Here is a 72089-nt window from a genome sequence, read left to right on the forward strand (position 1 = left end):
TTTGAGTGTATTGGTCATTTACTTTTATAAATCATTGCCTCGTTATTTATTAATATAATAGTATTAATCAAACGTTTTATAACCAAGTTAATATCTATTCTCAATATTCATAAACACGTTTTAAATACACGTCGCAAGTTATTCATACTATTAATATTCCAACTTTATCATATATATTCAAATAGATATTTAAACCAATAAGTTTAATGCACAGTATCATACAATTAATACATTGTTACGTTTTCAAGTTATAGTATATATATGTATCTATATACATATAATTGTTCGCGAATCGTCGAGAACAGTCGATGGTTAATTGAATAGTTCAAAAAAAAAATATTGAGACTCAGTTTTACAGACTTTGCTTATCATGTCGGAAACGTTAAAGATTAAGTTTAAATTTGGTCAAAAATTTCCGGGTCATCACATTTACGGTTTAGGATTTATAGCCTCCCGAAAGTCTCTACGCCTTTGTAATGACGTGCTGAAAATTCTGACCTACTGGCGCTTGAACCGTCGCCACGGTCAAACGACATCGAGTTAGGATCTGAAAATTGGATATCGGTTAGAGGACTCACATACGGAGCCTTGACCACTGACCACGCATCTTTTCGTTTTGTATAGAGGTCGTAGCAGCTGTCCGAAGTCAGCCTTTTGTTTCGATCTCTCTTCTTGTTGAAAACTTACTTTAGCTTTTACGAATGATGATGATCATGATCATGATGATACTTAAGACTTAATTTATTCACTTTTAAACTTTTGGGGACAATATACTGACTTAGTGACCTTTAATTTAGGTTGACGACCTTTCGGACCGACTTACTACTTGCTTACATTTTTGTATCGATTTTACCGCACATTCACAGTGAGTTATAGTTTCCCTTTTTTACTTTAACTATTTTTGGGACTGAGAATGCATGCGCTTTTTATGTTTTTACATACTAGACACGAGTACTTAAACTTTATATATGTGTGGGTGATATAACGGCACAAAGATTCCCCTTAGCACGGTAACGTTTAGTCATTAGTTTTTGAACCGGTGAACGCGAATATTAGATATGGATCCATAGGATTTGACATCCCCACTCGGGCTAGTCGCGCTAGCATTTAACGGGTGTTTAATACTTCGAGAACATACGCACTCGCCAAGTGTACTTTTAGGGGGTGATATTTATATTACGTTAAGTTAGTTACCGGGTGCCCACGGATAAGCATATACTTTATCATACTGTTTTGAAATGCTGGTTGAAGCACTGAAATCTCGTGGTCTACATTACATTACTGATTACAAACAAACTATAGCTCACCAACATTCGAGTTGACTTTTTAAGCATGTATTTCTCAGGTGCTTAGACGTTGTTGCTTCCGCTGTTAGACTTGATGTCTTGGTGTTATAGACTCGCTGTTACAGACTCACTGTGTTAGACTCCCGCTGCATTACTTAGAGATGTCTCAATCATGGAACTTTTATTTTGCATTCGCAATTTATGTTATTTTGAATAATGGCTTTGTAACGACCTTAGTGTCACGTTATCTTTTGTAAAGCGTTATCCTTTCATGAATGCAAAACTTGTTTTAAAACAACATGTAGTATTATACAGTGTAATGGACCTGTTGTTGACGATTCGTACATGATGGTTTTGTACGGGGCGTCACATTTGGCATCAGAGCATTGGTTGTAGGTAATTAGGTTGCATTAGTGCGTCTTGACCGAGTCGAGTAGGATTCACTAATAAGACTAATCTACAACTTGCTCGTTTACTTGTTTCTGCAAAACTGCTACATGCTATTGCTTACTTTTACTGCCATATGAACCTGCTGCATGCTACTGCTTACTTTTACTGCCATATGATCTTGCTGTATGCTTCTACTTATTCTCGCTACTGCATGCTACTATCTGCTTTTGATTGCATGTTACTTCTGCTTAATACTGTTATTATTGCCATGCTATGTACTGTTGTAGACGATCTATGCTGCTGTAGTTATTATGCCTGATTACGTTCTTGCTATATGTCTGCTATTCGCTATACCGACTTGGAAAATTTATCTTTCCTCGTTCAGATGTTTTCCTGAACCCTTTCCCCACTCGTCTAACCCTGAGGACCAGTATTGTAATCCACCTGTTACTACCGTTCCAACGTTCCAGAGATCGAAACATTACTTCACGCAATCCAGGAAGAGTACCCTCGGATTACACTCCCACTAAAGTTGATCCTCGGAGGAGGAGATATGTGAAGACTTGTCGGAGTAACCGCACCTCGCCCCACCCCCGAGCTCACCCTAGTTAGCCACGTACAACGTATGAACATTAGAAGGTTGTTCAGTTTCCACAAGTTGACTCGTATCCCGTACGCTTTCATGACCGTCACTTATCTCTTTCATCCTTCACCACTGCTCGACGATCTAACGACACTTCTGGACTTAGGTCCCTAACACTCTTAGACATTGGAGAAGTCGGGAAGGCATCTCCTTCCACAAGGTCATAGTGTCTTCCACTGATGCTCAGCCATACCCAAAGACTTGGGTGTCTCCTCAAAACATATCGTATTACTACTTGCTACACGTACAACTCGACGCGAGACCCAGATTGAATTTCTAGAAAGGAACCTAACGACGTTACCTGAACCCGAACATTTAGAAGAAATTTCGGGACATTTAGGCATTGATGCATGACCTACGGAACCTACGAACCCACACCGAGAAGCCGTGAGATTAATTATGTAGATTTTGTTTTGAGATAGCATAGATAAGGCACCATTAGATGAAATTGAGTAGAACTTGAGGTGATCACGTTACATTGACCATATGGAGTGATATTGGAATGAACGTACGATTTAGTACAATATAATGATGCCAGGCCAGCGTGATTATATTGAAGTAAATCATGCAGAAGTCCCAATGTTACTATATAAGGAATATGAAGTGATTCAAAGAAAATTTTGGTAGGAACCACTTGAGTATACGCATTATGGTCTGTTAGAGGTAGGAAAAGAATAACCACTTAGCCCAGATACTGTACAAGAAGGGCCTTGATTGCAGAATTGATAACCTGAAAATTTGTTATAGATATAGACACCCTGAACACTTAAGGAAAAAGTTCTCAATAGGAAAAACTTTGGACTTACTTGCGGTAGAGCAATCGTTATCTCAGCTATGGAGGCTCGCATGGATCCTGATTTTAGTTAGGGTACGTTTTGCCACAACGTTTTACTATCTCAAAATTGTTTAATACTAGAGTGATAGAAACCTTATATCTAAGAACCTTAGTGTTATGACTAATAAGCCATTAACAACCATGAGAGTTAAGTATTCTATAGGACAAGCTAATGGTAAGCTGGCAGAAATAGAGGAATAATTTAAGGTAGTACCTTAAGATTAACAGGTGGGTCATTTGGAGATGACCTCATGCCAACAAAATTTGGAAGTTTTAAAGTAGTAGTTGGAAAGGATTAGTTACCTACGCACAAGCAGATGTTATTAGAGAAGATTGATAGAATTTTTCACGGCAGTATAATAAGATTTGGTTGGAATGGACTTTAGGATTAGCCTAATCCTCATCAAGTTAGGAAGCTTTGAGGAAATAGTTGGAACGGACTGGCTTTCAAGGATGAACGCGAAAGTTATTTATAGTAAGAAGATTATTCGTATCCTCGCGAGAATGGTGAGCCATTAATAGTTTACGGGAGAGGAGTAGCCTGAAGCCAAACCTTATTAGTTGCATGAAGGCACAAAAGGTCATGAGAAAAGGACATTGCTACTTATGTTGGGAAGTGTCTGACTTATTCCAAAGTCAAAGCCGAACACCAAAAGCCATCTGGGTTACTTCAACAGCCCGAAATCCCACAATGGAAGTGGGAAGAAATAACAATGGATTTCATCACGAAGCTACCGAAAACGGTAGGCGGTTATGACACTATCTGTTTTACTATTGACCGTCTCACCAAAACTGCTCACTTTCTAGCCATGAAAGAAACTGATGCAATGGATAAACTTTCACAACGATACATAAAGGAAATTGTATCCTGTCACTTCAGCAATTCAGATTCTATATTAAAGACTACCCAAGAATCTTATTTGATACTCATTCTTACGCGACTCTGAATCCTAACTTATTCCGAGAGATTTCTTAATCGATGATAATCACACCATCATTCTTCTTACTTCGATATTAGTCATACCAATTCAAAATTTTTCCAAAATCAATGGGTGGTTAATTCCCATCCTCGTACTCTCCCATTCGTATGTCACTCATAAGCAACAACTTCACACTTAAGCATTTTTAGTCGAAGGACTTATGCCCTACTAATAGTCATCAACCACATTTAAATTCAATTGTTTTTATTACCTCAAATATCACCCGAAATTTTCAAAATCTTTTACTCAATCCTCATAAATCTTTTTTCAACTTGTAACCTCCGAAATATGAAAATTTTGTTTGCCAAAATTTTACTCACACTGTTTTACTGTGCGATCCTCTCAAAGTTTTATAAAGATGAATTTATTTTATTACCATTCGTACAAATTTTAGAAACCGTATATGTTATATATAATAAAGTAAATAATTACTTATTTTTGACTAGTACATATGAAATTTTACTTTCACTTTTACAAATCAATTCTTTTATTCAAAAGATATTTTACTTAGAATAGTACATGTTGTACATAACTCTAATTTACTAAGAACTTCGTTTCTTTTCTTACATTGTTACCTAAAATGATTTCTATAAAATTTTCGTTGCTTATTATATAATTTTTTTTCGTTGCATATTCGTATTCAAGTCATCATGAAGATTTTACAACCGTCGAAATCGAGAGATTTATGTGTGTGTGTGTGTGTGTGTGTGATAAAGGCACTCACTACCACGTCATGCAGAGCATTCGGGCATCCACTAACACTTAAACCATTCAAAATTATTGCGTTACCCCAAGGATCTTATTTGCCACACATGTTGAAACGATGCTCTTTCTTACATAACTCTAAGCCCTGACTTATTCCAGGGGATTCTCATTTAGTGATATTAACACCATCGGTATTCCGACTTTAATATTAGTCATAACCTGTTTGGCTTTTTGCAAAGTCAAGAAACGATTAACTTCTCATCCTCATGCTCTATCCTTCATACCTCACTTTTTAGCAACGGCTTCGCACGTGAACATTTTTGGCCCAAAGACTTATGTTATCAAAACTACATTTAATTTATTAGTTTTCATTACCTAGTAACATGTCACCCGATGATTCAAAGATTTTTCACTCGATCTTTTTCAACTTTGTAACCTCTGAAATACGAAAAACTATGTTTATCAAAATTTTTACACGTTGTTTATTTGTGCGGTCCTCACAAGATTTATGGACAAATGAAAGTAATAAAATTTTTCTGTCACTTATGCGATCTATAAAATCATATATGTATGTATATAGTTAAGCTAATAAATTTACCTTTACTTATTTTGGTTAGTACGAACTAAGTTATACCTTCAAATTATTTAAAAATCGCTCCTTTATTGAGCTGTTTAACTTAAGACATATAGTTTTATGCAAAATGGTACACGTGTACATACTTCAAAATTTACTAAGAACTTCGTTTTGTTTATGTTGTCACATCAAACGTTTAAAGGTTTTTCAAAACTTTCTTGGTTGATTTTATTAAAGGTTTTCATATTAGACTACACCATGTATGGACCACACTCCTTCTCGCCATCCGTTAGGGATGAAACTTACCATTAAGATCTTTGTTAAAAACTCTTGAGCCACTTTGGATGGAAATTTTATAAAATTTGTTAGGAAGTCTTTGCGCTCATAAAATGTTCTTTTTAAGGTTAGACATGACAAGAACGCGGACCGATAAAACAGTTTTCTGAGGTACACTCAGTGGTCACCTCTTTGTAGGAAAGGCACTAGGTAGGTTTCTACTCTCAATATTTCACGACTAATTGCGACACCCTCGTCAACATCATCTCTATGAATCAGTGTATTGAGGTACAAGAAATCACTTTTGAGATTCTTTTGGGAGTAAACCGTTCTTTATGACCTAGGGTTCACGTAGCTTCTCATCCGCGCATCCCCTTAAGTATAAGGATAAATTCAGAACAACCCGCTCGAAGAGTCCACTCTCATTCAAAGATCACGCCTTTCGTGAGATTTTCTTTCGGAAATGTAATATAAAATACCTTAAGAATCTATGAATCTTGTTATCCTCTTGGAAGGGACTGCTTAAAACGTCTATAACACTGATGTGGTTACTCTGTATATTTCTTTTTTCGGTGGTTGCAACTATATGTTGTTCTAGTCGATGTTACCCCTAACTTCAACATGTAACTGAAAGGATATAGTTACATTATGGAACTGTGCTTTCATTCCATCCAAGGATAAGTTCACACGCAGTATGTTGTGATCACCATGTTTTCCATTCTATCTTTCAGCTTTGTATTGAGACATGAGCGCTCAATGTTTTAGATGAGTTTAGTAACATTCATGATGTATTTCATGCATCCAGCTTACTGAAGATGCATGTAAGGCTAAAAATATCATATTTCCTTTTATGGGTATATATTCGGATGACATATTCATGTTAGCAAGAAACGAAATCAATTTGTTGATCTCTTAGGACAAGAGACTTAATTAATAGCATAATACCTATTCTTACTTTTATACGCCCAAGTACCTTTCAAGGTAAATAACTCACTTCTGAGCCCACGAGTCTTTCGGGACTTTGATACGCTCCTTCTTCTTCAAATTAGGTACCGTTGTTAGTCACTCCTCAAAATTTTGGGACGAAATTTTCTTTAACAGGTGGGTAATGTAACGACCCGACTTTTTCGACTTATATTTGTGCTTGTTAATTTCACGAAACTGCGTATTTGTGCGTACTGTGTTGGTTTATATTCTGGGATCATTACTCATATTGATTACTTTCATTTATATTTTCCAAAACGTGTTATTAAGTACTTGGTTACTTAACTTGATCCTCGAATGCTTTTATGACCGTTAGTGTCACTTGACGTTTGAAACGAGCTACGTACTTGGTACACGATTAACTTTTGTCATAATTGGAATATTATGACTACGTAATACTAATTGTTATTTCCTAATAACAATTACTTGGGTTTTTGGTTGCTTAATTACGCTTAGTAATTTACTTATGCTCACTAGTTAGTCTTATTGGACTTTCTACCTTATTGGACTTTAGCCCACCCTACTCTAGCTAATGGACTATTTAATTAGCCCAATTTTAATAAGTTTATGACCCATATAAATGTAAGACAATAACTCATTTATAAGAGCCAACATACTAGCATTGTTGTTCACCATTACCATACATGTTGCATGGGATCCTAACATAAGCACCACCTTTAGACCACCACTAATCAAAAAGCAAAAAGGTGTCCCCCTTTGAAACGACCCGTCCATATTAATATAAACGCAGTACGTTATTCATTGGTCCCATAGCGAGGTATTTGACCTCTATATGATACGTTTTAGAAAATATTGCATTCGTTTCATAAAAAGCACACCATTATTATACATAATACGAGTTTCAAACATATGGGCGATTATTTACAAAATAATCCCCATGATACATCGATTTTCAAATATTACAAAGGTGACATAACAGTCGAATATAATACATGACCAAAGTTTTATTGAATGCAACCCTCTTTTAAACAAAAGCATGAGACTCCATGCAAAGCTTGCTCAGATAATGCGACAGCGGAAGACTTTCTTAAGGACCTGAGAATAAACATGCTTAAACAGTCAACACAAAGGTTGGTGAGATATATAGGTTTAAAGCTAGCATCGATATAAATATAGACCACAAGATTTCATAGTTACAAATATTTCAATAAAGATATTTTATAAGTTGTTGAGCGCTTCGGTAACCATACTTAACCATTAATGTGGCATATTTCCCTTTATTATGAAATCTCCCTACACTGTACCAAGTGTAGTAAAAACGAAGTACTATGTAACTCTTTACGATACTAGAGCGACTAGCCCGGTTGGGGTTGTCAAACCCGATAGATCTATCAATAGGATTCGCGTTTACATGTTCTTACAACATGTAAATATTAGTTACCAAGCTATTAGGGAAGATATGCAAGGTGGTACAACTCAACGTAGAATATATTTTAAGTATTTGTGTCCATGGTGTAAAACATAAAATGCATGTATTCTCATCCCAAAATATTTGTAGAGTTTAAAAATGGGACTATATACTCACGGTAATAAAAGTATATTAATAATAAGTTTTCAACTTATTAAAAATATGGCCGTCGTCCATGGATTCAAGAACCTATAATAATAATAATGATTCAGATAATAATATGACATATAAAAAAAAACAAATTCATAGAATACTTATATAATAATTTTTAACATTTTATGTTGGTAGTCCAAAATAGTTCGAAAAGTCCATTAATCGGTATATATATATAATCTTAGAATTACCCCACGGCGTATTGTGTACGTATTGTCTTGCATTAATCCAGAGACGTATTGTATACTTATTGTCTTAGAATTAACTAAGACGTATTGTGTACGTATTGTCTTAGGATTTATCAAAACATATTGTGCACGTATTGTCATGGAACGTACCAAGATTATTATATATATACAATCTCGGAATTTACCAAGATTATAATATTTTGTTATACTAATGATAACATGTACAAATATATATAGGATATAGGAAAAGTTAACAAGGATATGGTTAATATAGTTTTTATAATATAAATTTCGTCCATACAACGTTAATTTTAGCAGATTTTGTTTTGCTCGCCAAATATTCATTACAACTCCGTTTAAAGTGAATCAAATTGCTATGGATTTCTTAAGAAGTAAATTTTACAAAACCAATTCGAAAAGCTCATCCCAAGTAGTAATTTTTAGAGCTTTACCCTCTTTTTGTGTTGGTGGACAGATTTGGAAAAATTCCGGCATCCACCCAATATATGATTTTTGATAAAATACTTCCACTTTGTCTAAAATCATGAAAAAAATATTAGAAGTCTTATTTACATATATTAATATATTTCCAAAGTCTTAGCCTCGAACTGAAAGTCTAAGATAGGTTTTTAATTCCCATCCCAAAACAATTCGCTTTTTACCGAATGGAGATTAAAGGATATATGTTAAGTTTCAAGGTGTTCTTCATATGTACAAGTTATAAGTTCTTATATTAACTTAATATAACATCATAATACATATAAATAAGTGTTATTAGAGTTAATTTAGAAAGATTAAATTAGTTTTTCAAGCAAGTTTAGAATCAACTAAACTATGTTCTAGTTTATAAACTCTTATATAGATAGCTATAAACATATGAATTGAACAAGAGTTGAAGTAGAGTTTTTATCTCAAGTTTAGAATGTAAAGTTGCTGGAAATAAGTAGTAGAACAAAACTTGAGAGAGTTCTTGCAAGTGTGTGTAAAAATAAGTTAGAAATGGTGCTTATTTGTAGGCTTGAAAATTTGGTTTTTAGTGAAAATATCTAAGATAAGTTAAAATGTATTAAGTCATGGATGATATATTAAATTCATTAGGTCATGGATGACATATTACACAAATAATTGCAAATTTCTATTGGTATATACCAATAGTAAATACTTCTAGAAGCTGTGTATAATACGGATAAAAAATACCGTATGAATGCGAGTAAAATTCTTGAGGAAATTGAACGGAAATACGAGTATAGCTATCCTTTATATGTATTGCTATATTATAAAGTGTATTCAATACTTGTAAGAATGTATTTAGACTCGTAATACATTGTATGTAAATACATTTTAATTTAAGTTAATTACGTCGTTTAAAAAGTAACATATATATTGTTCAAAAACTCTTTAAATTAGTAGTATGAAAATATATATATAATACTTTGTTAATATACTTAATGAGATATTTAATTATCATATTTTCAAGTTAAATATATGTATATATACACATATATATATATATAATTAATACAAGTTATGAAGTTCGTGAATCGTAGGAATAAAAGGGTGGTCAGCTGCTTATATAAAATTCTTTCCGGAGGTTCAAGACTTATTAAAATTCATTGCTTATCATGTAGAAATTATTAAATCATATAAATAGTATAATCAAGTAGTCGGAAAAATCCAAGTCATCACAGTACCTACCCGTTAAAGAAATTTCGTCCCGAAATTTGAAGTAGTACCTATTTAATGGGCGGTGTTTGTAAACAGATGTGGATACTTCTGTTTCATCTGGTCCTCTCTTTCCCAAGTGAACTCGAGACCTCTTCAAGCATTCCAATGAACCCTAACTATAGGTATGTTGCTTTGCTTGAGCTGTTTGACTTCACGGTCCATGATTTCGACAAGCTCTTCTATAAAATGCAGTTTCTCGTCGATTTGGATTTCTTTAAGAGGAACAGTGAGGTCTTCTTTTGCAAGGCATTTCCTTAGGTTTGAGACGTGAAAGGTATTGTGTACTCCAGCAAGTTGTTGTGGTAGCTTAAGTCGATAAGCCACCGTTCCAATACGTTCGATGATCTTGAATGGTCCTACGTATCTTGGGTTCAATTTACCCCTCTTACCAAAGCGTATCACACCTTTCCAAGGTAACACCTTTAACATAACCATGTCATCAACCTGAAATTCTAACGGCTTCCTTCAAACATCAGCATAGCTCTTTTGACGACTTTGGGCGGTCTTCAATCTCTCCTTGATTTGCACAATCTTATCAGTAGTCTCCTGTATGATTTCGGGACTAGTCAGTTGTCTGTCACCTACTTCGTTCTAACAGATAGGGGATCTACATTTTCTTTCATAAAGTGCTTCGAATGGTGCAGCATTAATACTCGTATGATAACTGTTGTTATACGAGAATTCTGCCAATGGTAAATATTTATCCCATCCGTTTCTGAAATCAATCACACATGCTCTAAGCATATCTTCAAGAGTTTGAATGGTCCTTTCACTTTGCCCATCGGTCTGAGGATGATATGCAGTGCTCATATCCAGACGAGTCCCTAGAGCTTCATGTAGTGATTGCCAAAACCTTGACGTAAACCGACTGTCACGATCGGATATAATGGAGATAGGTACTCCATGTCTTGAAACAACTTCCTTCATGTATAATCGTACCAATTTCTCCATCTTATCCATTTCCTTCATAGGTAGGAAATGTGCAGATTTGGTGAGACGATCGACAATTACCTAAATGGTGTCGTAACCCCATGCAGTCTTTGGTAGCTTCGTGATGAAATCCATAGTAATACATTCCCATTTCCTTTTCGGGATTTCTGGTTCTTGAAGCAGACCTGACGGTTTCTGATGTTCCGCCTTGACTTTGGAGCAAGTCAAACATTCTCCGATGTACGTTACAATATCAGCTTTCAAATTTGGCCACCAAAAGTGTGCTTTAAGATCTTGATACATCTTTCCAGCTCCGGGATGTATCGAGTATCTCGTATTATGTGCCTCATCCAAAACCAATTTTCTTAACCCTTTAAACTTCGGTACCCAAATGCGTCCAGCGAAGTATTGGGTCCCGTCCTCCCGTGTAACAAGCTGTTTATCTAACCCTTTAAGTACCTCATTTCCAAAGTTTTCTTCAGAAAGAGCTCCTTGTTGAGCCTCCTTAATTTGGGTAGTGAGGTTTGTACGAATCTTCATATTCATTGCTCGTACTCGAATCGGCTCTCTTTCCTTCCTGCTTAAAGCATCTGCTACTACATTTGCTTTTCTGGGATGATATCGAATTTCACAATCATAGTCGTTTATCAGCTCGACCCACCTACGTTGCCTCATGTTCAGTTGTTTTTGGTTGAAGATATGTTGAAGGCTTTTATGATCGGTATACACAGTACATTTAACCCCGTACAAGTAGTGTCTCCAAATCTTTAATACAAACACCACTGCTCCCAATTCTAGATCATGAGTCGTATAATTTTGTTCATGAATCTTCAGTTGTCTGGATGCATATGTAATAACCTTCTTTCGTTGCATGAGGACACAACCAAAACCTTGTCGCGAAGCGTCACAATAAATTACAAAATCATCGTTCCCTTCAGGTAACGATAGAATAGGCGATGTAGTCAACTTCTTCTTCAATAATTGAAATGCGGCTTCCTGATCAGAAGTCCATTCATACTTCTTCCCTTTGTGTGTTAATGCTGTTAATGGTTTGGCTATCTGGGAAAAATCTTGAATAAACCTTCTGTAATAGCCAGCAAGACCCAAAAATTGGCGTATTTGCGTTGGAGTCTTTGGGGTCTCCCACTTTTCAACGGCTTCAATCTTGCCTGGATCAATCTGAATTCCTTCACTGCTGACAATGTGACCAAGGAACTGTACTTCCTTCAGCCAAAAGGCGCACTTGGAAAACTTTACGTATAACTGTTCTTTCTTTAACAGTTCCAGCACCAACCTTAAATGTTGTTCATGTTCTGCTTCATTCTTAGAATAAATAAGAATGTCATCAATAAAGACAATAACAAACTTATCCAAATACGGACTGTATACCCGATTCATGATGTCCATGAATACAGCTGGTGCATTTGTCAGCCCGAACGGCATGACTAAAAATTCATAATGACCGTAGCGTGTCCGAAATGCGGTATTCGAAATATCTTCTTCTTTGACACGCAACTGATGATAACCCGATCTTAGATCAATTTTGGAGTAAACACGTGATCCTTGTAGCTGATCAAACAAGTCATCAATTCTCGGTAATGGGTACCGATTCTTGATAGTTAACTTGTTTAATTCGCGATAATCTATACACATTCGAAAGGATCCATTTTTCTTCTTGACGAATAAAATCGGAGCTCCCCACAATGAAGTGCTCGGTCGAATGAATCCACGGTCCAGTAATTCTTGTAACTGGCTTTGTAACTCTTTCATCTCAGATGGTGCAAGTCTGTATGGAGCACGAGCCACTGGTGAAGCTCATGGTACTAGATCTATTTGAAATTCTACAGATCTAAATGGAGGTAATCCTGGCAAATCTTCTGGAAAGACTTCAGGAAAATCTCTTGCCACACGCACGTCATTGATGCTCTTCTCTTTTTCTTTCGTTTCGACTTTATTAACATGTGCTAGGATAGCATATCACCCTTTCTTCAATCACTTTTGGACTTTCAAGCAGCTAATGAGTTTTTGCTTTGAGTTACCCTTCTCTCCATAAATCATTACTTCCGTTTTATCCTTACGGGGAATGCGAATTACCTTCTTGGCACACACAACTTCAGCTCCTATTTTGGACATCCAGTCCATGCCGATTATTACATCAAAACTTCCTAATTCTACGGGTATCAAATCAATTTTAAACGTTTCTCCGGCTAAATTTATTTTACAATCACGGCAAATTTTATCAGCTTTAATTAGTTTACCATTAGCTAACTCAATCATGTACTTAGCATCTAGAGGTAATGATGAACAATTCAATTTAGCGTAAAAGTCTCTACACATGTAACTTCTATCAGCACCAGTATCAAATATAATAGATGCAGATAAGTCATTAATGGTAAACGTACCCGTAACAAGCTCCGGGTCTTCACACGCCTCTCTAGCATTAATAACAAATGCTCTTCCCCGTGCAGGTCCGTTATTCTTCTCTGGATTTGGGTACTGGCTCTTAATATGACCCTGTTTCCCACACCCGTAACAAGTAACAGTAGCCAAGGCAGTTCTATTTGCATTGGTGGCAGGAGTCTTGGTGCCATTTGTATTTGTAACGGGAACCCAACAATCTTCAGCAAGATGACCCCTTCGATTACATTTGTTGCACACCACATTACAAAAACCAGTATGATATTTGTGGCATCTGTTACATAAGGGATTTCGTCCTTTGTAACCTGAACTTGAACCACTACCCGTACCTTGCGTGGTTTCTTGTTTCTTGAGAGATTGTTGTTGGTGACCTCGATCACGGTTTCCATCCCACTTTCTTTTGTTATCTAATACCTTGGCATCGGTATTTGATGCGTTCTTATTCAGGATGATCTGATCCATTAGCTCGTTTGCCATGGTTATAGCTTCATGAATTGTCTTGGGTTTAGATGCTGTAACATTGGCCTTGATGTTCTTTGGCAGACCATCTTCGTACAATTTAATCTTTCGCTCTTCTGTTGGTACCAATTCAGGACATAACAAGGCTAATTCGATGAATCGCCTGTTATAGTTGGTAAGTTCGGTTCCGACATCTTTCAAATTTCGTAACTCGGCTTCCATTTTTCTAACTTCGCTCCTTGGGCAGTATTCATTTATTAGCATATTTTACAACTCCTCCCAAGGAGTATCATATGCTTCATCGCCCGCTACAGCTTTTACATAGTTTTTCTACCATGTAAGTGCACCATCCTGTAATGTGCATGAAGCATACTTTGTCCTATCTCCTTCCGCACAACCACTGATTTTAAATACGGACTCGAGCTTTTCGAACCATCGGGTTAAACCGACTGGTCCTTCTGTTCCGCTGAATGATGAAGGTTTACAACCTTAAAATGCTTTATATGTGCATCCAACATGAGGTTTGGTGTTATTTGCTGATGCTCTTGCCGCTTCGACCCAAAGCATACGGTCGTTTACGCGTTGGTTGATAAGTTCCTCAATTTCTTGTTCCGTCATTCGGTTTAATCGAGCCATGTTTCTTCAATAAACATATAAGATAATTAATCACATAGAATATTATAGATGTAGTGAGTAATTAATGGTACATCATGGCATATTAATAATATGAACCAATTATTATAAAAGCATTTTCTTCTTATTAGCATTTTATAATTATTTCTAGGGTATTACCTACCCGTTAAAGTTCATACTTAATAGTTTAGTACAAAAATTAACTACTACAATCTAGATAATATTCTATTATGAAAAATTTAAAGTAAAATCACATAATTATTTCACGCCTATTCATGATATAGCAATACAATACCAGTATTTCACATAGGTATATTTTACATAATACATATGTAGGATAAAATAAAGCACACTACATAATATTATACATGGCGTGAAATGTTATCATAGCGGGAGGTGATTCAAAAACGACGGGGCCTTTTAGTTGTTGGTGAATCAATTTGTTTAGGTGGAATGAGGGATAGACGCATAGTGTATTTTGTTGTTGGTCGTGGGTTGGAGGTACTTGGTATCTTGGTGGGATTATCAGGGAGATTTATATGATAAGGGTGGTTTGGTGGTAAAAGGTGTCGATTCTCAAGCCCTACTACAATAGGAAGTTTAACATCCCTTGTTGCGTTATTCCAATCTTGTTTAGAAATTTCTTTGACATCCTCCTCTGCCTCCGGATCGTTTTCAGGTTCTTTCACTTCTGGTTCTTCTGGAATTTGTGAATCTTTCCAAAATGCATCCCACTCTAGGTCATCATCGTCATCAGTTATATAGATGATTGATACATCTTTCTTCGAGTCATCGTGGTTATCAGATAAGTCAATGATTGGTACTTTTGTTGGAGATTCCTCTTCGGAGTCGCTGAATGTGATAATGAGATTGGTGCTAGAAGTAGACATCTATCACACATTAACTACCACATTAGAAATATATCACATAATATTTATATGTTATAATATTCAATTTTCGACCAAAAATGATAAGCGATGGTTTTCAAAAACAAGTTTGGTCAAAGTCCAGACTCACTAATGCATCCTAACAAATACCGGTCAGACACACTAATGCAATTTCTGGTTCGCTAAGACCTCTGTTCTGATGCCAACTGAAACGACCCGTCCATATTACTATAAATGCAGTACGTTATTCATTGGTCCCATAGCGAGGTATTTGACCTCTATATGATACGTTTTAGAAAATATTGCATTCGTTTCATAAAAAGCACACCATTATTATACATAATACGGGTTTCAAACATATGGGCGATTATTTACAAAATAATCCCCATGATACATCGATTTTCAAATATTACAAAGGTGACATAACAGTCGAATATAATACATGACCAAAGTTTTATTGAATGCAACCCTCTTTTAAACAAAAGCATGAGACTCCATGCAAAGCTTGCTCAAATAATGCGACAGCGAAAGACTTTCTTAAGGACCTGAGAATAAACATGCTTAAACAGTCAACACAAAGGTTGGTGAGATATATAGGTTTAAAGCTAGCATCGATATAAATATAGACCACAAGATTTCATAGTTACAAATATTTCAATAAATATATTTTATAAGTTGTTGAGCGCTTCGGTAACCATACTTAACCATTAATGTGGCATATTCTCTTTATTATGAAATCTCCCTACACTGTACCAAGTGTAGTAAAAATGAAGTACTATGCAACCGTTTACGATACTAGAGTGACTAGCCCGGTTGGGGTTGTCAAACCCGATAGATCTATCAATAGGATTCGCGCTTACCTGTTCGTACAACATGTAAATATTAGTTACCAAGCTATTAGGGAAGATATGCAAGGTGGTACAACTCAACGTAGAATATATTTTAAGTACTTGTGTCCATGGTGTAAAATATAAAATGCATGTATTCTCATCCCAAAATATTTGTAGAGTTTAAAAATGGGACTATATACTCACGGTAGTAAAAGTATATTAATAATAAGTTTTCAACTTATTAAAAATATGGCCGTCATCCTTGGATTCACGAACCTATAATAATAATAATGATTCAGATAATAATATGACATATGAAAAAAAACAAGTTTATAGAATACTTATATAATAATTTTTAACATTTTATGTTGGTAGTCCAAAATAGTTCGAAAATTCCACTAATCGGTATATATACATATATAATCTTAGAATTACCCCACGGTGTATTGTGTACGTATTATCTTGCATCAATCCAGAGACGTATTGTATACTTATTGTCTTAGAATTAACTAAGACGTATTGTGCACGTATTGTCTTAGGATTTATCAAAACGTATTGTGCACGTATTGTCATGGAACGTACCAAGATTATTATATATATACAATTTCGGAATTTACCAAGATTATAATATTTTGTTATACTAATGATAACATGTACAAATATATATAGGATATAGGAAAAGTTAACAAGGATATGGTTAATATGGTTTTTATAATATAAATTTCGTCCATACAACGTTAATTTTAGCAGATTTTGTTTTGCTCGTCAAATATTCATTACAACTCCGTTTAAAGTGAATCAAATTACTATGGATTGCTTAAGAAGTAAATTTTACAAAACCAATTCGAAAAGCTCATCCCAAGTAGTAATTTTTAGAGCTTTACCCTCTTTTTGTGTTGGTGGGCAGATTTGGAAAAATTCCGGCATCCACCCAATATATGATTTTTGATAAAATACTTCCACTTTGTCTAAAATCATGAAAAAAATATTGGAAGTCTTATTTACATATATTAACATATTTCCAAAGTCTTAGCCTCGAACTGAAAGTCTAAGATAGGTTTTTAATTCCCAACCCAAAACAGCCCGCTTTTTACCGAATGGAGATTAAAGGATATATGTTAAGTTTCAAGGTGTTCTTCATATGTACAAGTTATAAGTTCTTATATTAACTTAATATAACATCATAATACATATAAATAAGTGTTATTATAGTTAAGTTAGAAATATTAAATTAGTTTTTCAAACAAGTTTAGAATCAACTAAACTATGTTCTAGTTTATAAACTCTTATATAGATAGCTATAAACATATGAATTGAACAAGAGTTGAAGTAGAGTTTTTACCTCAAGTTTAGAATGTAAAGTTGCTGGAAATAAGTAGTAGAACAAAACTTGAGAGAGTTCTTGCAAGTGTGTGTAAAAATGAGTTAGAAATGGTGCTTATTTATAGGCTTGAAAATTTGGTTTTTAGTGAAAATATCTAAGATAAGTTAAAATGTATTAAGTCATGCATGACATATTAAATTGATTAGGTCATGGATGACATATTACACAAATAATTGCAGATTTCTATTGGTATATACCAATAGTAAATACTTCTAGAAGCTGTGTATAATACGGGTAAAAAATACCGTATGAATGCGAGTAAAATTCTTGAGGAAATTGAACGGAAATACGAGTATAGCTATTCTTTATATGTATTGGTATATTATAAAGTGTATTCAATACTTGTAAGGATGTATTTACACTCGTAATACATTGTATGTAAATACATTTTAATTTAAGTTAATTACGTTGTTTAAATAGTAACATATATATTGTTCAAAAACTCTTTAAATTAGTAGTATGAAAATATATATATATAATACTTTGTTAATATACTTAATGAGATATTTAATTATCATATTTTCAAGTTAAATATATGTATATATACACATATATATAATTAATACAAGTTATGACGTTCGAGAATCGTAGGAATAAAAGGGTGGTCAACTGCTTATATAAAATTCTTTCCGGAGGTTCAAGACTTATTAAAATTCATTGCTTATCATGTCGAAATTATTAAATCATATAAATAGTATAATCAAGTAGTCGGAAAAACCTGGGTCATCACACCCTTGTCCCCCCCCCCCATGTGCCCACGGTTTTGGAAGACCACCACCACCACCACCACACTATAAATACAAGCCTTGATCATCCATTTTACACTTGATCTCATTCACATTTTACACACACTTACTCTCTAATTTTCTCTCTAGTCTTTCTCACTCTAAAAATTGTAAGTTTTAAATTTTCTTCTTCTTCTTCTTCTCTTCTTCACATCATCATCATCATCATCATAAGATCAAGCTTTTTAGCTTCTTGATCTTATTATATCTTGTAGATTCAAACTTTGATTTGAATCCTTCATGAACATGGAAGATTCAAGCTTTCTAGCTTTGAATCTTCATTTACTTTGTTGGATCTAAGTTTCTAGCTTATAATCTCTTTATTTTGTTAAAAAAGATCAAAACTTGTGTTTATGATCTTCATGAAACTTGAAGATCTAGCCTTTTGCTTTAAGGATCTTCAAGAACATCAAAGATCCAAGATTTTTAGCTTAGGGTTTCATTATTTTGTTTAGATCTTAGCTTTTTAGCTTATGGTCTCATTACTTTAATTATATCTTAGCTTTCTAGCTTATGGTCTCATTAATCTTGTAAAGATCCAAGCTTTCTAGCTTAGGGTTTTCTTAATACTTGAGATCTAAGTTATTGTTGTAGATCTCACTTACTTGAAACCTTTTGTGATTTTTGCAATGATAAAGATCAAGTCTTCATCATCTCATATGATTAAGATGCATAAACTTGTGTCAAAAGGACAAAGGTTGAAGCTTTATTGTGTTTATGCAATAAAGAGGCAACCTTGATGTTCAAAACTTGTAGAATGTTAGCTTTTACTCTTAGTTGTGTGTTGATGGTTGAAACTTGGTCAAAGTGATGCTAAAACATAAAAGAGTTGTACACTTGAAGCTTACACGCATCAAGGATGAGAACCGTGATGAGCATCAAGCACCAAGAAACCCACTGGAGCACTTTTTTACTGTTTTTCGGGGTCTGATCAGACTCCTAGGACTTCTGGAAAATGGATTTTCAGATAGTTCGTTTCGAGTAGATGACTTTTCGTTTAGGACTCGCCTAAATCCGATATACGGTTTAGGATTTATAGTCTCCCGAAAGTCACTACGCCTTTGTAATGACGTGCTGAAAATTCTGACCTACTCGCGCTTGAACCGTCGCCACGGTCAAAGGACATCGAGTTATTATCTGAAAATTGGACAGAGGTTAGAGGACCTACATACAGAGCCTTGGCCACTGACCACGCGTCTTTTTGTTTTGTATAGAGGTCGTAGAAGTTGTCCGAAGTCAGCCTTTTGTTTCGATCTCTATTCTTATTGAAAACTTACTTTAGCTTTTACGAATGATGATGATGATGATGATGATGATGATGATACTTAAGACTTAATTTATTCACTTTTAAACTTTTAGGGACCATATACTGACTTAGTGACCTTTGACTTAGGTTGACGACCTTTCGGACCGACTTACTACTTGCTTACATTTTCGTATCGATTTTACCGCACATTCACTGTGAGTTATAGCTTCCCTTTTTACTTTAACTATTTTTGGGACTGAGAATGCATGTGCTTTTTATGTTTTTACATACTAGACACGAGTACTTAAACTTTATATATGTGTGGGGAGATATAACGGCACAAAGATTCCTCTTAGCACGGTAACGTTTAATCATTGGTTTTTGAACCGGTGAACGTGAATATTAGATATGGATCCATAGGGTTTGACATCCCCACTCGGGCTAGTCGCGCTAGCATTTAACGGGTGTTTAATACTTCGAGAACATACACACTCGCCAAGTGTACTTTTAGGGGGTGATATTTATATTATGTTAAGTTAGTTACCGGGTGCCCACGGATAAGCATATACTTTATCATACTGTTTCGAAACGCTGGTTGAAGCACTGAAATCTCGTTGTCTACATTACATTAAAGATTACAAACAAACTACAGCTCACCAACATTCGTGTTGACTTTTTAAGCATGTATTTCTCAGGTGCTTAGATGTTGTTGCTTCCGCTGTTAGACTTGCTGTCTTGGTATTACAGACTCGCTGTTACAGACTCGCTGTGTTAGACTCCCGCTGCATTACTTAGAGATGTCTCAATCATGGAACTTTTATTTTGCATTCGCAACTTATGTTATTTTGAATAATGACTTTGTAACGACCTTTGTGTCACGTTATCTTTTGTAAAACGTTATCCTTTCATGAATGTAAAACTTGTTTTAAAACAACATGTAGTATTATACCGTGTAATGGACCTGTTGTTGACGATTCGTACATGATGGTTTGGTACGGGGCGTCACACAACGAATCTTGTGTGCATGCATTATTCGTTGACACAAACTTTTTCAAAATACCCCTCAAATTAAAGTCACGACATCCCAATCAGCTTGCAAACACACCTCGTTATTTTTTGGTTACAGTGAGACCTAATCGAATTATAACCATGATGTGGATTTTCAGTTTCGAGTGACATTATGTTGAATTTATATAGTTTACAAAAATGAACGACTTAATCATGTTCATGGTGAGACATGCCAGTAGATAATAGTGGTTTATTGAACTACGTATATCTCTAGGTCCCATAAAAATTTAAGAGTTGCATTTGTAATGCAACTGGACGCGCTACCTACAAATAGACTTCACAATTGCTAGCTGATCAACATATGTGGCTATGGAGCTCTTATGTGGATCTTGGGCTTTTGTAAATTAATACTTTTAATAAAAAAAAACTTAGATAGTTAATTTATTAATGCGTTATATAAAAACTTCAAGGTGTTGGTGTGTTGGTGGTGACCTGACTTTTCATAAGGAAAATAAGGGGTTCAACTCCCATGCACTACAAAATATTTTTCTTGGGGTTACCAACCCATTTCATGGCCTAAAAAGCTAGGACGTCTTGCATTCGAACTTCACGTGAGGGGGTTTTACCACACACGATGCACATATGGATTCGCCGTAGGGGTTTCCTTCCGAGGAGTGGTAGGAATGTATTGGTTCGTCCCAGAAAATGATCGGATGGGTAGATTCCGACATCGAGTTCGGACCCCGTTAATGACTCCTAACCGTCGTTAAAAAGATGTCAACGTAAACCAAAACACACTTTATTCTTTGTTAGAGAAGGAGGATCCCAATTGTCCGAACTTCCTAGTCTGACACAACCAGAGAATTGTTCTCAAGTATGAAGGGAAATTGAACAAAATTGAAGAACTCTTACCTGATTCTCCTGATGAGACAGCTAATGTTGCTCAGCTAAATACTTATCGAAAGTTGTTCGATGAGCATGAGCGGAAGGATTGAAGAGTGTAAAAGAATTAGCCGAATAATTTGTGGAAGGAAAAAGACAAATAAATTTTTATGAAAAAGTTTCCATATTTCAAGAAGGAAAACTCAGTAAAAGACGTCGGATGTTTCCATTGTGAAAAAGTTGACCATTGAAAAAGGAATTGCCATATCTACCAAATTGAGTTGAGAAAAGGCAATGTTGGTGAGATTAACAAATTAGATATATCTCATTTACAGTTATATAATTTTTCTAGTGATTCCTGAATTTTTTATATTGGTCGTGGTATTAACATCTGTAACAATATGAAGAGAATGAGACGAAGTAATAGACTGAAACTGTTGATTATGAACTTCCACTATTCCATCTATATATTCGTATAAACCTCTAAAATAATGATGTCATCATTTCAATAAATACTTCATAATTTACTATCAAAATGATGTCATTAATATTTATATATTAATTCATTAATTCTAATTAAAAAAACACCAAATAAAAAAAAATTTATTTCTAGATAAAGTCTCATACATTTTCGAATCACGAGTAACAAAATATCATTTTATTTAATATAAATATAAATAATAAAGGTCTTATATATTTACGAGTAACAAAATATATATATATATATATATATATATATATATATATATATATATATATATATATATATATATATATATATATATATATAATATCTATCGATCTATATTATCTAATAAATTTCTAAAATGATGATGTCATAAATAAGGATTATTATAGCTTTAAAAAATTCAAAATTAACGAGAACAATTTTAAACCTTCCATGATGATTTCATTAAAATAATTAATTATATTTAATAAAGATATTACAATATTAATTGTATAATATATGAAGCATTACAACCTTATGATAAAACACCTCATGACCAGATATACCAATATTTGAAACATTATGTACAACGTTATGATAAAATATCATCATGACTATATGTACAATATTTGAAATATTATGTACAACTTTATGATAAAACACCTCCATTATCATATGTACAAACGTTAAACAAATTGTACAATCTTTTACAAAACACTCCATAAACTCATGTACAAATTTTGAATTATATTGTACAATCATCATATAATAATTGTATTTTATTTTTTTAAATAAAAAGCATTCGTTATTACTAATAATTAAAAATATAAATACTCAATTTTTAAACAAATTTATTATGATTATTATTATTTATTATTATAATTATAATTATAATTATAATTATATTATTATTATTATTATTATTATTATTATTATTATTATTTAACTATGAGTTCTCTTTACGGGATTAATTACGTTACATTTATATGCGAAATATATGTATCAATAAAAGGTTGTAGTTTAGGCTTTTATGGAGAAAAAAAAAGTATTTGTAATCAAAAATTGAAAGATGATGGTTGGAGAATAAATGTTGTTCATTTATTCTGTACATCACTATGTTTGTAAAAATAACGACAAGTTTCTTAGTCGGAATCAGTGGTTTCACGGGTCATTAAACTAAACGAATTTAACATTTACATTCACTTAATACATACGGAGTAAAACGTATCATTAAATTGTTTCGTTTAAACAAATCCGTGAGTCCACGGGTTATGTGACTAGTTATCATTACGCTCCTATTATGACGAGCAATATAGCATCAATTTCACTTTTGAAAAATGTTCGTTATGAACTTCCACCATTCCAATTTCAACTAGTTAGAATTTATTTAAGTGAAGAAAATTGAAAGAATGTTAGTCAGCGTAATAATTGCATTTTTATAAGATTATGCGCATATTTAAAATGTATAATTATATCAGAACAAATAATGAACTTATCAATATACAATAATTTTTCACCATCGATCATTTATTTAGTGGAGAATCCAGTCAAATTAATATTTTAATATTGAATACTAAATATTATTGTAAATATTAAATATAAAACAAAATTAATATATGTCTAACATATTTAAATTCTTTTAAATCTTTTGAGAGATAAAAAGGGGAACGAACATAGTAGTAAGACTACTTTTAATTGTGGCTGTGATGTGAAAATGCGATGGGATATGTTTTTTTTCTCTGAGAGATGACGGTAATATGAAAAAGGTAATCAAAAAGGGAGATGATACTTCAATAATCAATTTTACTTATTCCACATCATTTCATTTTTAAAATTTTTTTTTTCAAAATATTCCTCAATAAATTATACGTAGTAACAAAATTTTTAAAAAAAATTATGTAAGCTTATCAATAACAATATTTTAGACAATTTAAGTGGAACAAGTAAAATTCATGCTGAAAATATTAATTCCAAATCAGAAAAAGGAAAATAATGAGGAAGTGATGTATAATGTGTCAAAGTATGATAAAGTTGGTTGAAAAGTGATAAAAGTTATATAAATAATACTCGTATTATTTAAATCATGAAGCCCGTGATGGAGAAGGTGATGGCTTCCATCACGCACCAAGAAAATGATCTCATCACACCGCACTAGATGAATGATAAGGGCGTTATGGGCTCAAAAATTGTTCCATCACGCTGCGTAAGAAGAGCCTAAAATGATCAAACATTTTTAAAACTTGAAAAAAGACAACATTTTTTACGGCCAAAATATATTAAAGTAGCAAAACGCTAGGAACATAATTACAAAGAGTATAATGAATTTTTTTAACCGGGAATTCCAATCTACTCTAGATTTCTTATATATACATGAAAAATAATACTCCTCCGTCTCATATTGATAGTCCATCTTTCTTTTTCGGGTTGTCCTAAATTAATAGTTCATTTCCATAAATAGATAAGAATAATTGGTTAAAGTTCTTTTATAGCCTTACTTTATTATTCAATTAAGACAAACATGTAGGTAAAAAATAAGGAGTAAAACTGAAAGTAGACAAAAAGTACACGTAACAGTCATTTTTTTTTTAAATTGTGTATTTTTTGTCTGTAGACTATGTGACGGAGGGAGTACAATCCAATCAAAAGAATAAACAAAATTAATACATGAACCAAAATAACATTTTTTGTAGAGAGTAAATGGGTATTTTTTTTAGGTAAAGGTATTATCCCGTGAATATTATTTAAATATAATTAAAAAAATACAGATAAGACGATCACAAGCACACTTTGCGACCTCATAAACAACCACAAACCTAGTTAGAATATACAAACAAAAAGGAGTTGCAAAACCATAAAAACAACCACATACACAATTAAACTATAACACAACATATAAGACACATTTTTTTACAAGCAAACTTGAATTGTGTGGTGATGATTTAGGGTTTTAAGAAAACAATTTTCCAATTAATTATTATCATGTACATACATATAATAACAATAACTTTAAGCGAAAGCGTATTAATTATATTAATAACTAAATCACCAAAAAAACGGATCCATATGATTTATACGGTTAAATAAATAAATACAACAAGAGAGTTTAAAGATTATACCTTTCTTGAAGAACCGGATTGATAGAAGAGAAACTAACAATCAAAAGTATGATTGCCGCTAGGGTAGTCCACACTACACTTCGATCAACGTCAAACGGATGTGCTAGTCCCGTCAAGTAATAATATAAATAATCACAAGGATTATATTTGAAACACACGTAGTACACATGTTTATCGAAAACAAATGGGTTGGTTCGATTAATCTGCCGTCAAAAAGTATTGAACTTTTATGGGATTTTTCGTACTACAAACCAAAGACCTTGTTTTTTTTTTGTTTCAAAAAAAACCCACAAAACTTTTGTGGGGCTGAGGGTTTTTTAATTCGCACACCCCCAAAAACAGAATAATATGGATATTTTATACTATATGCAAAACCAAGTCGGTGACCATGTTCAGTAGGTTTGTAAACGAAATCAAAATCTTTTTTTTTGAAAGTGTATCCAAAACATATATATAAATAAACTTGTGGACTACGTAATAGAATTATTTGATTAATTTAATTCATTAATTAATTAAATAATTAATTATATCTATTACTTAAATAATATATATTACATATATATTATAATTGACGTCTAGGTGTATATGTGTGTGACCCCGAAGGCTCAAATGAATTCAGCCATATAGTTATGTGTTGTACCTTGCGCATAAATCCTACAGACTCCCACTTGTGCACGGCACAACACCAAGTAACTATACAAATAATGGTTAGCGTCTAGCAACACGCCATTGTCCCCAAATTCATGTGAGGGTAGTTTCTCAGAACTGCTCATAGTAAGTGTTAATGTCATTCGTCCATTTGTTTCAGATACTTTAGTTAAACTTAGGACATGGATCATCAGTCTTTCTCATTTGTTTAACAGTTTTGTTTCTCGATTCTCAGAAGTGAATTAGATCACCAAACTAATTAAGTATCATCTCAATTACATTTGGGTGCGGCCACACAAATATCTTATTCATTCATCGAGGAGCTCATAAGTATCTAACTCCAAACAGGTTGGAGGAACAAATCCTATCTTGCATACACGTGTCTGTCACGAGCTTTACATTACACCCAATAATGGCTTTTATAACTGCCTTATTCAGGACAGTGTTTAACCATATCAAAGTATAATGCTCCACACATCGAAACCAGCGTGCATCTCAAGTCGAAGGACATTATGACATAACCACTTGCAAGTTTCACTATTAACACCGATCCATGTAGTGAAATCTCGAAGGTTGGGTCATTCCAATATTCATCCTATGAATACATGTGAGTTTGATAGTAACAACATTACACCATATCAAACACTCACATTTGTCTTAGTTTGATGTTACTCCCGTATCATCAATCGACAATGGAAAATTTAGAATAAGTCATTATTCACGGATTTAAACATGCAAATATAGAACACAGTTATTATGAATAAAAACGATTATAACACATTATATCAATTCATTACATAAAAACTGCTTTCATGTTCCAATTATCCAAACACTAAAATTACATAAAACTATTAGCTGGTCTAAGCCCAATGTTCCTAGAATGCTCGACATGCTTGGTACAAGACATTGGCTTTGTGAACGGGTCAGCTAGATTGTCTTCTGTTGGAACCTTTTGAATACGTACGTCACCTCTCTCTATAACTTCACGTATGTAGTGAAATTTTCGAAGGATGTGTTTGGCATCACGTAGAACTCCTGGTTCATTTGCTATTACTATAGCACCAGTATTGTCGCAATACATGTCCATGGGATTTTCAATACTGGGAACAACGCCAAGCCCAGATATGAACTTTCTGATCCAAACAGCTTCCTGAGCAGCTTCAGATGCAGCAATGTATTCTGATTCTGTTGTAGACATCGCTGTAGTGCTCTGCTTCGAGCTTCTCCAGTCGACAGTGCCTCCGTTCATAACGAAAACGTAGCCAGACTGTGATCGACTATCATCTCGATCAGTTTCGAAACTAGCATCAGTGTAACACTTTACGCTCAGTTCATCGAAACCTCCGTAAACTAAGAACATATCCTTAGTATTTCTCAAATACTTCAATATATTCTTTACAGCAGTCCAGTGACTATCACCTGGATTCTGTTGGTATCGACTCGTCATATTGAGAGCGAAATAAACATCTGGTCTAGTGCACCTCATAGCATACATGATGGATCCAATAGCTGAAGCATATGGAACTCCAGTCATTCGCTTCACCTCTGCGGTTGTAGAGGGGGCTTGAGACTTACTCAATACCACATTTGGTTGCAGAGGAAGACTACCTCGCTTGGAAACTTCCATCTTAAATCTCTTTAAGATTTTGTCAACATATGCACTTTGACTTAGACCTATTAACCGCTTAGATCTATCTCTATAGATCTTGATTCCTAGGATATACGCTGCATCTCCCCAGATCTTTCATAGAGAAGCATTTTCCAAGCCATGACTTAACGTCTTGCAGCGTTGGAATATGATTTCCCATGAGTAATATGTCATCAACATATAAGATCAGAAAGACTTTAACGCTCCCACTAGCTCTCATGTACACACATGGTTGGTCAAGGTTTTATGAGAAACCAAACTCTTTGATTTTCTCATCAAACTTCTTGTTCCAACTCCTTGATGCTTGCTTTAATCCATAAATGAATTTCTGAATCTTGCATACTTTATTAGGATACTTAGGATTCACAAACCCTTCAGGTTGCACCATATATACGTCCTCGCTAAGGTGACCATTCAGGAATGCGGTTTTGACATCCATTTGCTAAATCTCATAGTCATAGTACGCTGCTATAGCTATGAGTATCCTAATAGCTTTAATGTCCGCTACCGAAGAAAAGGTCTCTTCATAATCAACCCCGTAGGTTTGAGTATAACCTTTTGCTACCAAGCGGGCCTTAAAGGTGTGTACATTTCCGTCCATGTCGGTCTTCTTCTTGAAGATCCATTTACACCCAACAGGCTTGATGTTTGGTGGGAGATCAATCAAGCGCCAAACTTGATTATCTTTCATGGACTTCATTTCTTCATTCATAGCATCTTGCCATTTATCAGATTCAGGATCTGACAATGCAGCTTTGTAATTAGCGGGTTCGCCCAGATCCCCTAATTCCAGGTCCTCTGTCGTAACCATAAGGTTTAACCTTTCAGGTGGATGAGAGGTTCTACTAGATCTACGAATGAGACATGCTTCGTCCTACACCTGGACATTTTCATGTTGCGGCTCAGTACGAATTTCGCTAGTGTCTTCAGAAGGTAATGTATCTTGTTCTTGAATTTCTTCAAGATCTACAGTGCTCCCACTTGCTTCTTGTAAGAGGAGACTCTTCTCCAAAAACTCAGCATATCTAGCAATGAATACCTTGTTTTCTGCTGGATAGTAGAAGTAGTATCTCATCGTTTCCTTTGGGTATCCTACAAAGATACACTTGATAGTTCTGGACTCAAGTTTGTTTGGTGTATCAAGCTTCACGTGAGCCTCACAACCCCATACTTTCAAGTAAGACAGATTTGAGACCTTCCCATGCCATATTTCATATGGTGTCTTGTTTACCTTCTTGGTTGGAACCATGTTGAGAATGCGTGCAGCAGACTCTAGAGCATATCCCCAAAAGGATGGTGGTAGAGTTGTTAGACTCATCATTGATCGAACCATGTCAAGCAAAGTTCGATTTCTCCTTTCTGACACCCCATTATGCTGAGGTGTGTAAGGAGGAGTAAATTGTGAGACAATCCCACGATCTCTCAGATGATCTAAAAACTCTTGACTCATATATTCGCCTCCACGGTCAGACCGTAGAACCTTAATGGTCTTTTCGAGTTGATTTTCTACTTCATTTTGAAACGCTTTGAACGTTTCAAATACTTCATGTTTATGTTTAATCAAGTAAACATAACCATATCTACTGAAATCATCAGTAAAAGTAACGAAGTAGGTAGCTCCATCTCTAGACATTGTTCTAAATGGGCCACATACATCAGTGTGAATGAGTCCAAGTAGATCACTCGCTCTTTCAACCTGGTGGGTGAAGGGTTTCTTTGTCATTTTTCCAGATAAACAAGATTCGTATATGTCAAACGACTCATTGCCGGTTGACTCAAGAAGCCCATCGTGTTGCAGCTTTGTTATGCGTTTCTTGTTTATATGACCAAGACGACAATGCCATAGATATGTGGAATTCAAATCATGCTTGAATTTCTTAGAGCTACAGTTAAATATAGAACTTTCGTTTGGAACAAGATTATGCATGTCAATTTTAAAAATACCATCTCTAGGAATAGCATTAAAATAAAAAATATTATCCTTAGAAACCGAAATACCATAATCTGTGAATACATGATTAAAACCATTATCCTTCAAACGAGAAACTGAAATAACACCTCTAGTAATAGAAGGTGCATAATGACAATTATCTAAAATAAGAATAAGTCCACTTGGGAGGATGAGCTCATAGCTTCCTATAGCTTCGACAGCTACACGATCGCCATTGCCAACGTACAGATCCAAAGCCCCTTTATTCAGCTTCCGAATTTTCCTAAGTCCCTGCATATCATTACAAATATGAGTACCACAACCAGTGTCATACACCCAAGTTTTATTAGGAAAATTATAGAGTTCTATAACGAAGATACCTGAAGTGCTAGTCGAACCAGCCTTTCCCTTCTTCAACTCTTCCAAGTAAAGCACACAGTTTCGTCTCCAATGACCAATTTGGCCACAATGGTGACAAGCCATGTTCTTTGCGGGATGCTCTTTCTTTGCTGGTGGTGGAATTTTCTTCTTGGGAGTGTAAGCTTGCTTACTCTTTCCTTTTCCCTTTCCACTAGCAACTTGCGGCTTTCTTTTCTGGATTTTACCTTCCTTTATAGTTAAGACTGCAGGAGTCTTCTTTGGTAGCCCATTTTCAGCTTGCTTAAGCATTGCATGTAGCTCGGGAATGGTCTTTCCCATGCTATGCATATTGTAATTTATTACAAAACCATCATAGTCCTTGGATAGTGAAGTAAGTATCAAGTGCACTCCAAGAACTGGTGGCATAGCATAACCTATGCGCTCCAATTGATCCAGATAGCCTTTCATCTTCAAGACATATTGGCTAACCGGCTGCCCCAACTCATGTTTTCAAGCGTGAAACACTTTCACAGTTTCAAACAATTCCTGTTCTGCCTGCTGTTGGAACATCGTCTTGAGTTCCTCGATCATGTCATATGCATTGTAGTCCATTAAGTTCTTTTGGATCTCAGAGGTCATGCTAGCAAGCATAAGACATGTCACTTCAAGTTGTTCGTTATACTGCTTAGTATAAGCATTACAAACAGTAGCATTAGCAGTTTCAGGTGGGGCTTCAGGTAAAGGATTTTCCAGATGGTGCAACTTCCTTTCAGACTTTAAGACAATCTGAAGGTTTCGATACCAGTCAATGAAGTTGTTACCATTCACTTTTTCCTTCTCAAAGATTGACCTTATGGTCATGTTGTTTACGGATTGAATTGCGTTTGATGTCATCTACAAAATAAACAAGGTTCTTTTAGTATCTTTAATAATTATCCTTTTATAAATTAAGTACCCATGTTTTAAAAAAAAACTTATAAAACTTTTAATTTACGTAAAAGGCTAAGATCCATATTGTGCTTCCACCATCACATCAGTTGATCTGCTAGCAATGGTGGATTCAATCGGTAGGCGGCGGGCACCAATTGCATAACAAGTGCAACTCTTAGATCTTTATGGGACTCACGACATTTAGTGTCTAACACTAGTGTCATGCTGGCATGTTTAGTCCCATCCTTGCCTCGGGTTGAGGTCTCACCACTCAACTCGATTAAGTCATCCAATTGTGAAGCGTGTAAAAATTAATCTAGGTCTCACGCATAGATAATGATCACCTTGAGTTATAATTCAACTAGGTCTCACGCATAGTCAAAAAATAACGACAAGTGTTTCAACCGAATTGGACGGCACGACTTAAATTTCGCCGGGTATATTATACAATTTTAATAATCTTTTAAAAAAAATTGTGTTACGAATATTACATGCATACAATATTTGCCTCACAAGTTAAAAACGGTTTAACTTGATTTTAATTATGTTTTGATTTTAGTTGTCACATGGCAAATTATACACAATCACATAACATATAAAATGCAACCAAACAAAATAAAACATAATAAGTATGTGCATAGCCTCAACCGATAAAAATCCTATGCTTGGTCTCACGAGCCATTATGAGAACCAAGCGGTCAACTAAAGGAACGATCACAAAAGTAAACCTTAGAAGCTCCCACTTGCGTCAAGATCTCATGATGACCAAGTGTCCTCCTTCACCGCATCTCTCTCAGTTTTTGTCCATCGACTTTACTGCAAGTGTGTCTTGATGGCCAAATTCCGTTCACTTCAAGTCTTTAATCCCATCATGGAGGTTACATTTATTAAAAAATAAAATACAACTAATCTAGAATTGTAAATTACATAATTGGCTCAAAACGGCCTCCCAAAATAAAAGATTAAATTACATCCATAATTGGCCACAAAACAATGGCATCCATACAACCACAAACATTCAAGATCACAACACAAACACATGGTCTAGGTTTTCATCGGCTATGCACAATTAAATCATAATAATAATAACATGATCATGACAATAATTATGGCTTGCTCCATGGCACAAGATGCATGTCTTGGCTATGGATAAAAAACATACAAATATATACACAAGCCATTTAATTAATAACAACCACGCATGAATATACTAACTGTATAAAAACATAAGAGGCTCTTGATACCACTGTTGATGATTTAGGGTTTTAAGAAAACAATTTTTCAATTAATTATTATCATGTACATACATATAATAACAATAACTTTAAGCGGAAGTGTATTAATTATATTAATAACTAAATCACCAAAAAAACGGATCCATATGATTTATACGGTTAAATAAATAAATACAACAAGAGAGTTTAAAGATTATACCTTTCTTGAAGAACCGGATTGATAGAAGAGAAACTAACAATCAAAAGTATGATTGCCGATAGGGTAGTCCACACTACACTTCGATCAACGTCAAACGGATGTGCTAGTCCCGTCAAGTAATAATATAAATAATCACAAGGATTATATTTGAAACACACGTAGTACACATGTTTATCGAAAACAAATGGGTTGGTTCGATTAATCTGTCGTCAAAAAGTATTGAACTTTTATGGGATTTTTCATACTACAAACCAAAGACCTTGTTTTTTTTTGTTTCAAAAAAAACCCACAAAACTTTTGTGGGGCTGAGGGTTTTTTAATTCGCACACCCCCAAAAACAGAATAATATGGATATTTTATACTATATGCAAAAGTAAACCAAGTCGGTGACCATGTTCAGTAGGTTTGTAAACGAAATCAAAATCTTTTTTTTGAAAGTGTATCCAAAACATATATATAAATAAACTTGTGGACTACGTAATAGAATTATTTGATTAATTTAATTCATTAATTAATTAAATAATTAATTATATCTATTACTTAAATAATATATATTACATATATATTATAATTGACGTCTAGGTGTATATGTGTGTGACCCCGAAGGCTTAAATGAATTCAGCCATATAGTTATGTGTTGTACCTTGCGCATAAATCCTACATTGTGTGCAGTGCACAATACTTTGTGCGCGACGCGCACAATCACATGAGCGGGGCCCAATCAAGGTCGTCAAACACCAAGACTAAGAAGCCTACATAAGAAAAGAAAAGAAAAAAAAGCTAACTGCCCTAATTTAGGAGCAAACAAAACGACGCAAACCACCAACAACATACCACTAATCGCAATCCTAAATACAGAAGAAAAAAAATATAAATCAAGCGACACGTTATAAAAATTAGACAATAATAACTGGAGCAAGAACAAACAAGAAAGAAATAAGAAAAGATCCTGAATCACTCAAAGTCTTGTTTAGTTGACCAGATAATGCATTAACCCCAAAATGGAATAACCTACTCATTGTAATTTAGACCAAACTTGGTCAAATTATATACACCGGGCCGGATTTGGTCAAAGTACATAAAATTGCACTTCTTTTAGTGCAAACTAGTTTTCGAACCCTCGCTTCGCGTCGGGGGTTCGGTTTTCAGTGTATTTTATTGCGTTTAGTTTGTAAAATTATTTCTTGGCTAACGATGATGTCGTTGAAGCGCAACTCGAGTCGAACTAAAAGGTATAACCCGTGAAAGATTTAAATGTTATTTTAAATTAACAATATATGTGCATCTCCGCGTTTCGCTATGGAATTGTCGACTTTTAAAAATTTAACGCAAAATAAACGTGTATGAAAAGTACCTCAAATATTTAGCGTTTTTTAAAAAGAATCCGTTTTGCGTATAGTTAGTGACATTGTGTTCGTAAAATTATTTCGAGTTTAACGATGATGCCGGAAAAATTTAACTCGTTCTGAGCGAGAAGATATGACATGTTGAATATTTGGGTGGAGTTTATTTAAGATTTTTTATGAAAATGTTGATTTGGCACTTTACCCCCCTGTTTGGGGGGCCGGTTTTAATGTTTGAACAAAGTGTGGGGGGGTTTTTGGCAAAGTGGAAGTTAAAAAAAAACAGCGAAATGACGAAAATATCTCTGGTACTATTTACCTTTTTTGTCTAATAGTTAATATGGTAATTTCGAAATTCTATAGAATATATACGAGTGAGATCTAGTGGAAATATTGTAGTTCATAACATATTATCATGGCCGTCTCATTATTAGTATATAAGGCTTTGTGGTTCATCGTTTTGTCGTTTTCACGTGAAATTTGAAATTATCGCATGTTTCGAGATACTTGGACGATTGGTATTCCACTTCCTCATTTCTCTTTATCGTAGTATGATGGTTTCCGTTACCGATTCATCGTCGGAGTTTTCTTCTTCGACTAAACAATCATTTGTAGACCATTCACTGTCGTCATCCAAGTCAAGTTCCACCATATCTCGCAGTTCTTATGAGATTCTAACACATATGATGGTTCCACCATAGCAAAAATAAATGATAAATCTATAAATATAAATTTAAAATTTTATTATAGATAAATATAATATTTATAATATAAATAAATAAATATAAATAATTAACTAATAAAAAAACAAAATAAATCAAGACGTATAAAAAAACCATACCTACTTATTCATCAAATAAACAAAGGAACTGTGATGAAGGTTGTGAGGTAATATAAATATTCCATTATAATTATAAAGTTATTCTTCAACAAATCACTATCAATTGTTCGTAATATCAAACAAAATACAAAACCCTACAAAAATCCCAAATAAAAAAGAAAGAAGATGTAAAAATAATTAAAAGAAGCAAAGATTGAGGTGTTACAGTGGTGTCGCCGTTGCCACCATTGCTGTCGTTGCCTTCGTTGCCATCGTTGCCGCCGGTGACCGGTCTGGCGGTAATTGTGACTATCCGATCCGAGAGATGGTGAAGATGGTGATGTTTGATGGAGATGACTGAGCATGAAACTGACGATGTCTGTAAGGGTATTTGTGTTTTTTGTAGATTCAAGGATGCTTGGAATTAAATTCCATCAGACTTCTAATGGAATGAAGATTATGTAACTAAAGGAAAATTCACATTACGTAGAATTGAATTCTTTCAACTTTTTGCAGCCAAACACGATTTTTACTGGAATTTGATTCCAATTCCGACTGGATTCCTCTCAAATCAGTGAACCAAACAGACTATTATGTTTTGAAAAATTTACTTCCTCGTAACTTACTGTCTCATTTGTCTTTTCAAAATCATTCTCCTTCAAATTCAACTTTGACTTTCAATTGTTTTGTTTGTGTTATAAAATACTTCATAAAAGTTATAACAATGAAAAAATACATTTAAAACTCATTTTATTCATATAATTTTCATGAATTCATATAATTTTTATTTTTATTCAAATCTCTACCTTTTACAAAGCGTGAGGTTACTGCCACGTGTCACCTCGGTAATCTCCCTAATCCTCATTATCCACATGTAATTTTCGTATTAGCTGCTTCTAATTTACCACAAAATGACAAGTGTCCCAACAAAACATCCTATCCTATTAACCTATATTTTACAATAAAAAAAATTAAAAACGTATTCAAAACCCTCCGTCGTCGCTCAGTTCACTCTCTCTTCAAAATTCTAACCACTACACCATTTACACCGGCGATTATGGCTTCCGGCGCCTGTAATTAACCTCGCCGCCACAGCAAATTTAATCGCTACAACGTTACTCACAGAACGATACCAATTTCGTATAATATTGCCGGTGTAAATAAACTCTCGGAACGTTTTCCGGTTGTATTAGGGTTCGAGGCGTTAAAACTCCAACCGTCGGCATCAGTTTCGTCGCCTATGTAACCAGCGTCGCATCCATCTCCGCCGTCACAATCAAGAATTGGTAACGATCCTGTAATTTTTATGCTAATAATATAAAAACTTCTTGATTGCATATTTGGTTATTTATATAGTGTTGGTTGTGTATCGTTATTGTATTGATTTCTAACTACTATTGTTCATATATATGTATATAGATTAAACTATCTAATTTTAGTGTTTATATATTTATAATTGTTGTTGAGTTCTTTGAAAAATGTTTGTACTTATCGTACTTAATTCTGAATTGTAACAGAAATATTAATAATTTAGTGTTTATATATTAATCAATCTATATCTGATTTTAATTTATTTCGTATTTTGATGTTACCTCGGTATATGTAGGTAGCAATCATTTGTTCTGTTTCATCTTTCGTTGTTATCTTTTATTTGTTCATTCATTTTGATTTCATTAATTGATTGTTCGTTGCATAACGCATATGGTGTATTGGGTTGCAATGCAGATGGTGTTATTAGTTGTAATGATGAAGTAAAGGATACTATGTAAAACCAGGTCAGTCATATAAACTTACCCTCCTATTTTTTTATACTTACCATGGGTACAAGATTCAAACTTAGGTCACTAACAATAGAAGTTTTGAGTTCTTGACTGTCAGTTACAATGAAATCAGTTAACTTAGTTTGTATACTTAAAACTATCTTTTGAGTTGTCCCTGCAATTAAATAGTGGATAGTCTCTTCCTAATATTGTACTTTTTGATGTTGTACCTTACCAATCAAGACCCTTGAATCTCCTTGGTATGTATCCATATCCAAGTTACTGCTAATTTTACTGTTACAGAACTATAATGAAAGATATAAGTTGTTTTATTGTTGAATACATGAATTGCAGCTAACATGTCGTACTTTTGGGTCTGTGAGAACAATGGATGCTAAAAAAGGGTTTTGGAACTCAACAGGTGATGCATGTGGCATATGCTCAGACTCTATGTTTATTGGGTGTTCAGCTGTTATGCCCATCATGCTGGTAGAAAGTATGTGAATGTTCAACTTCGGTTAATGCCTTAATGGTATGCCTATCAATCTGTATTTATAATTAGGTGATAATTTTGAAACATTTTTTGAAGTGAGCCGCTTTTGGACAGTATGTCTCAAAATTTAAATACATTCCCAACTCTTAAGGAATGACACATTATACTTCATGTTGCATTATATAAATAGTCTACTGCTGATATCTAAGACTTTGATTTGTTGGAACAAATGCATGTACATGCTAATTGTTTTGGATAGCGGTGACTGGTTCTGTTGACTGGCTTTGGTTCGTCCCGAGGAGTTTTGTTGCCGTCTTTAGACATAGCAGCCTATCCGTAGCTATAGTCCCCTGACATGGTAGCGTCTCCTTTTGAATCGAGTGAAGTGATTCTATGATGCTTTTCACCGATCCAGTATGAGGTAAAACTGAATTTGTATGTTGGCGGGGTCACCTACAATTGTGCAAATTGATACCCCGTTAATTAATTAACATCCATACATCTGAGCTCCTTTTTTTGTCGCTAAATATGGAATATTACTCTTTATATCACGTCGCACTTGCCACTATTTTACTTTTTTACTTTGTCCCATGGCTATGACGATTAAAATTTAGGAACTAAGTCAATGAAGGAGGAAACATGATGTCCTATCTTGGCATGGAAACTTGCAAGTTGCAACAAGTGCGAAGCATGTATTCTTCCCTAGCTATATACATATGTCTGAGCCTAATTTTTGTTTTAAATCTCTTATTAAATTCATGTTTCTACAATGAGTTATGATCTGCTACTTAATGTAACTGAGTGTCCTGCCCATTATCGATCTTTCATGATGGTATGTTGTTCATTTTATGGTCATCCCTTTTTTAGTTTATATTGTATAATTGTAATGCATACTAACGATGTTGATTTGAGGGTCCAAAATCAAATCCAAATATTGAGGTTTCTTCAGGTACGTTGATTTCAGGATATGCTGCCGAATACTGACCACATAGGCAACGTTTGTTTCGAGTTGATAACTAGCAGGGGATACACACTTGGTACATATTTTATACAAACGTTCGTAATACTGGAAACATTTTGGTCCCATGCTCGACACAAGGTTGAAGAGTGTCTGTTTGTATGTGTTCTAAGGTTAGTAATTCACTTCTTCACTTTTGTTTCATGCCACAAAGTGATTATTCTTACTGTACAAAAGGTTGTGAACACTTTGGTAAACTGATTAGAGGGATGGTATGATGTTAATTTTCAGTCTATGTGAATTTTCCAGATTGTATTTAGAGTTTACGCTGGCTATATTGGGTCAATAGGTATGGGTTAAAGTTGCTACCTAAAGGCTACATGGGTCAGAATTTCTACATTAAAGCTTATGGGTCAATGAAGATACGAGTGAGGTTAGAATTTGCTGGATCATTTTTGTTGATTTATACGGAGGTTGCTCAAAAGAATTGTGGTAAAGGCTTTACTAGGCCAAACAATTAAATGTCAAGATGGAGCATCTGAATCAAATGGAGGTAACTTGATATTTAGTAAAAGGGTAGATTTGCATTCAAGTACATGTCAGCTATGCCCTGGCTCTGTAAATACTACAGTTACACGAATGAGCAACCATTCAAATAATATTGCAGATAACTCATATGATTTTGTTCGAATCAATGATATGCATTTTGTAGAAGATAAGCATTAATAAACTGTGTGCTTATTATAAATATATAAGTTGCCCCACTATGTCAAATGTTGCATGTTTAAGACACTGTATGTATATTGATAGTTATAATTCTGTTTGCGTTTTCTTTTTCCAGACTATATGCAAAGTGCTATTTAAATTTCAAATTTGCATTTGCTGTTTTTTCTTCTTTGTGGTAACGTATATTGTTCTTATTATCGTCTTCAATTACTTATCTACTGACATGTACTATTTTCTAATTTGTGTTCATTATGTGTTGTGGCATGCTAGCTATGTTGTTGCACGTTTGTTTGTTATCTATATTTTTATATCGTTTGTTTTCGACTGATAGTCTAAAATAATAGGATGTCGATATTTCACAAAAAAAAAAAAAAAAAAAAAAAAAAAAAAAAAAAAACTAATACTCATTCTGTTCTATACTTTGGCACATAGAAGAACATATGCATATCTAATAAACAATCGAGTATATAACTATACATACTTCGTTTCAATAAGTGAAGTGAGCAATATTTGTAGCAACATGTAGCAAGTACGTCGAAATTAGTAACCTTAATTCATGTATTATTTTTTTTTGTGTAAAGCGAAAAAACATAACCATATTATGTTTATTTAATTCACAAAAATACTTGTGATACTCTGATTAACATACCGTTAATTGATATAACATATACGTTTTCAGTTTGTTTGATTAAGAGTCGCCGTGCAACGCACGGGCTCTTAAAGGCTAGTATTATAACAAACAAATAAAAATATTTAAAGTCAAAGTTAATAAAGAAATATCTCAAAAGTCAAACCGTGACAATTTTATTTGAGACAGAAGAAGTAACATAATATATATATATAAAAAGATTATATGTTAATTAAAATGCAATTAATGCAAATAACATGTGTCATTAATTTTTAAAAATTATTTTGTATACGTAATTCAGTTAAAATAAATTTCTTGCGCGTATTAATCCATTTCAATATATACTAATACTTACCAAATACCAAATATTTGGTCGATTAAATTTGATGGACAAGTCGTTTTTGCTAGGGGAAATTAGGGTCTAAATATTTCAATTTAAAGGATCAAAGTTGTAACATTTTATAGGCATGAAGTGAAATTTTAGGGGGCTAAATGTAACTTCTCAATTTAATTTAATAACCAATAAATAAGCTCACCCAATTTATTGACGGAAATATCTTTCTTTTCGTCGCAAGTTAGATTTCTCCGTTGTCGCAGTTCAACTCGAAATAATTTTACGAATAAAACGCAACCAATTATATTCGAACTGGAGCTTTTTTAAAAAGAAAATATTTTTGAATAAATTACATATATATTGAGTTGAAGTCCTCCTAAACTTATTTTTCCTTTTAGTTTGCAATATTTTTTCTCAGTTCCCGCTCAATATTAATTTAATAAAAGACGTTAGGATGTTTCATTGCAACGCGCGAGCCATTGGTTTATTTGTTTCTGTTGAAGAGAGTTAAAGAAAACACTATAATCCATCATGATGTCAGCATTTATTTTTGATAAAAAAAAAAAGATAAAGAATCAACAAAAAAAATGTTACTTTCAAGAAATTGAAGATGTACAACATTATATATGTATATAATAAATAATAAACGATAGACTGGGTAACATAAGTCATGTCTATACGCATAGCTATTTTGCGGACTTATGTTGATAATATTAGTTACGCAAATATACGTAGACATTATGTACATAAATATCGCCTGATAATACAAATAGGTACCAAGCAATGTAAATCTAAATGCAACCGTCGAACGCGCGGTCCGAATTCTTTCTAGTTACATACTAAAACACATGAGCTTTTTGGTCGTTTTGAATATCCCATCCTTTACAAACGCACCTCAACAAAGTTACAAAACTCCCCCTAACAATATTACGTGTGTCAATTTTGCATGGGTAAAAAATGTAAAATTATTATTTTATATAAAAAAATTTAACAAACTCAACCCAAATTTTTAATGGGCCGTATTTTTCCGCTCGATGCGAGTTAAATTTCTTCGACGCCACCGTTCAACTCAAAATAATTTCACGATCACAACGCAACTAACTACATGCAAAACGGACGTTTTTTAAAAAACGCTAAATATTTCGGGCTATCTTTCATACATTATACACGTACAATAAATAACTCAAACTAACTATATCATATCGATGGTTCCGTTTATCTTTTTACGCGATTTTACAGCCGTTAAAAACGCGCATGACATTAGGTATACTAGGTGCTACCCACGTGTATCCAAACACACCCGCAGCAACGCGTTTTTAATTCTGTAAATACATAGCGCTACGTTAAATATCCTACGTTAAATATGAGTATGTAACCCGAAAGGCCCAACCGCATCGCGCGGGCCGATTCGGAACTAGTTAACTACAAATGGTGATATTATAAGAACAATACAAAGACATAAAATGAATATTAACATTGTTAATATACTCGTAACACGATAGAAAAACTCAACAAACTTTGGGTAAAGTCAAAAGTGCGAATTAATTAACTACTTTACATAGATAGTATTAGTTTCTAAGTCAAAGAAACAGGTGCCCTAAATTCCTACAAAGATACTCAAGACCTTAATAGTACTTATGAATTGGTCTTAGACTCGTGTTCTTTAGTTCGTTACGTTACCATATTAATTTTAAAAGTTATATTATTTGACTATGAAAAGACATTATTAACCCTTATATACTAAAAGGTATAGGAATAACCCTTATATACTAAAAGGCATAGGAAATGCCGTCAGTTCAGTAATACCGGATTGTCGTTTCGAGTTTGCGTTCACATTACAAACGGTCCTTCAACTTCGGCTATATTTACACAACGATCCCTCAAATTTACACTTTTTCAGGGGTAAAAAATGTAAATATATAATTTTATTAAAATAAAAGAAACTAATTCCACCCGAGTTTATAATGGGTCATATCTTCTCGCTCGGTGCGATTTAAATTTTTTCCGAGACCACTGTTCAACTCGAAAAATTCTTACGAACCCAACGGGACTAACTATACGCGAAACGGACACTTCTCAAAAAAACGCTAAACACAACGACAGCCCGTATCTTCCCGCTCGCCACGAGTTAAATTTTTTCGACGGCAGTGCCAGACTCGAAATAATTTTATGAACAAAACGAAACTAACCACGTTCGAAACGGACACTTTGTAAAAAGAGCTAAGCACAACGACAACCCGTATCTTTCTGTTCTCCGCGAGTTAAATTTTTCCGACAACACCGTTACACTCGAAAAAATTTATTGAACAAAACAAAACTAACTACGTTTGAAACGGATACTTTTTAAAAGACGCTTAACACAACGACATCTAAAACAGTGCTTAATACATGGATCGTGTTCCCCTCTGTAAATACACTACGCTACGTTAAATATGAATACGCAGGCCGAAAGCCCCCGCCGCAACGCGCGGGCCGGTCCGGACTAGTTATTACAATTTTCCACCTATAAAGGTTCAAAATAATTATATTTGAAAAAATTATATTTGTACACAGTGGCGAACCTAGCTTGCAACCCGCGGAGTCACGGGACACCACTAGTTTAAAATTTTTATGTAGAAAATATTCGTTAAATTGTATAGGACACCATTAAATTTAACTATATGACCCCATATATTTTTCGAATTTAATGTTTTTCTTTTAAATTGTATAGGACACCACTAAATTTAACTAATCGAATCACGTATATTTTTTGAATTTGTAGTTTTTTAGGTAAACAACTACTAAAATAACATTCAAATATAATTAGTGCTAAAAACATTTTGAGACCCTATTAAATCCGAATCCTATATTCGCCACGGTTTGTACATAAGTATAAATACTACTCCTTACACTTTACCTATGGAACGTAATATACAAGATGCAATGTATAAAATTTCCAACACCAAACATTTCTTATACTTACACAAAGAATTTTAAAATAATTGGATTAAATATTCGTCAAACCGTATTAACACGAGTCATGATGATGAAGTAATTTATTTAATGGAAAAAATAGCCGCCTGTTGATGAACGGCTTTAGGATAAATTAATTAATTAATTATTGGTCCTTTTTCAATGGGTGATGATATATACACAACCAATTTTTACAAATACACAACCAAACATGTTTTACGGTATTGTACAGTACAACACTGTAAAACATGTTTAGTTGTGTATTTGTAAAAATTGGTTGTGTAGATATCACTATCCTTTTTCAATTGGTCTTCACTCTTTATGGATATCGATCTACAAGTCAAATGTCAAAGCGAATACGATGGTCAACACCAAAGTCCCATGAAGTTTGTACACTTCTGCTCTTTTAGACCCAAAACTTTTATACTTAAAAAAAAAAAAAAAAAAAACTCACTAAAACTGAAGGAATAAGAAATATTAGATGTATATATTAGGTTATTTGACCCAATTCCAATTGAAGACTTAAAGTAATTAACAATTTAGTTAGCTGTTAGTGAGTGTTTTATTGTATATTCTATATACAGTATAGTTATAATTAATTCATATTATTTTTAATCGATGAGGTTTTCGAATTTGCAGATATAGTCTAACGGTTCCCTCAATGTACTTTGTGTCATGGGATAGGGAGAGGTCATGAGTTCGATCCTTAGGGATGACATGATTTTCTTTAAATCAATTACACACCAATAATGATGGTATATATTGACCCTATAGAGAGGTTTACCGGATTCGTTCACGGACCTCTACCCTAAACACTGCCCGAATGGATGTGTTAACGTGTAACGTCGAACGTGTATGTTACATGCAAATGATGAGGGTCCTTAAAATAAATGATCTACTGATTTCAAAAATTATCGTTAAAAAATCGATGAGTTTTTCTGTTATAAAAATGGTATCATAGTTTAAGTCCAAACTCCCATCAAAGTTTGTTACCCTCTAGTAGTCAGCTACTTGTCGGTGAACTGGAGGGTTCCCCAACTTATTTATGGATTTTTATAACGATATTATTTAGGGTTGTCATTAACGGACAATAAATTAAGTCATCGACAACAACAACAACAAAATCCAATAGCACAATAAGTGGTGTATGAGGGAGGTGTGATGTAGACAATCTTTCCCTTATCCGAGAATAAAAGCAATTCGTTTCTCCACCCAGTGTGAAACACTCTCAAAAGTAGAGAAAATCATCCCTCTTTCTATTTGACAGATAAAGAGATTGCTTCCGAGTGGACCTTCGGCCTATAAGTATAATTTCCTTTTTTAAAAAAAAAATAGAATAAAATTAGAACACCATGAAAATGGTAGAATCAAATTTTCAAGAATTTTAAAACATGTCTGGAATTCAATTTATGCTCTAAATGGTAGTCAAGACTTCAATAAATAACGTTTGCTGCTGACTAAAAAATAGAGCCATCAACATCACAAAATTACAAAATTAAGTCATCAACATCACAAAATTAATAAGTAACCGATATGTATGATTGTTTTATAGGTGTTAATAAAACTATTTAAGAGATGTGCTTAGAAAAATCTTTTATTTATTCGCTTGTTTTTTATTTATTTTTTATTTTAGTTATATGAGTCTTATAATTTTTTTTTAAACTCATAAATCACAATACACAAAATCTAGGTCATACTTATGTTTAAAGTATCCTGAATATTTATCTATAAAAAATATTCGTCATTAGAACTATTTCTTTGGCAATGAATATTACTGTTGTTATCGACAAAAGTTGTCTATCAAAGTATTACTTTATCCTTAAAGCAAGCAAACCATGACGTAAGAAAATTATTACATAAATGAAGGAAGCCGTCAAAATTTGCAACTATACCGGAGAAAATATTAGTCGGGCACAATGAAACAGATAACAAAGAAGCTACTTTCACCATTTGTGTCGGAGATAATTGTGCAATATTTGTTGTCGGAGTTAAAACTTTTTTTTTTTTTTAACAGCGATTGGGATCGCCCGAGGGGGACTAAACCACTCGTTGCGATCATCTCCCGTTTCGACTATGCCGATGCAGCGATAATAACTCCGCCCCCATCGCTGCGCGGGAGGAAACCTTGAAACCGATCCAAGGGCACGGCCAAGTAAAACCCCCCTCCCCTTTAACACCCCCCCTCCCCCCCCTGAAAGGACCCATTCATATACATTATAAACGATTCACAATAGTTGATTACATTGCGAGGTATTTGACCTCTATATGATACATTTTATAAACATTGCATTCGTTTTTAAAAGACAAAGTTTCTTTACATCGAAAATTGACAGACATGCATACCATTTCATAATATCCACTATCCAACTATAAATTGATTTAATAATAATCTTTGATGAACTCAATGACTCGAATGCAACGTTCTTCGAAATATGCTATGAAATACTCCAAGTAATATCTTTAAAATGAGCAAATGCACAGCGGAAGATTTCTTTAACACCTGAGAATAAACATGCTTTAAAGTGTCAACCAAAAGGTTGGTGAGTTCATTAGTTTATCATAATCATTTATTTCCATCATTTTAATAGACCACAAGAATTTCATTTTCAGTTCTCATAAATATACGTACCATGCATAGAGACAAAAATAATCATTCATATGGTGAACACCTGGTAACCGACATTAACTAGATACATATAAGAATATTGATGTTATGCGAGGTGTATATAAAATAGCTTTATTTTTACAACTAAATACTATTAAATACGATACAATTTTACACAAGATATTTATTTATTTATAGAATGAATATACTTAAACCTTGCTACAACACTTATAGGCAGTGTACCTAATCGTACAGTAGTGTAGTTTTTAGTAAGTCCGGTTCGTTCCACAGGGAATCTTTTAAACAAAGTTTAACGCTATATTAGTTTTATTTTATAAAAATACAAAAATATATAAGTAATATTATTATTAAAAGGGGGGTTTTTTTACCGTTTAATGACCGGTTTGTCGATTTTAAAAACTTTAGTCGCAGTTAAAACCTAATGTAAAATATTAAATAAATAAAAGACTTAATTTAAAGCGTAAAGTAAATAACGATAATGAAATTGCGATAAATAAAATTACGATAAAATAAACTTGCGATAATTAAAAAGTACGAAAATTAAAAGTGCAATTAAATACAATGACAATAAATAAAAGTGCAATTAAATACAATAACAATAAATAAAAGTGCAATAATTAGAAGTGCAATTAAATATAAAATAAAGGAAATTAAATATGAAATAAAAGAATTATGCTTATTTAAACTTTCGTAATCATGATGTTTGACTTGTTGATTTTAGTTTTATGCCCATGGGTTAATTATCCTTTGTCCTGAATTATTTAATATGTCCGTCTGGTTTTTGTCCATAACAGTCCATCAGTCATAACTATAAAGTGCGAGTATCCTCGTCAAATTATCCTTATACCCGAAGTCAAATATTCCAATTAATTGGGGACTTAAACTGTAACAAGGTTTTAATACTTTGTTTAATAATTACACCAGGATATCGACTGTGTGTAACCCAAGGTTTTAATACTTTGTTATCAATTATGCCAAGTGTCCTTGTACATAATTTCACCCCTGTTTTAATAATTTCATAGACTATTAATCCATTCCCGTGTCCGGTAAAATGAACGATTATTCGTACATATAAATACCCCTCCCATCGTGTCCGATCGAGTGTATATGGTTATTTATAGGTACGTTCAATTGTAAATCTTTATATTAAAATTAACAAACTATCATTTAGTTAAACAAATATAAAGCCCATTAATAGCCCATAGTCTAATTTTCACAAGTGTCGTTCTTTTGTCCAAACCCCAATTATGGTACAAAGCCCAATTACTCAATTTTAGTAATTAGCCCAACATCATGATTACTACGGTATTAAATAAGTATAATAATAACTTAGCTACGAGACATTAAACAAAATTGAACATAACTTACAATGATTAAAAATAGCGTAGCGTTACACGGACAGAATTTCAACTTATACCCTTACAACATTCGCTAACATACCCTTATTATTAAAAATTAAAATTAAAATTAAAATATAAATTATATATATATATTTACGTATAGATAGAGAGATTGATGATCTAGGATATTTAAAACGGATCAAATGCGTTGGCTTTTATAGGCAGTTTCAGAATTTGGGGCTCCGCGAGTCGCGGCGTTTTTGCACTACATCCTAGTCTGCCGACGGTTTTAATATATAAATATAATATATAAATAATTTTAAGAATTATTTAAATACTATATTATATTTATGTGCATAGTTGACATGTAATTTTTAGTCCGTTGCGTCGAGCGTTGAGAGTTGACTTTGGTCCCGGTTCCGGATTTTCGAACGTCCTTGCGTACAATTTAATATCTTGTACTTTGCGTTTTGCGTCTTGTACTCTTGTAATTTTGAGACGTTTCTCATCAATAATTTGAACCACTTTGATTGTACTTTGTACTTTTGAGCTTTTTGGTCGTTTGCGTCTTCAATTCGTCGAATCTGTCTTTTGTCTTCACCTTTTATTATTTAAACGAATATCACTTGTAAATAGAACAATTGCAACTAAAAGCTTGTCTTTCTTGAGGGATAATGCTATGAAATATATGTTCGTTTTTAGCATTATTAAATATTCCCACACTTGAGTGTTGCTTGTCCTCAAGCAATATAGTCTTGAAATACTAGAATCACTTCTTTATTCTTCACACTTTGTACATCAGTGATTTCTTTACGGCGGTATAAACAATGGTAGTAACGTTATGGTTTACAGTCCCGCATGACTATAAAAATTTAGATCCATTAAGGAAATTGGATCTTTATGAAAACATTTGATCTTTTGAAAATTAAATCTAGCTTTTACCCTAGATAAGTTTTCCGGAATAACCCTTCACCGGTGTTTGCAAATTCTTTTTGTGGGTTTGGTGGGTTTCAGATTTGAAAATTTTAGCTCAAAACTTACGGTTTTGTGTCACCCACTTGCTAACCTTGTATTAGGAAAGCAACACGTCCAGTATACTTGCTCCGTATATTACCTTTCGGTAAACTACCGTCCGGTTGTAAAGGAAAGCGTTGAACAAGCAACTGTTAAGGCAATGTCCCCTGACATGCTTTTAATTATGGTCTATAACGTGTCGAACGCAATTACTATCCTTTGTAGGAGCAATAGTAAAGCTCACCCTTATAATTTTTTGGTCTGGCACAAGGTCCTGTCTTTGACCATGCTATACAACCACCGTTCTTACGGGTGACACCCGATTTGGTTCAGGTGACCTAATGAATTCCAGGTGAATTCCTAGGATTTTACGTTCAAAGGTAATGAACGCATTGAAAATGGGTTTTCAGAAAACAAATCGGTTTTAATTTTTGAGCAAAATATTTTCTCGTTCAAGCTCGAGTTTAAATATCATTGAATTCCATGAGTTTGAATTCTCAATCTTTAAGGTCAATCTCTAGGATTGAGTAATATCAGTCTTAAAAGCAGATTTTTGATCTTTTAAGGAGATTATCCTTTCTGGGGATATGATTCATTAGTCTTATCAAGCTAATTTGCACGGTGCCCCCCATTGTACGAGATAAATCCTTCTCATGGTTAGGATAAATCTGACCACTTGGCAACCCTGTTTGATGCTGAGGTCCGTGGATTTCCTGCTGATTTTAGTGATGACTTTTCTAGGTTTTTCGTCAACCTACAGCTGGTCTGGATGACAACTTCTTGACCTAAATCAAGAAGCGTGTTTCTTTTTCGGAAGACTTTACTTCCTTTTAATGATGAAATTGATTCATCGTGTAGATCCATCCCTTCTTTTCTTTCATTGGGTAAAACAGTTAATTATCGTCCAAAATAAAAGTATTTTCAATTATTTGTACAAAAATATGTGATATATATTTTGAATAACTTGGTAAAAATTTCCCACACTTGGCTTTTATTTTCTTTTCTTTGCCTTTTTATTTTCCTCTATTCCATTCTTAAATGAATTCTAACATTTTGGGTTGTTTCTCAATTTATGTCCTTTCCGAGGTAACGACAATTTCGGTATTAACACCTAGTTTTATCGTTCATAAATATGTATAAATATGATTTTGAGTTCATTTAATTGAAAATTTTGAAAATTTTTACTAGAATTGGGTAGTCAGTATATAAGACTAGGGCTGTTCTTTATTATCAGAGAGCACTAGATTCTAATACAACTACTGCTTTACTAGTATTTCCAATGGTAACCAAGTGTATAAAGTAAAAATTTTAAAATCCGAAAGAATTTAACCCCTTCCCACAATTAAGATCTTGCAATGCCCTCATTTGCAAGAAATCAGTAACAATTATTGAGGGTGATTAGCGTAGAAAAATGATCAAATTTTATCAAAGTTTCCAAACATATTGTTGTTTGTGTTGAATGATAAATGGTGCACATCATTTGTTCATTCCGTCTTGTTGTTATTTCACATATATTTTGCATCTTGTCGTCAAAATTATAAAAATCTTATACTAATTAAAATCTATAATTAATTAAATTTTAAAAATTTTGTTTCTTTTTAGGATGAGGGCGTTTCGGAACGATGTCCTAGTCCGTCCCTCGACAAAATTTTAAAATTTGTCCTTTTGAAGCGTGGTTTTAAAAGCAAAGATTTTTGGGTTTTTTAATTTTTTTTGGCATACTTTAAATCAATAAGATTAAAAATAATGATAATAAAAATTCTCGTCCCGCCCTCGGGTAAAGCAATTTCGGTTCAACGACCTAGTCTTCAACTTACGACGAATTTTAAAAATCAAATTTTTAACTTAACGAAATAAAGTAAATTTTTGTTTTTAATTTCACACAAACTTAAATTTAAAATGCATAAAATTCAAAATTAATATTAAAAATTAAAAATGCATTATATCATTGATATTTTTATACATTAATTTTATAAACTTATATTGAATATTAATTTATAAAATATTTAAAAACTTAAAGATATTTATTTAAAAAGATTTATAATATTAATTTAATATTTACATATTAATTTCAAAATAAGGTAAAAATAAAATTAAAAATCTTTTTGGTCTTTTATCCCACTTTAATCAATCAAATATTATCAAAAATATACGCCTCTCTTTTCGGTAAAGTAATTTCGGTTACATAACCTAATTTAACTCATGACGAATTTTTAAAATATTTTGGGTTGATTGATTAAAGATATTTATACCTTAAGAATAAACGTTAAATTTCGCAGTGATGTAATAAATTTTTGTATGATATCAATAATTTCGGTCGCAAGACCTAATTTCATCGAATACCAATTTAATACTTTATAGCGAACAAATTAGCGTTTATTATCATAAGGTTCAAAATAAAAATAAAAATAAAAACTGTACAAACTTACCTGTGAAATAGATTTCTTAGTGATATGCTCTAGCCCACTCATAAGATAGTCGGACTAATTGATTTTCCATGGCTACATAGGTGTAACCTCGAGCATTTAATGTTTTTTTCTTCTAAACATATGAACAGTCCGTCTCTGCATAAAGTAACAAATTCGGTGTTTGAATAGGTTTGATTATTTGAACATTTACCTTTGTGTGACCATTTTTCGCATTTGTGACATTTTTCAAGGTGTCGTGCTCTTCTTTTCGCTGCGAATTTTGATTTTCCTTTACCAAATTGTAATTTATTATTTTCGCATAAGGATTCTTTTCTTACTCCGTCCAATTTTTCTCTGATTACTGATACCAGTTCACTCGGAAGTGTGTCATTATTATGTTTAGTAATCAAAGCGTGTAGCATTAGACCATGGTTTAGTTCACAGGAAGTCTTCATTTCGTAAAAACCTAAAAAAAATAAAAATTCAGAATGGGGGGAGAAGACTAGTTCTTTAGGGTCTGCTAGGGAAAGACCATTCGGGTTCCATTTTCGAGAACTACACGAAAACAGAAAATCTAACTCTAACAGAAATACATATTATCCTTTAAAGACTTGATTCTCCCTACACTTAGTTAGCTGTGGTGTCGAAATTATGATTAACTTCGTTGTCAACTTCCATTGGACTATCTATGTAATGTTTAACTCTGTGACCATTAACCTTAAATTCAATCCCATTTGAATTTATCAATTCTACTGTTCCGTATGGAAAAACTCTTTTGACTATAAATGGTCCAGACCATCTTGATTTCAATTTTCCAGGAAATAGCTTGAATCATGAATTGAAAAGAAGAACTCTATCTCCTTCTTTAAATTCTTTTGATCTTCTGATTCTTTTATCGTGCCATTTCTTCGTTCTTTCTTTATAGATTAACGAATTTTCGTATGCTTCATGTCTTAATTCTTCTAATTCGTTTAATTGACTTAACTGTAGATGTCCACCTTCATGTAAATCAAGATTACATGTCTTCAAAGCCCAAAATGCTTTGTGTTCAATTTCTACTGGAAGATGACATGCTTTTCCGTAAACGAGTTTAAAAGGTGTGGTTCCAATTGGAGTTTTGTAGGCTGTTCTAAAAACCCAAAGTGCATCCTCTAATTTTATGGACCATTCCTTCGAATTTGATCCTACGGTTTTCTCTAGAATACGTTTTAAAGCTCGGTTGGTATTTTCAACTTGTACACTTGTTTGTGGATGATATGCGGTGGAGATTTTATGAGTTACTCCATATCTTTTAAGAACTTTCTCAAGTTGATTATTACATAAATGAGTTCCCCGATCACTTATTAAAGCTTTCGGTGTTCCAAACCTTGCAAAAAGACGTTTTAAAAAGTTGACTACAACTCGTGCATCGTTAGTTGGGAGAGCTTGTGCTTCCGCCCATTTAGATACATAATCAATGGCTACGAGAATGTAGAGATTATTATGAGATTTCAGAAATGGACCCATAAAGTCAATACCCCAAACGTCAAATACTTCACATACTTGAATGACATTTTGTGGCATTTCATCACGTTGACTTATTTTTCCGGCCCTTTGACAAGTGATGTTGTAGCGTGAGGGTACGAAATAGTATTATTTTTAATACAAAATACTACAAAATATGACACAAATTTTATTAATTTACGGATGGGATATACCTAAACCTTGCTACAACACTATAGGCAGTGTACCTAATCGTAGAGTAGTGTAGTTTTTAGTAAGTCCGGTTCGTTTCACAGGGAGCTGGTGATACTTACTATATTTTTAACTATATTTATACAAAATATATATAATTATATAAGTAGTAATATTATTATAAAAGGGGGGTTTTACCGTTTAATGACCGGTTTGTCGATTCTATATTTTAAGCGTAAAGATAAATGACGATAATTAAAGTGCGTAAAATAATGACAATAAATAAAATGACAGTAAATAAAATTGCGAGTAATAAAATGACAGTAAATAAAGATACGATGAGAAATATAATAAAAGAATTATGCTTATTTAAACTTCCGTAATCATGATGTTTGACGTGTTGATTTTAATTTATTACCATGGGTTAATTGTCCTTTGTCCTGGTTTATTTGATACGGCTATCTGGTTTTTGTCCATAATAGTCCATCGGTCATAAATATAAAGTGCGAGTATCCTCGTCAAATTACCCTTATACCCGAAGTCAAATATTCCAACTGATTAAGGATTTAAACTGTGACGCAGCTATCACTTCTGTCAACAATTACACCAGTTATCACTGTATGTAATCCACCCCTGTTTTAATTAGTTTATGAATATTAATTCATCCACTTGATCAGAATGAATAATCAATTACCCAACCTAATTGATTAATTAAATGATTATAACAGATTCCATATGAACGTCACTAAATAGGACAACCATAATCATTATTAATTATTAGGTTAATTAATTTGAAGATAGGTTCGACAGACTCCAATGAGTTGTCACTCAATTAGACAATACCCCCCCATCTATTAATAGTCAATAGTTCAATTTCCACAAGTGTCGGTCTTTTGCCCAAACCTTAATTATGGTCCAAAGTTCAATAACCCCTTCTTAATATTTTAGCCCAACATCACGATTACTTCGGCTCAAATAAGCATAATAATAACTTAGTTACGAGACATTAATTTAAAAAGGAAGAACATAACTTACAGTGATTATTAATCGCGTAGCGTTACACGGACAGAGTTCCTACTTTAAAACCCGTAAAACATTTCTTACAATAACCCAATTATTATTAATCTTAAATTAAACTTAATATTATAAATATAAATATAAATTACATAAGAAAGAAAGAAGATTGGAAAAAGGTGTATCTAAATCATCGATTGATAAATTGAAAATTTCACTTATGACCCCTGAACTATGCTCAATTAACAACTTTTTATTATTTAATATTATTCTTATTATGAATTATTTAAATATTATATTATATTCTTGTGCATAGTTGACTCATAATTTTTACACCGTTGCGTCGAGCGTTGAGAGTTGACTCATGTCCTGGTTCCGGATTTTCGAACGTCCTTTCGTACAATTTTATATCGTGTACTTTGCGTTTTGTAACTTGTACTCTTGTCATTTTTAGACGTTCTTCATCAATAATTTGAACCTTTTTGATTGTATCTTGTACTTCCGAGCTTTTTGGACCTTTGTGTCTTCAATTCGTCGTTTTCGCCTTTTGTCTTCGCACTTATTTAATATAAACGAATATTACTTGAAAATAGAACAATTGCAACTAAAATCTTGTCTTTCTTGAGGGATAATGCTATGAAATATATGTTCCTTTTTAGCCTTATCAACAAGCATCACAGGATTTGCAAAGAAGGTGTGCGTCTTTGTAAATTGGAGGCCAATAGAATCCAGCATCATAAACTTTTCTTGCTGTGAGTTGAGGCCCATAATGCCCTCCTGTTGGTCCTGTGTGACAATGGTTTAAGATTTTACTAGCTTCATCTCCGAATACACATCGGCGTATTATTCCATCGGGACAACTTTTAAACAAATGTGGATCTTCCCAGAAATAGTGTTTTATATCACTGAAGAATTTCTTTCGTTTTTGGTACGATAATCCTTTTTCAAGGAATCCACATACTAAGTAGTTTGCATAGTCTGCAAACCATGGAATTTCATTATAATCTATCTTCAATAGATATTCATCAGGAAAGTTGTCTTGTATGGCCGATTCATTTAGAACTTCTAATTCGGGATTTTCAAGACGAGAAAGATGATCGGCTGCGAGATTTTCTGCTCCCTTTTTATCTCGGATTTCAATATCAAACTCTTGTAATAGTAAGATCCAATGGATTAATCTTGGTTTAGCATCTTGTTTCGAAAATAGGTATCTAAGAGCAGAATGGTCGGTATAGACCACCGTTTTAGCTAGAACGAGATATGAACGAAATTTGTCAAAAGCAAAGACAATAGCAAGGAGTTCTTTTTCAGTAGTTGTGTAATTCGTTTGTGCTCCTTGTAACGTCTTACTAGCATAATATATAGGTTGAAATCGTTTTTCAATCCTTTGTCCTAAAACGGCTCCCATTGCAAAATCACTTGCATCGCACATTAGTTCAAATGGTAGATTCCAATTTGGTGTTATCATGATCGGTGCATTAGTGAGTTTTTCTTTAAGAATATTAAAAGATTTGATGCATTCATCTGAAAAGATGAATGGAGCATCCTTTTCTAGGAGTTTATTCATAGGAGTGGCAATTTTAGAAAAATATTTTATAAAACGTCGGTAAAAACCGGCATGCCCTAGAAAATTCCTAACTCCTCTAACATTGGTGGGATGTGGAAGTTTAGCAATTACATCTACTTTAGCTCTATCCACTTCAATTCCTTCCTTTGAAATTTTATGACCAAGAACGATGCCTTCTTTAACCATGAAATGACATTTCTCCCAATTAAGTACTAGATTTGATTGTTCGCATCTAATAAGCATTCGTTCAAGATTAGCTAAACATGATTCAAATGTATCACCGAAGACTGAAAAGTCATCCATGAAAACTTCCATGCATTCTTCTATCATGTCGTGAAAAATCGTCATCATGCACCTTTGAAAGGTTGCAGGGGCGTTGCAAAGTCCAAATGGCATGCGTTTGTAAGCAAAAGTACCATAAGGGCACATGAATGTGGTTTTCTCTTGGTCCTCGGGTGCTATTGAAATTTGAAAATATCCGGAAAAACCATCAAGAAAACAATAGTAACTATTTCCGGCTAATCTTTCTAACATTTGATCAATGAAAGGTAAGGAAAAGTGATCTTTTCTGGTGGTGTCATTTAATTTTCTATAATCAATACAAACACGCCATCCTGTTACAGTCCTAGTAGGAATAAGCTCATTTTTCTCATTTGTAATGACAGTCATGCCACACTTCTTAGGCACGCATTGAACTGGGCTTACCCACGGACTATCAGAAATTGAATAAATTAAACCTACATCTAGCAGTTTAATAATTTCTTTCTTAACAACATCTTGCATATTAGGATTTAGTCTTCGTTGGCGTTGCACATACATTTTATGACCTTCTTCCATAAGGATTTTATGTGTGCAATACGAAGGACTTATTCCTTTAATATCATGAATTTTCCATGCAATGGCTGGTTTATGAGCTTTTAACACAGAAATGAGTTGTGATTTCTCATTTTCAGTAAGAGAAGACGATATTATTACAGGTAATTCAGATTCACCATGTAAATAAGCGTATTCCAAATGATTTGGAAGTGGCTTTAACTCTAATGTTGGTGGTTCTTCTATCGATGATTTATATCGATATCTGTCTTCTTCTTTTAGCATTTGAATTTATTCTGTTGTTGGTCCATATCCATTAGCTATTAGTGTAGCTAACATTTCAGTTTCATCAATTGGTTCAGTTCCTTCTCCTAAAGAACATTCTCCTGTTCCTTGTAATTCTGGAAATTCTTCTAACAATTCTGCATGTGAATCTATAGTTTGAATATAATAACATGTATCATCTGCAGATTGCGGTTGTTGCATTGATCTATCAACTGAAAAGGTAACACTCTCGTCCTCTATACTTAGGGTCAGTTTCTTACCGAACACGTCTATCATTGCTTTAGCCGTGTTTAAGAATGGTCTTCCTAATATGAGAGGAACTTGAGAATCTTCTTCCATGTCCCGAACAACAAAATCTACTGGAAATACTAAAGTACCAACTTTAACTAGCATGTTCTCCATTATCCCTCTAGGATATTTTATTGATCGATCGGCTAGTTGTATGCTTATTCTTGTTGGTTTCAATTCTCCAAGGTCTAGTTTAGCGTATAGTGAATACGGCATTAAATTTATACTAGCACCTAAGTCTGCCAATGCTTCTATTGAACTAAGACTACCCAGAAAACATGGAATTGTGAAACTTCCTGGATCTGATAGTTTTTCTGGTATCTTATTCAACAGCACTGCTGAACAATTAGCATTCATAGCAACAGCCGAGAGTTCTTCCATTTTCTTTCTATTCGATATTAGATCTTTCAGAAATTTAGCATATCTAGGCATTCCTGAAATTACATCAATGAAAGGAAGATTTACATTTATCTGTTTCAACATATCCAAGAATTTGGATTGCTCGGCTTCAAGTTTCTCTTTTTTCATTTTACTCGGGTAAGGAAGTGGTGGTTGGTATGGTTTAACATAAGGTTTAGCCTTAACTGTGTTATCTTCATTAACCTTTTCAACTACCGGTTCTTTTTCCTTATCTTGATCAGGTTGTGGTTTTTGTGGAGTAGGAATAGCGTCCTCAGAAATTACAGGTATTTCAGGTGGTTTAAGTGTTGTACCACTTCTTGTGGTAATGGCTTTAGCTGTTTCATTCCGGGGGTTAGCATTTGTATCACTAGGTAGACTTCCTGGTTTTCTTTCACCTATTAACCTTGCTAGGTTACTTACTTCTTGTTCCAAATTTTGAATAGAAGCTTGTTGATTTCTAAATGCTTGAGCATTTTGTTCATTGGTTTGTTTCTGAGATGTGAAAAACTGCGTTTGAGTTTCAACTAGTTTCGTCATCATATCTTCTAAATTCGGCTTTTTATCATCGGTTTGTGGTGGTTTGTTTTGAAAATTAGGTCTTTGCTGGTTGTAAGTATTGTTGGATACTTGTTGATTACTTGGACCTTGTTGGTTGTTGTATGGAACATTTCGGTTATAATTCTGGTTTTGATTGTAGATTGGTCTTGGCGGTTGATAATTATTCTGATAATTATTTCCAGGCCTTTGGTTCATGTATGAAATATTTTCTCTTTGTTCCATTGTTAGTTCAATACTGAGACAATCTTTTGTCCAATGTGGTCCTCCACACTGCTCACAACTAATTCGTATTGAGTGAATATCTTTAGTCATCTTTTCCATTCTTCTCTCGACAGCATCTATCTTTGCAAAAATGGAATCTAAGTCATGGCTAGAATCGGCTCTAGCTGCTTTAGATGATCTAACGATATCTTTTTCTTGGTGCCACTCATGTGAGTGGGAAGCAGTGTTATCAATAATTTTGTAAGCATCAGTTTCTGTTTTCTTCATAATGGAACCACCAGCTGCTATATCTATGTCTTTTCTTGTAGTGATGTCGCATCCTTGGTAGAATATTTGTACTATTTGACAAGTGTCTAAACCATGTTGCGGACATCCTCTTAATAACTTTCCAAATCTGGTCCATGCCTCATATAGAGTTTCGTTTGGTTTCTGTGTGAACGTAACAATTTCTCCTTGAAGTCTTACGGCTTTAGATGCTGGAAAGAATTATTTAAGAAACTTTTCAACTAAAACATCCCATGTATCAATCGCCCCTTCAGGTAACGATTCCAACCAATCTTTGGCTTCTCCCTTTAAAGTCCAGGGAAACAACATGAGATATATCTGTTCATCCTCAACTTCTCGGATTTTAAATAGAGTGCAGATCCTATTAAAGGTACGAAGATGTTCATTTGGATCTTCCTTCGGCGCACCACTAAATTGGCATTGATTAGTCACCATGTGTAGAATTTGTCCTTTGATTTCATAATCTGGCGCATTAATGTCTGGATGAGTAATTGCGTGACCTTGGCCAGTGCGTTTAGCTCTCATTCGGTCTTCCATACTTAGAGGTTCCAGATTCTCCATGATTGAATTTGTTGAATCTGAATCACTATAGGATTCTGATTTAATGGTAGGTTCCTCAACAATCTCCGTTTGAATGATAGGTGATTCCGGAGGAAAGATTAGTGGTTCAGGATCTATGAATCGTCCCAGAATATTCTCCGGATTCTCAATTGTGAGGTCGGGTTCAAAAAATAGATTATCGGAAATTTGAATTGGAGTACTTGGTCGACTGGATGACGATTCTAAAGAAAAATCAACGGCGACAATATTAGCTAGATGTATTGATCTGGTTACAGGTGGTGAACGTACAAAAGGTGGTGAACGTCTTGATCGGTGCATTCACTGAATATCCTATTAACTATTGCATAATCACCACCATTGATAATTAACTATTGCATTTTTTCTTTCCCTTTCTTAAAACCATCCCAAGACACCACCTTTGTTGTTGTCGTAAACAACTAAGACCATCATTGAAACCTTAAAACTACCATCACCTTCACCCAAATACAACATATTGCTGTTTGCATCTGTTTCCCCCACCAACCAAACTGCAGTGGTATACGTACCTGTGTCTATTACGATTAAAAGAATAATAAGTGTGGATAAAGACGATGGACAAGGGTTAAAATATGTGGGACAGTTTAAGACTTATTTGTCAAGATGGTGGGTAACGATTTGGACTTTGTCCCTTTTTATTTTTCTACTGTAACGAATAAAGGGAGTGGGGCTGCTATGATCGAGCAAAATCAGACACTTTAAGATAAAAGAAACCATTTAGTTATTAAAAATGAAAAGGTACCGAATTGTTTCAGAATTTTGGTTTGAACTGTTTTGAGTTTTAACATAACTTGGGCCGAAACCAAACCTTTTCCTGTGGGCCGAGAGTTTACTAGACCGAGACCCATTTCATTCTGTTGGGCTGAGAAAAATGCTGCTGTGGGCCGTGATCCATGAAGACTACACACACATATATTTTTTTTTCCGTCTCTTTTGCTGCTGTCGATCCACAATACTAAAATCATACACGTTTTTGAATGGTGTGATAATGATGAGAATGGCCATGATATGTATGAGCTTATGGTAGTGTTGATTATGATAATTAAATGATGATGACTTGATAGTAACTACAAAGATGATGACGGGTTAGATTATGATTATGATTATGATGAGCTTGTGATGATATTAATTGATGATAAGACGATGATGATGTTAGGGTATTATATTGATAAAGATGATTTCAAGGTGATAGATATGATACATGGATGATGATGATCGAGATAACCGGATATGATTAGGATTATGTTAGGATACGATTATGATCACGTTATGATTATGATCGTCAAATGATTATGATTATAATTTAATTAATGTTACTCGAAATAATAAGTTAATGATGATGACGATCGGTTAAGATATTGATAATCATTATTAATGATCGGGAGGTTATGAGTTATGTTGATGAATCGAAGACATTTAGGTTCGTGAATCCAAGGCCAACTCTATACTTGTTCAAAATCGTCATATGTATTTTTACTACAAAATACATTAGGTGAGTTTCATTACTCCCTTTTTATATATATTTTTAGGCTGAGAATAAATGCGCTGTTTTATAAATGTTTTACAAAATAGGCACAAGTACTAAAACTAATTCTATGTGGGTTTAAACCAGAAATATACCCTTAGCTTGGTAACATTAAACTACTTGTCTATGTACGGTAGGCGCGAATCCTAAAGATAGATCTATTGGGCCTGACAAACCCCATCCTGACTATGGGATGCTTTAGTACTTCGAAATTATATTAAACACACCTGGTCTGGTGTACTTCAGAGGGTAAAACATGAACGTTAAGGCTTGTTACCGGGTGCCTACAACTTATAGAATACTTTTATACACTTGCGAGTGTACATATATTTATAAACGGAAATCTTGTGGTCTATTAATATATTGAAATGATTGTTATGAAAAACCTATGAACTCACCAACCTTTTGGTTGACACTTTTAAGCATGTTTATTCTCAGGTATTAAAGAAATCTTCCGCTGTGCATTAGCTCATTTTAAGGATATTACCTGGAGTCGATCATCGCAATGGGACCAAATGTTGATGACTTCGTCCAGGTGGATAAGGACGGGTCGTTACAGGTGGTATCAGAGCGGTGGTCTTAGCGAACCATGTCTTGCATTAGTGTGTCTAACTGATAGTTGTTTAGATGCATTAGTGAGTCTGGACTTCGACCGTGTCTGCATGTCAAAAGTTTTGCTTATCATTTCTAGTCGGAAATCATCTGCTTATCATCTTTAGGAAATTACCTGCTAATCATTCCTAAGTCTAGACACGAGTTCCTGCACTTATTTGATAGATAGTGTATAGATAGATTCATATCTTAGCGTATCTGTTACTGTAGACTTTATCTGACACGTTTCCTTAATTTCCTCCGTAATCTACTTAATCTTCTATACTATATATAGATATTCTATGTAATTAGAATACCATCTGATATCCGAAAATCATTTCATATCTAAAAATCCTTTATTCAATCGTACGCAATGGAACTCACCACTAGTTCAAGTCCCTCGGATTCCGACATGGAGTTTCACCTAAGCCCCGAAAGCAGCGTCACCAGAATGAATCACCCAGTCATCCATCCCCAATTCATCTGATGAGTTCGTAGTCGACTAAAATGGAGACGAGAAGAAGGCGATCCTTTCCATCAACCAAATTTTCCTCTCGGCGAAGAACCTGAAGCACTTACCGGCGAACCTATCTGAAACACCATATTAACCCTCATTTCCAGGATATCTCATAACGATTACATAATATCTACAATTCTAAACCTTATCCATCCACTCGTTCCAACCGCCAATCATTCCAGAGTAATAGAAGGAATCAACGAGCTTCGCGCTCGAGTAGTGGCTTTGGAAGTTATGGTGAAAAATTACCAACTTCAGCAACATCACCGACATCAACATCACCACCAGCATCAGCACCAACAACACAAGCTTCAACATCCGCATCATAAGCTTCAATCTCACAATCTGTACCTCAAGCATAATCTTATTCTACATGACGTTCTACACCATTTATCTTCGTTCTACAGATTCGTTCTACATCGAATATCTTCGTTCTATATATCGTTCTACATCATTTATCTCCATTCGACATGATGATTATGTAACCTTTAAGGTTTTAGAGATTATGTACTCTAAGTTCTAACCATAAATCAAATGAGATTAATATCATAATAACTCATTAAATCCATGATTACATCTAAAGAAAATATATATGTATATATATTTTCATAAAGATTGTAATTAAAAATTCTTTTGTACAAACTGTTAATGATGAAAGTATTTTAACGGGTAGGTATTACCCGAGGAATATTTAAGATTTCACATTAATAAGTTACATTGTACGTTCTTCGAATCTGATTCAACGGTCATTTACTATCCTATTTACAACCACCGATATACGTATCCGTTCACCGCAAAATAACCCTTTTCATTCAATTTCATATTTGGATTTTGATCTATCAGAATCCAACAAGTGGTATAATGAAGAAAACATTTGACAAAATAAAATTTGTTAGAAACAAACAAAGTAACTATGAGGAATTTTGTTAAGAATCCACGCTAACTGTTCCTAGCTAATTGTTCCTAGCTAACTGATTACATTTTAATTATTGTAATTTATTTATCGCAATTTAATTATCGCAATTTATTTTATCGCAATTTTAATTCTCGCAATTTTATTTATCGTCATTTAATTTCTGTATTTATTTTACGCACTTTAAATAACGGGACACGTATACAAGGTTTCGACATATCATATTGACCCATCTATATATCTATCTTGGAACAGCCATAGACACTCTATATGCAAATGATGGAGTTAGCTATACAGGGTTGAGGTTGATTCCAAAATATATATATAGTTTGAGTTGTGATCAATACTGAGACCGGTACACGGGTCACGATACGTATTAATTAATTCGAATGTTATATATTAAACTATATATGGACTATTGGACTATTGGACTACTAACTTTGGACAATTAGAATGAATCAAAATATTGATTATAACATATGAAACTAAACAATTCTTCAAGTTTACCACTTGATTTCATCTTAAACCTCTTTTGTATCTTGACGATTACAATCTGCGTCCAAACCTTTCGTAATTCTTGAAAACACCTCAATCGAGAGGATGAACCAACCGCACTTCATCTACGTAAGAAGAGATTGATGCATATAGTTATGCACTTGAAAACTCTCGGAACCTGAGTAAACGTTTAACACATACCTGTGCTAGTTCCTTTGGCATTATTATTACCCAAAATAACTTTGCAATTCCTTTCCAAATTAGCCAAATTTTGTCACAGCTCCAGCAAGTTTATTTCGACTTTTCGTTCAAAACAACCTTATTATAACCTCGGAATATATGCGTACTCTTTTATTGTTACCGGAGAACCTTTCATATTTCACCATATTACCATCATCGTTTAATCATCTAAAAACACAATTCTCCTGAAACCCCTCGGTTTGATAACCAATGATACAGATCCGGAACTTTGAAAATGCCGACGAAGCAGCATGTAGTAAATGGTCTTAATGGCCAAAAGTGATGATAAAAGAATGGAGTGTTGGGAGCACTCGATAGAAAATTTGGTACTGAAAAACGGATTGAGCACACCATGAAGGAGACCAAGGATAAATACAAGGACTAAACCCTATATTCAAAGAATCCAGGTAATTCTGGATTCGATGAAATCTTTAGAGAATATCTTGCTCCAAAGTCATGTTAAAATCTTGCGGAAAATTTTTCTTTATCAACCTTCGAACTTAGAAATTCCAAACTATCATCATAATATCTTCGATATTTCTGAGGATATTTTCATAAATATTATTGTCCGAAATTATCTACCTCTTCGTGTTTTCTGTAATCCATTATATTGGAAACTTCGGTAAAATCTAAGTATAAAAATTATGAATGAATTCAGAAGAAGTGTAGGGAATTGAAGCATGAGTTAGTATAATATAATGACGCCGGGCCAACGTGGTTATATTACAGTAAGTCATGCTAAATTTCTAATGGAATGTGATGATGGTTTACAAATCTTATCCTCATCATGTGCCATGTTACACGACTCTTTCATTCTACTTAATTTTTAAGCATATCACGGAAATATTTCCTTGATATTTCTGTTCTTCCGTAACTCCGACAATCTGCTAATAAATCGTGCGATTACATTTTCTTTCTGATTAGAAGATTTCTTTAAATTCTTTGAATTCTGAAAATCAACCTTGACTATGTCAGAAGTTAAGACGAACCTCTAATCACTTCATTTCACTATTTTGTGATAGCTTCACTCATACGCTTCGAGTAACTCAATTATTTTATCAATATTACTCAATGTTGATAAAACTCTATTTTGTTAACTCTTATTCGTCATGAAAACATTCTTATTGTTAGCCATGACGACCTCACTCAAATTTCGGGACGAAATTTCTTTAACGGGTGGGTACTGTCACGACCCAGAAAATTTCAACTAATTTTAAACGAAACTCTCGATACGATTTAATATTTTGACACGATGAGCAAAGTCTGTATTGTTGAATCTCAAAATATTTGAACTATCTTCTTACATTCATTAAACTTCGACTATTCCCGACGATTCACAAACAATTAATTGTAATTAGATATGTGTGTATATATATAGTTATATGTAAATTGGAAATACAATTTGAATTATGATATGATGTTGTTATTAAAAATTAATTAAGTAAAATAAAATAAAATATGATATTATATTATAATAATTACTATTTAAAATATATCAATAGATATAATTGAAGTATACTAAATATATATATATGTGTAATTTCGAATTTATTTTGTGACGACGGTAACACTCAAATGTCATTAGATTAATAGCAAACGAGTTAAAAAGGAACTTATATGATTTTAAAATAAACGGTGATCCGAAAATGAGTTTTATAAATTTTAGGTTTATTAATAATATAATTAGAAGTTGTTTGTCAAATTTTAAAAATTTTTTATATTTTACTTTGGGTTGGGAGTGAATAATTAATGTAACTTTTATTTAATAGTTAGTGACTGAATTCTATACCATAATGACCCAAATAAATAAAGACATTTAATTTATAAATTTGGAATTTTTGCAAAGACTTTTATCCGTCACTGATCAACAACGGAGTACGATATATCAACCCGTGTAGAATCGTCGGCAGAAGATTACAATATGGTGGATAATTATTGAATCATTCAATTCCACTTAGAATATTAAAACACTATCTAAAGTACTATTTTTGTTTCAATTCATTAATACAACACATATTATATAAAGTGACACCACATTTTTTCTATATATATATAATATACACGTATGGTGCATATGATCACCACTACCACCTTATCCTTCCTTCTCCATCCTCAAGAACATCGGCCACTACCACCGTGAATCACCCGCACATCACCATGACACCATAAACCCACCACCTTGCCTTTTTCTTTTCTTTTCTATTCTTGTTCGACAGTATTCAATAACCCACACCATAACTGCCACCATGTTATTCGATCACCATCACTTTTGTTATCGAGTTACCATCAACAACCACTCGTTGTTCAATTAATAGTCACCACAAACCACATAAACCACTTGACTTTCTACTTCTATTTTTTTTGTGTTCCACATATACGAGAGCCATCAAGAAACCACCTTCTTCCTCGACCACCTTGAACCAACCGAATACCCTAACGCCAAACTCACCCTCGACTATGATCATCACACTTTACACCACCTTGCTACCACAATTTGTTGTTGTTGCTATTCTTATCGAGGAACAAAAACAACAACATCATCGTCAACCTCCAACACCACCATTTAACTATCATCTTCAAAATACTTTCATCATACCATTGAACCTCATAAATGATTAACCTCGAACTATCCTGTTTCATTTTGGTGTCCTGATCAAGCAAGACCCGAGACTACAACTTCTACTCATTTTTCTGTTTCTGTTTGGTTATCGTGAAACCGTGCCACAAACGACTGTACCACCTCACCATCATGAAACCTTCACCCATCACCAACACCGAGAATAATCACCACACCACCTTCACCTACGGTCTACCATCGAAGATCAATATCACCACCACCCTAACTTTCAAACCATAATCACCACCATTGATAATTAACTATTGCATTTTTTCTTTCCCTTTCTTAAAACCATCCCAAGACACCACCTTTGTTGTTGTCATAAACAACTAAGACCATCATTGAAACCTTAAAACTACCATCACCTTCACCCAAATACAACATATTGCTGTTTGCATCTGTTTCCACCACCAACCAAACTGCAGTGGTATACGTACATGTGTCTATTACGATTAAAAGAATAATAAGTGTGGATAAAGACGATGGACAAGGGTTAAAATATGTGGGACAGTTTAAGACTTATTTGTCAAGATGGTGGGTAACGATTTGGACTTTGTCCCTTTTTCTTTTTCTACTGTAACGAATAAAGGGAGTGGGGCTGCTATGATCGAGCAAAATCAGACACTTTAAGATAAAAGAAACCATTTAGTTATTAAAAATGAAAAGGTACCGAATTGTTTCAGAATTTTGGTTTGAACTGTTTTGAGTTTTAACATAACTTGGGCCGAAACCAAACCTTTTCCTGTGGGCCGAGAGTTTACTAGACCGAGGCCCATTTCATTCTGTTGGGCCGAGAAAAATGCTGCTGTGGGCCGTGATCCATGAAGACTACACACACATATATTTTTTTTTCGTCTCTTTTGCTGTTGTCGATCCACAATACTAAAATCATACACGTTTTTGAATGGTGTGATAATGATGGGAATGGCCATGATATGTATGAGCTTATGGTAGTGTTGATTATGATAATTAAATGATGATGACTTGATAGTAACCACAAAGATGATGACGAGTTAGATTATGATTATGATTATGATGAGCTTGTGATGATATTAATTGATGATAAGACGATGATGATGTTAGGGTATTATATTGATAAAGATGATTTCAAGGTGATAGATATGATACATGGATGATGATGATCGAGATAACCGGATATGATTAGGATTATGTTAGGATACGATTATGATCATGTTATGATTATGATCGTCAAATGATTATGATTATAATTTAATTAATGTTACTCGAAATAATAAGTTAATGATGATGACGATCGGTTAAGATATTGATAATCATTATTAATGATCGGGAGGTTATGAGTTATGTTGATGAATCGAAGACGTTTAGGTTCGTGAATCCAAGGCCAACCCTATACTTGTTCAAAATCGTCATATGTATTTTTACTACAAAATACATTAGGTGAGTTTCATTACTCCCTTTTTATATATATTTTTGGGCTGAGAATACATGCGCTGTTTTATAAATGTTTTACAAAATAGGCACAAGTACTAAAACTAATTCTATGTGGGTTTAAACCAGAAATATACCCTTAGCTTGGTAACATTAAACTACTTGTCTATGTACGGTAGGCGCGAATCCTAAAGATAGATCTATTGGGCCTGACAAACCCCATCCTGACTATGGGATGCTTTAGTACTTCGAAATTATATTAAACACACCTGGTCTGGTGTACTTCAGAGGGTAAAACATGAACGTTAAGGCTTGTTACCGGGTGCCTACAACTTATAGAATACTTTTATACACTTGCGAGTGTACATATATTTATAAACGGAAATCTTGTGGTCTATTAATATATTGAAATGATTGTTATGAAAAACCTATGAACTAACCAACCTTTTGGTTGACACTTTTAAGCATGTTTATTCTCAGGTATTAAAGAAATCCTCCGCTGTGCATTAGCTCATTTTAAGGATATTACCTGGAGTCGATCATCGCAATGGGACCAAATATTGATGACTTCGTCCAGGTGGATAAGGACGGGTCGTTACAAGAAATAAGAAAGAAAAAGAGCGCGTCGAAAAAGGTCGAAAAAGAAAAGGGTTAAAAAATAAAAGGCGTCGAAAAATAAGAAAGAAAAAGAGTGACTATGAAACTTTAAAACACTCGACTAACCCAACCTTATTATTATCACTAACTTAAAATTAAAATTGCAAATTGAGATTACTAATTGGAGTGATAATTGATACATAGGTAAAAGGCGTCGAAAAATAAAAATAAGAAAGTAGCGCGTCGAAACTTAAAAAGGAACTAAAAACTAAGAATTAAAAGTTGCGTCTAAAAATATTAAAGCTTAAAAGAAATACTATATCCCAAATGGCAATATCTTAAAAAGGTACTAAAACTTAAAAAAAGCGTCGAAAATTCTAAAGCACCTAAATCTTAGTCTAAAGAGAAAGCACTTAAGGGATTTTATGGCAAAGCCTAAAAATCTAGAACTAAAAATAACTATAGCAAAAAACTATGACCTAAAACTAATTACGAGTGAAAAATACAAATATTACGAATAAACGATTAAAAGATATAAAATATAAAAAAATATAAAAAGTGATAAATTACTTATTTTTATAAAAATATTATTTTTATATTTTTATTTTTATATTTTATAAAAGTATTAATTTTTATATATATAAAAACTAATTAAAATTTAAAATACAATTTAATTTAAAAACTTAAACTAATTATAATAATAATTAAGTAAATAGGGTTAAATAAAAAAATAATAAATAATAATTACTCCTTAATAAATGCGAATTAGGGTTGCTGGACACGCGTGTCAGGGCAGCTCCGCGAGTCGCGGTGCCACGTACCAGAAAAACTCCGCGAGTCGCGGGGTTTGAAAATTCAAATGAGGTGCAGGTATAAATTCGATAGTTTCAATTTTTTTTATATATTTTTTTCTTTTCTGTTTTTAATTTAATTAAAATATTTATATAAATTAAATAAAAGTTATATTTTAAAAACTAAAATAGAAATAAAATACTTTATAATTTTATAAAAATCTTAAAAATAAATTTATATATTTATTTTTTTATTCGGTTTTTAATTTTTTAATTATATTTTTAATATTTAAAATATATTTTTATAAAAAAAAACTAATTAAAACTTAATAATTTTTTTTTTCTATAGCGTTTTGCTTCGGCGATCCCCGGCAGCGGCGCCAAAAATTACTTGATGTTATGCGAGGTGTATATAAAATAGCTTTATTTTTATAACTAAATACTATTAAATACGATACAATTTTACACAAGATATTTATTTATTTATAGAATGGATATACTTAAACCTTGCTACAACACTTATAGGCAGTGTACCTAATAGTACAGTAGTGTAGTTTTTAGTAAGTCCGGTTCGTTCCACAGGGAATCTTTTAAACAAAGCTTAACGGTATATTAGTTTTATTTTATAAAAATACAAAAATATATAAGTAATATTATTATTAAAAAGGGGGGTTTTTTACCGTTTAATGACCGGTTTGTCGATTTTAAAAACTTTAGTCGCAGTTAAAACCTAACGTAAAATATTAAATAAATAAAAGACTTAATTTAAAGCGTAAAGTAAATAACGATAATGAAATTGCGATAAATAAAATTGCGATAAAATAAACTTGCGATAATTAAAAAGTACGAAAATTAAAAGTGCAATTAAATACAATGACAATAAATAAAAGTGCAATTAAATACAATAACAATAAATAAAAGTGCAATAATTAAAAGTGCAATTAAATATAAAATAAAGGAAATTAAATATGAAATAAAAGAATTATGCTTATTTAAACTTCCGTAATCATGATGTTTGACGTGTTGATTTTAGTTTTATGTCCATGGGTTAATTGTCCTTTGTCCTGGATTATTTAATATGTCCGTCTGGTTTTTGTCCATAACAGTCCATCAGTCATAAATATAAAGTGCGAGTATCCTCGTCAAATTATCCTTATACCCGAAGTCAAATATTCCAATTAATTGGGGACTTAAACTGTAACAAGGTTTTAATACTTTGTTTAATAATTACACCAGGATATCGACTGTGTGTAACCCAAGGTTTTAATACTTTGTTATCAATTATGCCAAGTGTCCTTGTACATAATTTCACCCCTGTTTTAATAATTTCATAGACTATTAATCCATTCCCGTGTCCGGTTAAATGAACGATTATTCGTACATATAAATACCCCGCCCATCGTGTCCGATCGAGTGTATATGGTTATTTGTAGGTACGTCCAATTGTAAATCTTTATATTAAAATTAACAAACTATCATTTAGTTAAACAAATATAAAGCCCATTAATAGCCCATAGTCTAATTTCCACAAGTGTCGTTCTTTTGTCCAAACCCCAATTATGGTACAAATACCAATTACCCAATTTTAGTAATTAGCCCAACATCATGATTACTTCGGTATTAAATAAGCATAATAATAACTTAGCTACGAGACATTAAAAAAAATTGAACATAACTTACAATGATTAAAAATAGCGTAGCGTTACACGGACAGAATTTCAAATTATACCCTTACAACATTCGCTAACATACCCTTATTATTAGAAATTAAAATTAAAATTAAAATTAAATATAAATTATATATATATATTTACGTATAGATAGAGAGATTGATGATTTAGGATATTTAAAACGGATCAAATGCGTTAGCTTTTATAGGAAGTTTCAGAATTTGGGGCTCCGCGAGTCGCGGCATTTTTGCACTACAAACTCCGCGAGTCGCGGAGTTCGTAAATCCAGCTCACACAAGTTTGGATCCTAGTCTGCCGACGGTTTTAATATATAAATATAATATATATATATAATTTATATAATTAATTATATATTATATTATATTTATATACATAGTTAACTTGTAATTTTTAGTCCGTTGCGTCGAGCGTTGAGAGTTGACTCTGGTCCCGGTTCCGGATTTTCGAACGTCCTTGCGTACAATTTAATATCTTGTACTTTGCGTTTTGAATCTTGTACTCTTGTAATTCTGAGACGTTTCTTATCAATAATTGGAACCTCTTTGATTGTATTTTGTACTTTTGAGCTTTTTGGTCGTTTGCGTCTTCAATTCGTCGAATCTATCTTTTGTCTTCACCTTTTATTATTTAAACGAATATCACTTGTAAATAGAACAATTGCAACTAAAAGCTTGTCTTTCTTGAGGGATAATGCTATGAAATATATGTTCGTTTTTAGCATTATCAAATATCCCCTATCATTCCGGGATCCTCCTTCGGACATGATATAAATTTCGAACTACTAAAGCATCCGGTACTTTGGATGGGGTTTGTTAGGCCCAATAGATCTATCTTTAGGATTCGCGTCAATTAGGGTGTCTGTTCCCTAATTCTTAGATTACCAGACTTAATAAAAAGGGGCATATTCGATTAGATAATCCAACCATATAATGTAGTTTCAATTACTTGTGTCTATTTCGTAAAACATTTATAAAAATTGCGCATGTATTCTCAGCCCAAAAATATAAAGGGTAAAAAGGCAAATGAAACTCACCATACTGTATTTCGTAGTAAAAATACATATAACGTCATTGAACAAGTGCAAGGTTGGTCTCGGATTCACGAACCTAAATTAATTATATATATTTATGTGTTGGTCAATATTTGTCTAACAAATTAGGTCAAGTCATAGTGTACCACAATCCTAATGCTCGAGACTAATATGCAAAAGTCAACAAAAGTAAATTTGACTCAAAATAATTTTCAAAAATCTATACATGATTAATATATAGTTTAAATATCGTCGTTTTATATTTTTAAATATTTTTAAAAGATTTATTAGAGTAAATAATATAATTTATTTATTAATAAATAAAATTTTATATTAAATTTATATAATAAAATATACTTTATATATATTAAGTAATAAAATTTATAGGGTTCATTTAATATCATAAAGATAATATGATAGGTATTATTAAAGTAAGTTATTACACGTAGTAAAATATGTTTGTATCACATATTTATTTAATAAAATAATATCTATAATGATAGTAAGTAAAAGTTGTATTATTTTGTAATAATAATTATTATTATAAAAATATCAATATTTATAATTACTAAGATGACATTATGATAAACGATAATTCTAATTATGATAACTTTAATATTTACGATAATTTTTAATATTATCTTTAAAATAATAATTCTATTTAAAATAATAATAATAATGATATTTTATAGTAACAATGACATTTCTATTAAAATGATAATTTTTGTTAAAATGATAGTTTTAATACTAACGATACTTTTAATAATAATAGTAATGATAAAAATAATAAGAACGATAATTTTATCTAAATCAATATCTTATAATATTTTAATTTCATCATGATACTTTTACTCATTATTTCCTAATCGTTTCGTTTAATAGCTTTTAATCATCTTTTATATCGTGTTCATAATAATGATAATAATAGTAATCAAAATAATTAGGTGTTACAAATATTTGTTTTAATTACACTAATATTAATAATGATAGTTACTATAACATTATTAACGATAATACTAATAATTATCTTAATGATAATATAGTAATAATAATAATAACAATAACAATAACCATTTTTAAATAATGATATATATATTAATAATGATAATAATAATAATACTAATAATAATAATAATAATAATTGGATTATAATAATAATACTAATTATAACTTTAACGATAATAACGATAGTAATAATAAAAAAAATAACAATTTTTAATGATAAATCCCTTTTATTGATAAAGATAATAATAATGATAATAATAAGATAAAACTAGAATGACGATAAAAACGACGATAATAATAATCATTTTTAATAAAAATATCAAAAATTCAATTGATTGTAACTTCTAATCCATTCATCGAAACCATTCGATATCTAAAGGAAAAGTTCTTAATTTTTCGCTAGCTTTCCAAGGACATGCATATCTTATACCTTATCTCAACCGCAAGTGTAACTAATTCAAGATTCAACCTAACCTGTCTAAGGGCAATATCAAAAGTACAAGCATGCATAATCCTAAATACTCGAGCACTAGTCAGGGATACACTATTAGTATGTAAAAGTTAAATTATGAGTACTCACGTATCAATATTGAGATTTAATATTGCAGGAAAGGTACGTAGACGCAACGAAAATGATAAACACTATATTGACCTCACGAGCATACCCATGAACCATACTCAATCACCTCCATAGCTATAACCCATAATTTCCTTAATCCTATACTACTCGAAAAACAATTTCAAAATCACTCGGACAGCACTCCGTCGTAATATTTTATGTATACTAATAATATCTTGAAATAATACGGAGTAAATATATATATATATGTAAATCGATTGATAGAGTTTAGAGAAAAATATTTTCTAGTTTCTATGAAATAATGAAACCTATTGAATTCTATTTATAATAGATTTTTGAATTATTAAAGTGAATTATTAAAGTATGAATTATTAAAGTGAATTATTAAAGTATGAATTATTAAAGTGAATTATTAAAGTATGAATTATTAAAGTGAATTATTAAAGTATGAATTATTAAAGTGAATTATTAAAGTTAAAGTAAAGTAAAAATAAAATGAAGGTAAAGTTTAAGTATAGTAATAGTATAAAACTATGTACGTATAATACGCGTATAAATATATATGATATTAATTTAAATCGTTATATATATTTAATAAAATAAAATATAAATATCGTTATCTTTATCATACTAGTTAAGTAATGAGTTGTCAAAAGTGGTTCTAGATATTTATAAAAGTTATATACGTTTTAATAATAAAGTTCTTTTTAAACTGAAAACGTTTTTGTACGTTTGAAACTAAATAGATCAATCGAGTCTTTATGAGATTCAATCTTCCACTATCCTTTGTCTAGTTCTCAATGATTGACAATTTGTTCTTATTTATAAATCACTTT

The 72089-nt window shown here is 33.0% G+C and overlaps 2 protein-coding genes and 1 long non-coding RNA gene across 5 annotated transcripts; 1 reads left to right on the plus strand and 2 right to left on the minus strand.

Annotated features, from left to right (window-relative positions):
- Positions 1–26680: 26680 nt before the first annotated feature.
- On the minus strand, positions 26681–27469 carry LOC139902332 (secreted RxLR effector protein 161-like). The gene has a single exon (XM_071884971.1). The coding sequence runs from the start codon at positions 27467–27469 to the stop codon at positions 26681–26683; it is 789 nt and encodes a 262-aa protein (XP_071741072.1).
- Positions 27470–27932: 463 nt separating this feature from the next.
- Positions 27933–28301, minus strand: LOC139902333 (uncharacterized mitochondrial protein AtMg00820-like). The gene has a single exon (XM_071884972.1). It carries the CDS (start codon positions 28299–28301, stop codon positions 27933–27935), a length of 369 nt encoding a protein of 122 aa, XP_071741073.1.
- Positions 28302–35313: 7012 nt separating this feature from the next.
- LOC139898994 (uncharacterized) lies at positions 35314–38303 on the plus strand. Of its 3 annotated transcripts, none has more exons than XR_011777246.1 (4): positions 35314–35593; positions 36033–36599; positions 36820–37691; positions 37828–38303. It is a non-coding gene; the product is annotated as an uncharacterized lncRNA (long non-coding RNA). The 3 variants fall into 3 exon arrangements; XR_011777247.1 differs by having other exon boundaries at positions 36033–36082; positions 36422–37691; XR_011777245.1 differs by having other exon boundaries at positions 36033–37691.
- Positions 38304–72089: the final 33786 nt, after the last annotated feature.

The sequence above is a fragment of the Rutidosis leptorrhynchoides genome, chromosome 3 (assembly GCF_046630445.1).
Source record: "Rutidosis leptorrhynchoides isolate AG116_Rl617_1_P2 chromosome 3, CSIRO_AGI_Rlap_v1, whole genome shotgun sequence".
Taxonomy (NCBI): domain Eukaryota; kingdom Viridiplantae; phylum Streptophyta; class Magnoliopsida; order Asterales; family Asteraceae; genus Rutidosis; species Rutidosis leptorrhynchoides.

What these genes read in the sequence shown, in the direction of transcription:
- LOC139902332 (XM_071884971.1), bottom strand. Translation starts at nt 27,469, where the DNA reads ATGGAAGTTTCCAAGCGAGGTAGTCTTCCTCTGCAACCAAATGTGGTA.
- LOC139902333 (XM_071884972.1), bottom strand. Translation starts at nt 28,301, where the DNA reads ATGGTTACGACAGAGGACCTGGAATTAGGGGATCTGGGCGAACCCGCT.